Below are 72,089 nucleotides of genomic sequence, written 5' to 3'. Positions count from 1 at the left end.
GGAATCAGATTGGTCGGACCAGAGTTGAACAGACCTGAGCACGGGCGTTTCCTGTTTTAGTTTCTGTCTATAGGCTGGGAGCAACAAAATGGAGTCGTGGTCAGATTTGCTGAAAGGAGGGCGAGGGAGGGCTTTGTATGCATCGCGGAAGTTAGAGTAACAATGATCCAGAATTTTTCCAGCCCGGGTCGCACATTCGATATGCTGATAAAATTTAGGGAGCCTTGTTTTCAGATAAGCCTTGTTAAAATCCCCAGCTACAATAAATGCAGCCTCAGGATATGTGGTTTCCAGTTTACATAGAGTCCAATGAAGTTATTTCAGGGCCGTCGAGGTGTCTGCTTGGGGGGGGGGGGGGGTGTACACGACTGTGATTATAATCGAAGAGAATTCTCTTGGTAGATAATGATTGTAAGGAAATCTAGGTCAGGTGAACAAAAGGACTTGAGTTCCTGTATGTTGTTGTGATCACACCACGACTCGTTAGTCATAAGGCATACACCCCCCCGCCTTTCCTCTTACCAGAGAGATTTTTGTTTCTGTCGGCGCGATGCGTGAAATAACCAGGTGGCTGTACCGACTCTGATAACGTAGCCATGTTTCCGTGAAACAGAGAATGTTACAATCTCTGATGTCTCTCTGGAAGGCTACCCTTGCTCGGATTTTGTCTACTTTGTTGTCAAGAGACTGGACATTGGCTAGTATAGTTATATAGTGAAATGGGCACTGGTCAAAAGTTGTGCACTATAATAGGGAATAAGGTGCCAATTGAGACTTAGCCTGTACCTGTTTGATCAACAGAGCAGTCTCCAGGTCCAGTCTGGGCACAAGGCTCAAACTAAGGCCACGGAAATCAAGGAGTTTTGAGTTCCTCCCTGACTGGATCTATCAATACTTAGTCCACAGACTCCATTCACACATCTTTCATCAACAAGTGCTGCTTTAATATGCTCATTTATACACTCGGATTGAGTTGGCCCCAGATGGCAGAGTGTCGTTCTACATAAAGAGCCATCAAAAGCTTCGACCGCAGCCATAAAATATTAAGTTTAAAGGAGTCCGTAAGGATCCTGCCAAGGACGGAAATCAAGACAAAGTGCCGGGTCGATCCTAAAAATAGATGTATCATCCCCAACACGTACAGGGCTGGTTTGAAATGGATAAATCCTAGCTAACAGCGCAGTTTATTTTCATTTTTTAAAGTTTCCAATAAAACTGGGACATCATCCAAAATCCAGTTATTCTGTTTGACTTAGCTAACTCAGAAGAATGATGGGAAAAGCCCAGAGTACCTGTATTGTACGTCTGTGTATTTAGAGACAGGACGCTTGATCATACATATTGACAGAAAATCCAGATTCCTTGGCTATAGAATGCAACTGTGTCTCTCTTTCAATCTCTATCAATCCCAATAGGCCAACTGACAAAACAACCCACACACCACCAGCCCTAAAGGCCCTAATTCAGTAAACAGACTCTGCACTGAAATCAATACAGCTAACCTGTGGGTTTCCTAGACTGGTTTCAGTGCAGCGTCTGTGGTGGTCTCTAATGGCGCTTTTCCGCTGCAGGTCATGTCGTGGATATCACGGTTCCTATTTCATTTCCATTTGCCCATGGCCCACTTGATTCCTGGAATCAAGAGGGATATTCAGCCTAGTTTGATATCTGGTACTGACCTCAAACCAATTAGGCAGGTGGGTGCGGTTACAAATGGCCATACTCAATGATTGGTCTCACGCAATGATCTCACAGTGTTTTATTGAATATTTAAAACATACAATATAATTGCAGTGAAGCCGCTCAACAACTACATCACATTAGTCATTTAACAGACTCCCATCCAGAGTGACAAACAGAAGCAACCAGGTTCAACGCCCTGCTCAAGGGCACGTCGACAGATCTCCCATCAGCCCTCCAAGATCCCCCCCACAGTTCCACCAGAGCTGCCCCTCAACCATCCAAGACCCCCCATGAGAAAAAATATATAATTCCATTCCACACCCCCAAGACCCCCCCTCAATGCACCAACAACTAATCAAATGAACAAAAGAGAAAAAAGAGAAAGACAAAGGAAAATAGAAAACAACAATGCATAAATAAAACAAAAGACATCAAGGACAACCAAAATCAAAACAGCAAAGCCAACTGAATATGTTTTGAGTGCATTATGTACGTGTGTGTGTCCATGTATGTGCACATGTGTGCATTTGAATGAGCGAGTGTGTATATTGCATTTGTACAAACACCTGCAGGGCATCAGCCTCAGGCAGACCGACATTAACTGTAACAGCACTGCCCCTCAGTGTCATTCAAACTTACTTTTTGCTATGCTTTATTTTGACTTTATTTTTTGACTTTCATCTTTGACTGTCATTCTATCCCCGCCCAGCAACTCCACTCCCACTTGTCTCCAATTCCACATTCCAACCCTCAGCTTCCCTCAGTCCATCCCAGTGTTGCATATGTGGTTAATACTCATTCACGAGTCACTGGCGCCAAGGTAAATCTGACTACGAACAGTACAACTACACTAACGAATAACTGTAAAGCTAAAAAACAAATAATGGACGCAGACAATTGGTCAGATGGAGACATCCAAATGCTTTTGAGCATCTACGCAGACTCCAGCATCCAGAGACAACTGGATTCTTCCACCAGGAATGAAAATATCCTAAAAATAATATTGGATACATTAGCCGAGATGGGAATCCATCGGTCAGTAAAACAGTGCAAGGAAAAAATCTAGAAACTCAAAGAAGAATATGAAAAGACAAAAAACAACAACAAAAGCATCTGAACGTCGCAGTGAGCTACTCATTTCTCCTAAGTGGATATTATCTATTTTCTCCCTCTCGCACCTGTCCATCTCCTCATTTGAATTCCATGATGTCACTGTCACTTGTCCACTCAAGCTTAACATTGTTGTCATCTCCAGCAAGTGTATCTCACTGATCATCCCTAAAGCCAACACCTCATTTGGCCGCCTTTCGTTCCAGTTCTCTGCTGCCTGTGACTAGAACGAATTGCAAAAATCGCTGAAGTTGGAGACTTTTATCTCCCTCGCCAACTTCAAATATCTGCTATCTGAGCAGCTAACCGATCGCTGCAGCTGTACATAGTCTATTGGTAAATAGCCCACCCAATTTACCTACCTCATCCCCATACTGTTTATATTTATTTACTTTTCTGCTCTTTTGCACACCAGTATCTCTACCTGTACATGACCATCTGATCATTTATCACTCCAGTGTTAATCTGCAAAATTGTAATTATTCGCCTACCTCCTCATGCCTTTTGCACACAATGTATATAGACTCTCTTTTTTTTCTTCTGTGTTATTGACTTGTTCATTGTTTACTCCATGTGTAACTCTGTGTTGTCTGTTCACACTGCTATGCTTTATCTTGGCAAGGTCGCAGTTGCAAATGAGAACTTGTTCTCAACTAGCCTACCTGGTTAAATAAAGGTGAAATAAAAATTTAAAAAAATCTCTAATCAAAGAGTATTTGTCTTGTGCGCCGAATACAACAGCGAAATGCTTATTTTACCTTGATTTACAGGCTCTAACCTATAGTGCAAAAAAGTTATTAGGTGAATAATAGGTAAGTAAAGAAATTAAACAACAGTAAAAGGACAGGCTATATACATTAGCCAGGCTATAAAAGTATCAAGGCTACGTACAGACACCGGTTAGTCAGGCTGATTGAGGTAGTAAGTACATGTAGATATGATTAAAGTGACTATGCATACTGTATATGATGAACAGAGAGTAGCAGTAGCGTAAAAGAGCGGTTTGAGGGTGGTGGGTGGCGAGACACAATGCAGATAGCCCGGTTAGCCAATGTGCGGGAGCACTGGTTGGTCGGCCCAATTGGGGTAGTATGTACATGAATGTATAGTTAAAGTGACTATGCATATATGATAAACAGAGAATAGCAGCAGCGTAAAAAGCGGGGTTGGCGGGCTTGGGGGCGGAGCACAATGCAAATAGTCCGGGTAGCCATTTGATTACCTGTTCAGGAGTCTTATGGCTTGGGGGTAAAAACTGTTGAGAAGCCTTTTTGTCCTAGACTTGGCACTCCGGTACCACTTGGCATGAGAGAACAGTCTATGGCTGGGGTCTTTGACAATTTTGGGGCCTTCCTCTGACACCACCTGGTGTAGAGTTCCTGGATGGCAGGCAACTTAGCCCCAGTGATGTACTGGGCCGTACGCACTACCCTCTGTAGTGCCTTGCAGTCAGAGGCTGAGCAAATGCTGTACCAGGCAGTGATGCAACCACTGATGGTAATGCAACCACTGATAACTGAACCAGTGATGCTCTCGATGTTGCAGCTGTAGAACCTTTTGAGGATCTCGGGACCCATGCTAAATCTTTTTATTTTCCTGAGGGGTAATAGGCTTTGTTGTGCCCCCTTCACGACTGTCTTGGTGTGTTTGGACCATTCTAGTTTGTTGTTGATGTGGACACCAAGGAACTTGAAGCTCTCAACCTGCTCCACTACAGCCCCGTCGATGAGAATGGGGACGTGCTCGGTGCTCCTTTTCCTGTAGTCCACAATCATCTCCTTGGTCTTGGTTACATTGAGGGATAGGTTGTTATTCTGGCACCACCTAGCCAGGTCTCTGACCTCCTCCCTATAGGCTGTCTCGTCGTTGTCTGTGATCAGGCCTACCACTGTTGTGTCGTCTGAAAACGTAATGCTGGTGATGGAGTCGTGCCTGGCCATGCAGATGTGGGTGAACAGGGAGTACAGGAGGGGACTGAGCATGCACCCCTGGGGAGCTCCAGTGTTGAGGATCAGCATGGCAGATGTGTTGCTACCTACCCTCAACACCTGGGGGCAGCCCATCAGGAAGTCCAGGATCCAGTTGCAGAGGGAGGTGTTTAGTCCCAGGACCCTTAGCTTAGTGATGAGCTTTGAGGGTACTATGGTGTTGAACGCTGAGCTGTAGTCAATGAATAGCATTCTCTCATAAGTGTTCCTTTTGTCCAGGTGGGAAAGGGCAGTGTGGAATACAATAGAGATTACATCATCCGTGGATCTGTTCGGGAGGTATGCAAATTAGAGTGGGTCTAGGGTTTCTGGGATAATGGTGTTGATGTGAGCCATTACCAACCTTTCAAAGCACTTCATGGCTACGGACGAGTGCTATGGGTCTGTAGTCATTTAGGCAGGTTGCCTTTGTGTTCTTGGGCACAGGGACTATGGTGGTCTGCTTGAAACATGTTGGTATTAGACGCAATCAGGGACATGTTGAAAATGTCAGTGAAGAAACCTGCCAGTTGGTCAGCACATGCCCAGAGCACACGTCCTGGTAATCCGTCTGGCCCCACAGCCTTGTGTTTGTTGACCTGTTTAAAGGTCTTACTCAGAGCGTGATCACACAGTCGTCCGGAACAGCTGATGCTCTCATGCATGCCTCAGTGTTGCTTGTCTCGAAGCGAGCATAGAAGTGATTTAGCTCATCTCGTAGGCTCGTGTCACTGGACAGCTCGCGGCTGTGCTTCCCTTTGTAGTCTGTAATAGTTTGCAAGCCCTGACGAGCGTCAGAGCCGGTGTAGAATGATTCAATCTTAGCCCTTAATTGACGCTTTGCCTATTTGATGGTTCGTCGTAGGGCATAGCAGGATTTCAATCGCCCATCACAAGCCCTTAGAGAATTCCTAGTGCTGGCTGTCTCAAGCTCTGCACACTTTTGGATTGTATACTCATTGGCAAGCCGCTCCTACCAGGTGACGTGGAGAGGATTTGTCTGCACCACGTACACTCACGACTGGTGTCCCCCAGGGTTTGGTTCTAGGCCCTCTCCTCTTCTCTCTATACACCAATTCACCCGGCTCTGTCATAACCTCACATTATCTCTCCTATCATTGCTATGCAGATGACATTCAACTACTTTTCTCCTCTCAGCCTTCTGAATAGGTTTGCAAAAATGATTTTAAAAAAACTGTTTTTGCTTTGTCATTATGGGGTATTGTGTGCAGACTGATGAAGGCAAAAAACTATTTAAACACTTTTAGAATAAGGCTGTAATGTAACAACATGTGGAAAAAGTAAATCAAATCAAATGTATTTATATAGCCCTTCGTACGTCAGCTGATATCTCAAAGTGCTGTTCAGAAACCCAGCCTAAAACCCCAAACAGCAAGCAATGCAGGTGTAGAAACACGGTGGCTAGGAAAAACTCCATAGAAAGGCCAAAACCTAGGAAGAAACGTAGAAAGGAACCAGGCTATGTGGGGTGGCCAGTCCTCTTCTGGCTGTGCCGGGTGGAGATTATAACAGAACATGGCCAAGATGTTCAAATGTTCATAAATGACCAGCATGGTCAAATAATAATAATCACAGGCAGAACAGTTGAAACTGGAGCAGCAGCACAGCCAGGTGGACTGGGGACAGCAAGGAGTCATCATGACAGGTAGTCCTGAGGCATGGTCCTAGGGCTCAGGTCCTCCGAGAGAGAGAAAGAAAGAGAGAAAAAGAGAATTAGAGAGAGCATACTTAAATTCACACAGGACACCAGATAAGACAGGAGAAGTACTCTAGATATAACAAACTTACCCTAGTCCCCCGACACATAAACTACTGCAGCATAAAAACTGGAGGCTGAGACAGGAGGGGTCAGAAGACACTGTGGCCCCATCCGATGATACCCCCGGACAGGGCCAAACAGGAAGGATATAACCCCACCCACTTTGCCAAAGCACAGCCCCCAAACCACTAGAGGGATATCTTCAACCACCAACTTACCATCCTGAGACAAGGCCGAGTATAGCCGAGTATAGCCTACAAAGATCTCCGCCACGGCACAACCCAAGGGGGGTGGGGGCGCCATGAAATCAATGGATCTGAATACTTTCCAAATGCACCGTATATAGCATTAGCTGAAACAGAGCAGTACGAATAAATGGAAAAAAAAACATTATGTGGACAGAGAGGGGCAGGGAGTTCTAAAAAAATATTTGTCATTGTTAATTTCGCTAAGGAGGATGATGAAATAAACAAGTTTTATTTCCGCTATATACATTTTTAAGAAACTGCATAAAGTACTTTTTTTTCTGTTTCCATGTTATAGATCTTGGGCTCACCCAAGTAAATGCTGACAGGAATTAATAATGGCATTAACTAAATTGTAGATATTTATTCATTACTAATTTGATAATTAAATTGAGGGGAGTTTGTTGTTCTTCTGAATATCAATCCTTGGAATGAAATGGGTATTTACTCAAATAGATTATTCTCAATGATTAAGTAATGTTAACTACATTTTTGGGAGAAAAATAAATATAAATGAAATGTTCCTTGACATCCTAATAGAGGCAACCCATTTGCTTGGTAATCTCTAGCCTCTGCAACATCAGCCTTCTCTCCCTACACCATTACCTCTCCCCCTCCTCTCTCTCTCAAACTAGTATTTTAGACGACACCCACTTTTAGACTACACCCCGCTGTGAGAGCGACACCCAGACACAAACACCCACACCTCTACACTCCCCATCTTTCTGTCTGACCTTCTCTCTTTCTCTCTCTCTCTTTGCATTTTCCTCTACTCATACACCCACCCACCCCTCCCTAATCCTCACTTCCAGACATCCATTGCCTTCCGCTGCCTGGTTGGCTTTGTCTCTTTGTGTCACACCTCTTATTGCTTGTGTAAATCTTTCCAATATTCCTCCTCTTACAGTCTTAGATGGAATGTATCTCTACAATTTGTGTGATTTTGCTAATACAGAACTTTTTTTCCACATCCATTAAGTAAAGACTAAAATAACCTTAACACATTTTTTCAGCTTTCAATATGTTTTTTACATTTTATTTTATAAAGCCTCTCATGTCTGGATTTCACTGTTTTGCACTGTTTTTGTCTTGTCTCACACCCAGACTTTTGACCATCTGGTATGCATTACACTTACCAAAGTCTTGATAATTAGAACATATTTAACACACCTGTTTAAAAAAATGTTCAAATAAATATACATATTAGATGTGCATAAGCCATTTGTAAAAATGTTTAAAACACAAAATACAGTCGTCTCCAAGTATTGTGTCATTATCACCATGACAAGCTAAATACATGATAACGTTTTTTCTAAAGTTTGGGTACTTGGTTACTATGGATATGAATAGTGACAGTGGAGAACATGGATATCATGGAGGGAGATTCAAATTTTGATGCCCGGAAATTATAGAAAAATAAAGGTAAATATGACTTGAGAAGTTCATATTTTTATTGTATGTCAATGCCAAATAGGCTATAATTTCATCAAATGATGTTCGATTTTTGAAAGTATGTTTTAATTATGTGTATTTGGGATACATTGTATGCTAGCTGTTCAACTGGAGAATTCCTGCTATTTATGACCAAATACTGTAAAAATGTCATTCCCATCACATGCCATTACCACCACATAATTAACTGTGATAGTAAGGACAGAATCTGGTGGTAATGACCAAATGTATTAGTTCATACATTTTTACTTACCTTAAGACCTGAAAAGACACAGAAATTACATATATGGTCATGGTTAAGTTGAAATCGAACACATTTTGTATTATTGTATGGATGATTGATGATTTTGATGTATATTTATGAGACTTACTATGGTTACTGACTTAAATTATTTTATTTTAAGTTTACTATAAGATGCTCTAACCACTAGGCTATGCTCTAACCACTAGGCTAACCTGCCGCCCCAACTGGCATCATCATGGGATGCCACCTTTCCAACAAGTCAGTTTGTCAAATGCTGCCCTGCTAGTAGCATACAGTGCATTAGGTGCTCTTCTATATGTATGGGAAGCGGCAAGACTATAGAGATCATAGCATTTATGAATACAGTGGCAAGAAAAAGTATGTGAACCCTTTGGATTTACCTGGATTTCTGCATAAACTGGTCATCAAATTTGATCTGATCTTCATCTAAGTCACAACAATAGACAAACATAGTGTGCTTAAACTAATAGCACACAAATTATTGTATTTTTGTTGTCTATATTGAATACATAATTTAAACATTCAGTGTAGGTTGGAAAAAGTATGTGAACCCCTAGGCTAATGACTTCTCCAAAAGCTAATTGGAGTCAGGAGTCAGCTAACCTGGGGTCCAATCAATGAAACAAGATTTGAGAGCTGCCTTGCCCTCTAAAAAACATTCACAAAATTGGAGTTTGCTATTCACAAGAAGCATTGCCTGATGTGAACCATGCCCTTGAACAAAGAGATATTATAAGACCTAAGATTGAGAATTGTTGACTTGCATAAAGCTGGAAAGAGTTACAAAAGTATCTCTAAAAGCCTTGATGTTCATCAGTCCAAGGCAAGAAAATATTTATAAATTGAGAAAGTTCAGCACTGTTGCTACTCTCCCTAGGAGTGGTCATCCTGCAAGGATGACTGCAAGAACACAGCGCAGAATGCTCAATGAGGTTAAGAAGTATCTTAGATTGTCAGCTAAAGACTTACAGAAATCTCTGGAACATGCTAACATCTCCGTTGACGAGTCTGCAATATGTAAAACACTAAACATGAATGGTGTTCATGAGAGGACACCTCGGAAGAAGCCACTGCTGTTAAAAAAACACAGCTGCACGTCTGAAGTCTGCAAAAGTGCACCTGGATGTTTCACATCACTACTGGCAAAATATTTTGTGGACAGATTCATCTACAGTTGAGTTGCTTGGAAGGAACACACAACACTATGTGTGGAGAAAAAAAAAGGTGCAGCACACAAACATCAATACCTCATCCCAACTGTAAAGTATGATGGAGGGAGCATCATGGTTTGGGGCTGCTTTGCTGCCTCAGGGCCTGGACAGCTTGCGATCATCAATGGGAAAATGAATTGCCAAGTTTATCAAGAGATTTTGCAGGAGAATGTTAGGCTATCTTTATGTCAATTGAAGCTCAACAGAAGTTGGGTGATGCAACAGGACAATGACCCAAAACACAGAAGTAAATAAACAACAGAATGGCTTCATCAGAAGAAAATACGCCTTCTGGAGTGGCCCAGTCAGAGTCCTGACCTCAACCCGATTGACATGCTGTGGCATGACCTCAAGAAAGCAGTTCACACCAGACACCTCAAGAATATTCCTGAACTGAAACAGTTTTGTAAAGAGGACTGGTCCAAAATTCCTCCTGATGTTGTGCAGGTGTGATCCTCAATTACAGAAAACGTTTGGTTGAGGTTATTGCTGCCAAAGGAGGGTCAACCAGTTATTAAATCCAACTATTTCCAAAGGGTTCACATACTTTTTTATTGCCACTGTATATAAACTATTGATACTATGAATGCTGAAGGACTTTAGATGCTGAGGGACTATAGATGCTCTAGGGCTCATAGATGCTATACCTATAAGGACTATGGATGCTATTGGGACTAAATATGCTCAGGGACTATTGATGCTCAGGGACCATTGATACTGTAGAGACTATGGAGACTATAGAGGAACCGCAGAAGATATATATGTATGCATAGGAGGTAATGATGGGTGAGACGGGAGACTACTGAGTATGTGACTGAGGATGAGAGTATTGTGTGCTTGACTAATTAACTGAATAGGGGGTTAGCCCCGGTGTGAGAGTTGTGTGAGATGATGTGTTAAGCTGGAAGTTATTTTCTAAAGAGTTGAACAAAGGTTTTGAGTATGGGAAATGGGAATAGTAAGAGTAGGATGGAGGATCCGTGCTGGGAACCAAAAGGACTGTGTAGTGTAATGGCAAAAAAAAAAAAATGGTAGGGGGGTACTGAACCAAATTGAGGACTGGACAAAATGGACAGATGGACATTTCCCCATTGATGGGACACTGAGCACAGAAAGACTGGAGTCTTTTAGAGGCCAACTTGAAAGTAAAGAAAGAAAAGACAAGAAGGTTAAAGTGAAGTGGGATGATTTCAGGGAGTGGGAGAGAGAAGCAGGAAATGCAGAGGATAAAGCTGTAAGAGGACTGATGGTAAAGCAAGTGGAACTGGAGAGGAAAGAGGAAGATAGAAGAAGCCTGGCTGGCCTTTCTCTGAAGGGAACCCTTGCATGGGGCCCACCTTGTATCCCCCACCAGCACACGGAGATGGTGGCTTTCCACCCCCTCCTAACCGGGTTGGGGTTGGGCCTGTGCCAGGTAGAGGAGCTGCGGGATTAGGAGCTTTTGGAGGGGCTGCATGTGCTGGTGCTGAAGACAGAAAGCTAACAGCAAAAACAAGGACCAAAGCAAACGAGCAGAGAGGAACAGAGGAGAGGAAGAGTGAAGAGGAGGAGCTCAGGTAAGAACTTGAGAAACGTAAGAGAAAAGTGGAAAGTAGAGAAACTAGAAGCAAATTAAGAAGTGCAAGCAGGAGGAATGAAGAAGAAAGTAGCCAAGATTAAGATAAAAGGAGCAGCAGTGAGGACAGCAATGAAGGACAAGGCAAAAAAGACCAGCAAGAGAACAGAAAGAAAACCTCCAAAAAGAAGGTTGAGGGAATGTTTCCAATAATACGCTACCCCAACCCCAATGGAGGTGGGATGTTGGAAATGGAGAAACTGTGGTATGCTGAAGAAATAAAAGCAATAGTGGGCAAAGTCATTGACCCAGCAAAGGATGCTTTGAGGTTTGAGGAAGAGGTAACAGCAATCATCTCCAAGTACAACCCCACCACCAGAGAAATTTAAGAAATACTACGTCGCTGCTTGAAATTTAAATGGAAGGACAATAAACACATATGGGACTGCGATGTACCAGTTGATGATCGTGGTGACCAGCTGGATACAATTTTTACCAATATAAAGGCTGCTTTCCACAAACACGCAGTCTGGCAGAAAATCCATTTCACCAAACAGGGAACTGATGAGAAATTGTGGGACTACATGGCAAGAATGGAGACAGTCTTTCTCCAACACTCAGGTCTGACACCTGATCAAGACTCATACAGTAGCCTATTGTGCCATGCTGTGGTGACAGGCCTGAGACAAGATCTGAAAACAGCTGTAACTACAACTTGTATTACATAAGAAACGAAACCACTTTCTGACGTAAAGCCATATATCACCAATGCAGAAAGACACTGAAGAAGGCACAGGCGATGTATTACTCTGGCGGAGGAAGAGGACATTGGGAAAATGGAGGCAACCGAGGAAACCAAGGAGGGAGAGGTAGAGGCCGAGGACCCACTTCTGGAGCTGACGGAGGGTGAGACTGGTGATGCTAAAACTGTGGGAAGTTAGGGCATATTTCAAGACATTGTCCTGGAGTAGGAGCGGGTCATGGAGCTGACGGAGGGAGAGACTGGAGCTGCTACAACTTTGGGAAGGTAAGGTATCTTTCAACACACTGCCCAGTAGGAGAATGCCAAGGAGAGTGGCCGTCCCCACCTGCAGGCGTGCAAGTGAACAACCCATTTGGAAGAGTAGGTGGACGAGGGGGCTACCAACCATAGGATGAGGCGGAAACAGAAGAAGAAACAAATGAAGATGAAGAACCAGAAGAAACCTGTCAAATGCTAGAATTGACCACCTTGTCAACCCAAAACCCTCTTATTGATATCTTAGTTAATAAACATAAAATTCCATTATTGGTGGACACTGGGGCCCCGGACTCAGTGTTGAAAATGTCTGCCCTGTCTGTCTCCCCCTCAAAGAAAACAATGCACACAGTGGGAGCGTCTGGAATTCCCTCTGAAGAATGTTTGACTTTTCCCCTAGACGTGGAGTGGAAACACCGATTCCTGGGCAAATGGAAACACCGATTCCTGTACTCCTCCACCTGCCCAGTAAACGTATTATGAAGAAATTTGATGTGTAAAATGAATGTATCTGTTGCCTGTACTGAAGAAGGATTGTCATTGGAATCAGGAGAAAATGGAATCTTCCCATGCCTGATGAACTGTTAGTATTTTATTTTTACTTTTTTTTTTAACTATGCAAGTCAGTTAAGAACAAATTCTTATTTTCAATGACAGCCTAGGAACAGTGGGTTAACTGCCTGTTCAGGGGCAGAACAACAGATTTGTACATTGTCAGCTCAGGGATTTGAACTTGCAACCTTTCAGTTACTAGTACAACACGCTAACCACTAGACTACCCTGCCGCCCCATCCATAGCACCTGAATTATCCCCATATTGAGTGTCAGCTGAGAGAGCAATTGCTCTCTTCCCCATTGCATGGTACCTGGGAAGTGTCTGAATACCTACATTGTATTGCTGCTGTTCCCTCATGCAAAGAGGACCCTCAAAACAAAAAGAGAAAGTCGATATAACCAATGACAGGAATAATGGAGATACCGAATATCTCAGATGGTTTAAGGACATGGACATACGCCTCATTGTTAATTGGAATCAACCTTTTCATACGTGTGGAAATGAGATCAGTGGAACGATTAGTTAGTATAGCAGAGGTGGGGACTGAGAGCATTGGTAAGATTGTTTCCCCGGTGAAACTACACCCGCGGCAGCTATTTGGAATGACCAGATAACCTCTACCACCGCAAATCCACATAAACCCCCAGGGTGATCCCATGCCATCGTTTAGAGCAAGATAGGTCACTCTAATAATTAAATATGAGACACCCACTAAATGCCACCCATAGGGTGTACAAAAATTTGGCCTACGCTCTTCTTCTTTAGGGAGGTAGCCTGCAAAAGATCTACAAAGGACTGTTACACCCACAGACAAAGAGCTATTGTTACAGATAGAGTGACTTGCGAAAGTATTCGGCCCCCTTGAACTTTGCGACCTTTTGCCACATTTCAGGCTTCAAACATAAAGACATAAAACTGTATTTTTTTGTGAAGAATCAACAACAAGTGGGACACAATCATGAAGTGGAACGACATTTATTGGATATTTCAAACTCTTTTAACAAATCAAAAACTGAAAAATTGGGCGTGCAAAATTATTCAGCCCCCTTAAGTTAATACTTTGTAGCGCCACCTTTTGCTGCGATTACAGCTGTAAGTCGCTTGGGGTATGTCTCTATCAGTTTTGCACATCGAGAGACTGACATTTTTTCCCATTCCTCCTTGCAAAACAGCTCGAGCTCAGTGAGGTTGGATGGAGAGCATTTGTGAACAGCAGTTTTCAGTTCTTTCCACAGATTCTCGATTGGATTCAGGTCTGGACTTTGACTTGGCCATTCTAACACCTGGATATGTTTATTTTTGAACCATTCCATTGTAGATTTTGCTTTATGTTTTGGATCATTGTCTTGTTGGAAGACAAATCTCTGTCCCAGTCTCAGGTCTTTTGCAGACTCCATCAGGTTTTCTTCCAGAATGGTCCTGTATTTGGCTCCATCCATCTTCCCATCAATTTTAACCATCTTCCCTGTCCCTGCTGAAGAAAAGCAGGCCCAAACCATGATTCTGCCACCACCATGTTTGACAGTGGGGATGGTGTGTTCACGGTGATGAGCTGTGTTGCTTTTACGCCAAACATAACGTTTTGCATTGTTGCCAAAAAGTTCAATTTTGGTTTCATCTGACCAGAGCACCTTCTTCCACATGTTTGGTGTGTCTCCCAGGTGGCTTGTGGCAAACTTTAAACGACACTTTTTATGGATATCTTTAAGAAATGGCTTTCTTCTTGCCACTCTTCCATAAAGGCCAGATTTGTGCAATATACGACTGATTGTTGTCCTATGGACAGAGTCTCCCACCTCAGCTGTAGATCTCTGCAGTTCATCCAGAGTGATCATGGGCCACTTGGCTGCATCTCTGATCAGTCTTCTCCTTGTATGAGCTGAAAGTTTAGAGGGACGGCCAGGTCTTGGTAGATTTGCAGTGGTCTGATACTCCTTCCATTTCAATATTATCGCTTGCACAGTGCTCCTTGGGATGTTTAAAGCTTGGGAAATCTTTTTGTATCCAAATCCGGCTTTAAACTTCTTCACAACAGTATCTCGGACCTGCCTGGTGTGTTCCTTGTTCTTCATGATGCTCTCTGCGCTTTTAACAGACCTCTGAGACTATCACAGTGCAGGTGCATTTATACGGAGACTTGATTACACACAGGTGGATTGTATTTATCATCATTAGTCATTTAGGTCAACATTGGATCATTCAGAGATCCTCACTGAACTTCTGGAGAGAGTTTGCTGCACTGAAAGTAAAGGGGCTGAATAATTTTGCACGCCCAATTTTTCAGTTTTTGATTTGTTAAAAAACGTTTGAAATATGCAATAAATGTCGTTCCACTTCATGATTGTGTCCCACTTGTTGTTGATTCTTCACAAAAAATACAGTTTTATATCTTTATGTTTGAAGCCTGAAATGTGGCAAAAGGTCGCAAAGTTCAAGGGGGCCGAATACTTTCGCAAGGCACTGTACATAATGGCGGAACACGTTCTTCCTTCAGATTCTCTAAAATTGGTTCAGCCAAAGTGGTTCCTAGGTTTTCACTCCAACCATACATTGTTGGGTGAGCACACATAAGCCTTTTCCTAACTATCTTCCAATTATCATCATCCCAGGGATTATGCCGTGGCCAAAAGCCACGAGTTACAGTCCCTATTTTATCCACAGCTTCTGGATTCCCATTTGTCAAACACCCTCCCCAGATCTTGTATCCCCCAGTCCCTTTCGACACGTTTATATTACCCTGATCAATTAGCTCATGTCCATTAAAGAGTCCTAGGATACAATTATGCTGGCTCTGCTTGTCTTTTGCCCTCCTCATAAAATACAACATTCCACAGGCCTGATCTGTCTCTGCCATTGGTCTATTCATTGAACCAAACAACTCTCTCATAGATTTGGGTTTAGACAAAATTAACACTGCAGTCCCGTTTGGGGACACTTTTCTACCTAAGTCTCGAACAAACTTTAACCACGTGTTGACAGGGCCGGCTTCACCCACACAAACAAGTAGTGTGGATAGAGCCAACACAGTCAACCACCAAATGCTGTCTTCTCCCTCTCATATACCCCCTAAGGGGTTGTTAATTTACAACATATCCTTGCTGATCATGTAAAACAGTTGGTTCTTCAGTGCTTTATTCTTGGCTCACATCTGCTTCTGCCTCTTACTTCAGGTTGTGTCTGGCTCCATCATCTCCTGTGGGCTGAACACCTTCTGGCAGTGGGACAGGTGGTGCCAGCCAGACCTTTCCTGAACTCTGACCGCTGTTGGTGTTGCTGTGGTTACCTTAATGGCCCCATCCATCTTGGCTGGTTCCATTTTCTCCTGTGGACCCGGATTTTGACCCAGTCTCCAATCTCCACAGGCAGGTAGTCGGAGTCCTCACCTGGTACCTCCTCCTGACCTTTCCTAGTGTGAGAGTGGAGAGATCTGACAATAGTAGTTAGCTCTTTCATGTTCTACTTCAGCTAGAGTGAGGTCTATTTGTCTGTCAGTCATGGGTCTGTGTGCGGGAACATTCATGGGTCTTCCTGTCAACATTTCATGTGGTGTAACACCCCAGGCCTTTATTGACACTACTGCGCATTTTCATTAACACCAGTGGTAAACAATCCACCCAAGATTTCTTGGTGGAATGGCATGCCTTAGCTAACCCTTGTTTAATGGATTGGTTAGCTCTCTAGGTAACCCCATTACTATGGGGGTGGTAGATGGACACAAACTTCTGGTCCACTCCCATCATTATGGCTACCTGCTTCACTACATCACCAGTGAAGTGGGTACCATTGTCTGCAGATAAAACCTCAGGAACACCAAATCGAGGTATTATCTCCCTCACTAGTAGCTTTGTTACTGTCTTAGCATCACAGTGTGTGGTGGGAAATGCCTCCACCCACCTGGTGAACCTGTCAATAAGGACTAAACAGTACCTTTTCCTTTCTTATCTTTCTGCAAGATCTATACAATCCATGGCAAGATAGACAAATGGTCCTCTTGGCGTAGAGAAAGGACCTGGTTTCAGAGGTGCTCCTTTGGCAATGTTAAATTGCATGCAAAGTAACACATTGAAACAGAAACTGTTTCACATGCTGAGTCAAATTTGGACAAAACCAATCCAAAAGAAATTGCCTCTATCTTATCCCCCTTGACAAATGGGCCAAACCATGGGCCACAAATTTTAGAAACAGGGTCAAGTTTAAAACCCCGCTGTTGCCATGCCAAATGAGAACCAACATCCAAAGCCTGTTTAGATGCAAAACCATCAGTGTCTTTCACAACAGTAGCAGAGAAGAACATGGAGTGGCTATGACACTTTGATGCAGCCAATTTAGCAGCCTCATCTGCCATGGCGTTACCCATACTCACAAAATCTTTCCCCCCAGTGTGACCAACAACCTTCACAATAGCCAAAGCAGAGGGCAGCATCATAGCCTCCAAGAGATCTAAAACAATAGTTATATTACGAATAGGACTTCCACGCGCATTGTGAAAACCCCTACTCCTCCAGACACCACACTAGGAGAAACTAACCCCTATTGCATAAGTAGAATCAGAGAAAAATGTAACCCTTTCCCTTCTCCCATTTTACAGGCAGTGGTTAGCGCCAAAAGTTCAGCCTGTTGAGCTGAGAAAGTATCTGATAATGGTTGTTGTATGTGAGTGGTTCTATCAATTGTCACAGTACCAAACCCTGCATGTCTCTTCCCTGTAGTTTGATCTATATATGCAGAACTGTCAACGAAAAGCTCCAAGTCAGCATCAGTCAGGGCAGTGTCAGAGGTCAAGCCCAGCCTTCATTGGTGTGGGACCCACTGTCTCTGCACTGCCTTTGGTTGAATCTGTCATGGTGCTCCGTGATTTTGTTTTAATCAGGTTCTGTGTAATGTGGACTGAATGACTTATATGTATGGTACTGTAGAAAAACCCAGTTCTATCCCGTATACGGGTTGTAGAACCTAACATAGGATGATATACTCAATGCAGTTTTATTTTCTCTCACCCCTCTTCTTCTTTAGTTTCACTACATTTATTCACTAACCACGCTACTGTAAATGGTTCCACATTTTTGTGGTAAATAACCACAAATGGTTTCAATTTTATTTTAACTTCAGTACGGGGGTCTCCCTGTCTCCTCTCTTGTGGATGTAATGGAAGAGTAAACTCACAACATGTCTTTCCCAATACGTAATTCACAAACGTACCCCTTCTTGTACTAATCTTAAAGACTTGTCTATACCAGTCTAGATTTATTTCAGTACATAGAAATCCTTGATATTGACTAGCATATATCCAATTAACTGTTATCAAATACACTCAACTCATACAACAATTGTCCCACACCAAATCTATAATCCCACCAATTATACATATATCAAAACAAAACCAATGCCTTCGGTCAGGTAAGAACACAATACATAAAACCAGTGTCTTCCCTCAGGTAAGAACACCATACAAAAATCCAGTGTCTTCCCTCAGGTAAGAAAACCATACATAAAACCAGTGTCTTCCCTCAGGTAAGAACACCATACACAACAATTCTTTAAAAACCTGTGCCTTCACTCAGGTAAGAACACCATACACAACAATTCTTTAAAAACCTGTGCCTTCACTCAGGTAAGAACACCATACACAACAATTCTTTAAAAACCTGTGCCTTCCCTCAGGTAAGGACACCATGCGCATATAACACTTTCAATCGATTGTCACCCAGTACCTCAGTACTGACTTGGTTCATCCCAATCTATAACTAAGTTTGTAGCGGTATTTATTAGAGAGGGGTAAAGAAAGATTTTGTTCGGGCGCCAGACAGGTATTAACCATGCCGAAAGGAAAAGAATAGAATAGAGAGTACCACTACCAGACCCACACACATCAGCAGAAGAGACTGCCTATAGGGTAGCCTGTTTACCAGATAGCCAGTGGAGAGAAAAAAGAATACACACCATATAAAACCCACATCACAGCACAGGGGTAACCCAAACAAGAATACCTCATACAATAATACTAATACTAATAATGGCAGAGCAATTCAACAGCAACTTCATACAAGAACGAACCCAGTCATCAACATAGGATTTGCAATAATCTGTATTATTTTCTAGTGGATGAGTGCAGAGGGTATGAATGTGGGGGGTGTTCATCGACACAACAAAGGCCTTAAAAATGTCCACAGTCTTCTCGGCCACATGTCATTAGTACACCTCAATACAGTTCACATAACAATACACAACTTGCAAGCAACCTCCATTTTAACTAAAATGTCCAAATACTTCTGGCAGGGCAATAATAGTCCAGCTCTAATGAACTTCAATGGGAAGTGCATTGGAAAAATAGAGAGTCTGTTGCAGGGTAAAGCACTGGAACGATAGAGGGAAGAGAAAAAGAGAAAGAGAACAAGAGAGATCTTAGCTGTGGTCTTCAGGCGTGCAGGTGTACTGTCTGACTGTCCGATGGTTTGTTGGTTTGTATGTTAAAGCTTCGCAACAATGTTGCTACTAATCCATGCGATCCATAACGGGCGTGGTCCCAAACGAAAACAACCACGACCTAGAGCGATTACACCGATGATTGAGTTAAATACTCTATAAACTACACACGCTGAAAACAAACAAAACTTCTGCAGCACAGCACACACAATCAAACTGTCGCGCCACCAAAGAGCCCCTCCCCAAAGAGCTGAATGAGCTCTCTTCATTTCCTCCTTCCTTACTGCTCATGCACTCTTAAAGTGGCAGTGCACGGTGAAGGCTCCGTGCAGATTTCGCCACACTCCTCCCCCCATGAAAAACAATGCCTGTAGAAACAGAGAGGATGCAGGCTTTGACAGGTTCATGTTCCTGCTACACAAAACCAGGGAAGTCCTCCTCATCAGAGTCCTCCACGAAGAGGTCCTGCAGGTGTTGCTTTTGCCTGCGATCCAGCTCTTCTGCCGTAGGGTAGCAGGGCTTTAGGTCAACAACATGCACTGTCCTGACATCTTCCCCAGTGTCCTCCAAACAGACCAAGTAGTTCACTGGTCCCAACTGCTGCACTACACGGTATGGACCTTTCCATCTCGAAGCTAGCTTGGCAGTGAACTTCTTAGATGCCTTTGACAGATGATGTGAACGTACCCAGACACGAGACTGGGGTGGAAAACACACGTCTCGTCTATGTTTGTCATAGTTTCTCAGCTGTCGTTGTTTGGCTTTGGTTTTGCTGGCCTCCACTCTGGCTATCAAGGTGTAGTGGTGTTGTACGGCATCAAACGCTGGGCAGTCAGGTGAAACATTCGAACTTTGCAAGACCCTGTCCATCGGACCTTTTAGGGGTCTTCCCAGGTGGAGTTCGGCGGGAGTGACCCCAGAAGTCTCCTGCACGGCAGAGTTCAGTGCAAAGCGAAATTCTGGAAGATGCTGATCCCACCTTGTGTGCTGATCCCCCACGAATGAAGCAATCATCCCCTTCAGGGTTCGGTTTACCCTCTCGGTCAGGTTGGTCTGAGGATGGTAGGCTGTGGTCAACTTGGCAATTACACCCCAGTAGGTACAGAGCTCTTTGTATATTCCTGATATGAACTGCGGACCTCGGTCAGAGAGGATTTGGTCGGGAATTCCGAATCTGGTAAAAACCTTCCTTCGCAGAATTAGAGAAATGGCTGATGCAGTGGCTTTGCGGAGGGGAAACAACTCCACCCAGTGTGTGTAGTAGTCCACTACCACCAATAAAAATTCATTCCGTGTCCCCCGGCTGGGAGGAAAAGGTCCCATGAGGTCAATTCCCAACATTTCATTTGGATGGTTCACCACGGTCTGCTGCATTTTCCCGGCAGGTCTGCCAATGTCTGGTTTGTATTTCTGGCAGACTTCACACTGCTGTACAAACTTCCGGGTATCAACCCACATGCCTGGCCAGTAAACCACCTCTTGTAGTCTTCGATAAGTTTTAAAAACTCCAAGATGGCCACTCATGGGATTGGCATGATAAACTTGGATTATCTGGTCACACAATGTAGAGGGAATGAAGACGCGATAATGGGTGCTGTGTATTCCATCTCCTCTTGGAGTTTTTCGATACACTTTATCCTGAATTATGCTATACTTGTCATTGAAGCGACTCTTGGAGTCTTCTTCAGACAGACTCTTGTGGATCGCCATGATGGCGGCATCCTTCTGCTGTGCTCTCCATACACTCTCATCATCCAGAGGAAAGGAATCATCCAGACATTTAGCGGTAGTATAAGTACTGCACAAGGGAGGACAAACATTGGCAGTCTCTGTAATCCGAGAAAGGGCATCTGGTACAACGTTCAGTTTTCCTTTGCAATACTCAATGATGAAGTCAAACTTCTGCAGTCTGATAGACCAGCGAATAAGACGGCTGTTGGTCTTGCCTGATGCCAGAACCCACTGCAGAGCAGCATGGTCTGTGACAACGGTGAAGATCTTTGCCTCCAAGTAGTAGCTCCATTTCTCCAAAGCCCAGACCACAGCGAGGCACTCCCTTTCAGTCGTTGAATAATTCCTCTCGGCTGAATTAAGGGTGCGACTTGCATAGGCAAGAACTTCTTCTGTTCCAAGTCCTGTTTGTTGAGCCAAGACTGCTCCAAGTCCTGTTTGACTTGCATCCGTGTACACAATGAAATGAGCATTCAGGTTAGGATGTCCAAGCACTGGAGGAGTAATTAGACTGTTTTTGAGTGCTTCAAATGCACCTTGGCATGCAGGGGTCCATTGGAATTTCACACCTTTCTTCTTAAGGTGGTTGAGGGGTTCGGCTACCTTTGAAAAATCAGGCACAAACCTGTGGTACCATCCAGCCATACCCAGAAACCGCTGAACAGCCTTGAGGGATGTGGGAATTGGGAATTCCTGCACGGCTGCAACTTTGGCTGGATCTGCATGGATATCTTCAGCATTAACCACATGACCAAGGAACTTGAGTTCTGGCAGACAGAAACGACACTTCTTCAAGTTCAAGGTCAAACCTGCAGCCTTTAGTCTTTCGAAGGCGGACTGAATGTCTTGCAGATGATCCGCAACAGAGGAGGAGTAGATTATGATGTCATCCAGATAAACAAGACAATTTCTACCCCTCAGATCTCCCAGGACAGTCTCCATCAACCTTTGGAAGGTTGCTGGAGCATTCTTCAAACCAAAAGGCATGACTTTGAAGGAGTACAAACCAGCAGGGGTGACAAAGGCAGTCTTGTCCTGACTAGCGTGATCCATTGACACCTGCCAATAGCCACTGTTCAGATCCAGATTACTAAAGATGGATGCTCCTGCCAGAGATTCCAGTATGTCATTTATGTTTGGTAGAGGGTAGGCATCACTTTCTGTTATGGCATTCGGCTTCCTGTAGTCCACACAGAATCGATATCCACCATCTTTCTTAGGAATCAGGACAACCGGAGAAGCCCATCCGGAAAAAGAAGGTTCCACAATTCCATTCTCCAACATGCTTTTGAGCTGTTCATTGAGAATTGCCAGTTTGGCGGGGGACAGCCTGTAGGGACGCTGCTTAATGGGGACCTCATGCCGGGTATAGATTTTGTGTTTGAAGACGGTTGTACGGCCGAGTGTAAGAGTACAGACCTCACTGTTCACGTCCAACATCTGGGATAGCTGCCACCTTTCATCATCCGACAGACATGCCTGTTGCACCGCTTGTTTGATGTAGAAATCAGCATCAGGTTTGCTTTTGCTCTCGAATAGAAGGGGGGGTACGGCGGTAATCAGGGTGATAGTTGGGTTCTCAGACTTCACTGGTGGAACATGTTTTTGTCTTTGTCTCTTTATATTTTTTCTGTCTCTGACTTGACCTTGTCCGGACTCTGCATAATGTAGCAGGCTCCAACCTGAAATCAGTGCATTACCAGATTGAAATGGATGAGGCTGAGAATAGTCAGAGTGCAGCCGATAGGAGGGTTCGGACATCGAGATGGTCAGTCCACTGAAGAACAGGAAGTCTAGGCTAAGGACTACAGCAAATGCAAGGCTTGAATCTGCAAGAATTGCCACAGGAAGGTTAATAGTCTCACCATGCAGTTGTATTATTATACTAATCCAGCCCAAGGGAGTGGTAGGTTCTCCATTGGCCAAGTACAATGGTCCCTCCTCCCATGTTCGTAGCTCCTCATGAGGTAATGCCATGTTCTGCCACAGGGCCTCTTGCATCAGGGTGTAAGATGCCCCTGTGTCGATTATGGCCTTCCCTCTCCAGTTCCTAACAGTCAGAGGAACCAATAGTTGTTGCGGAATAGGAATAAGACCGCTAGCTGTGCTGTCTAAAGGCTTCATGGTGGGCATTAAGGCTGACCCAATTGTATGCAAGCCACCACGCCTGTCTAGACTTTCAGTCTTCGGTCCTTTCTGACCTTTTCCTGAATCCTGACGCTGGACATAGAGCGGGCAAGAATCTGGAGGATGTTGGACTTTACACCTCCAACACATAACTGGACGGTTTAGCCTCAGGAGAGTTATGGGTGTACTGGGATGAGTGAACAGGGTTTTTAGTTTGGAGGTGGTGCTTCCAGTCCTTCTCCAACTGAGTCCCAAGACGCACCAGATCATCCACGTTCTGCACACGTTCTCGAAGTTGACTAGCAAGGCGGGGAACCATGTTCTTAAGAAGGAGTTTGACCATCTCCTGCTCAGTAATGTCAGCCTTCCATCTCCTACATAGAACTCGATAGGAGAAGGCAAAGTCCCGTATTGGCTCTGCTTCACCCTGGACTCTGTTACGAACACGTTCCGCCAGTTCATCCCCATAGCCTTCCTCTCAGAGGACTAAGAGGAATATTTTTTGAAACTCCTCCCAGGTTGACACATGTTCACGGGCTATCTCCCACCAGTCTCTTGCTGTACCATGGAGAACACTGCGGAGGGTGGCAAGAACCTCCAAGTCAGTAAGGGGCCGGATAGAAAGAAAATCATTACACTTAGATAAGAAAAACAGTGGATCAACATCATCTTCTGGACTGCCAAAAGTGGGGAAAAGTAGTTTAATAGGAAGGGAGCGCTCTAGAGGAGGCATGACAGTGGCAGCGGGAGTTCTGTTGTTTAACAGTATCTTCAGAGGGGTTTTTGTAGTGCTACCTGTTCCTATTCCCTTACTGGCCAAGCCAGTGGCAGAGGTAAAACCTGAGGGAAGTGCAGAAGATTTGTCCAGAAGGGAAACGCACTGCATTACCTCCTGGTGCAGCCCTTCCAGTTGAAGGTCTGTGGCCTTCTGTGCTTTTTCCATCTCATTAACAGTGTCCTTTTGAGTCTGTTCAATCAAAAATCGTAGTTCCCCTGTGAGAGAGTTCTTCATGTCCTCCATAACTTCCTTCAAATAAGAACACACTCCCTTCACCACAGAGGCTGACTCCTCTGCTCTCTGTTTTTGTTCCTCCTCAAGAAAGATTATGACTTGATGATGGTTAGTTTCAATTTGTGTTTTGAACCGGTGCAGTTTGCCTTGAATATCTTCAGGGAATCTTGTAAATATTTCTGTCTCTGAACAATTTGTTGTTGGTTTTCCTCCATTTGACAGGGAAGGTAATCCAACCTCCGCTGCACATCTGTCTGATGAGCCTCCACACATTCACTGAGTTTGCGAATGGCATTCTCCTGCATTGTCAAACTATGATTGGTGTGTGTCCATTGATGTTCTAGTTATCCAGTGATCACAGAGACACCTCTCCCAGTCTCTCTGGACAGGGTAAACGGAAGGGTTTGAGGGGAGGGTAATGGTGGAGATGTTATAGGTGAGCCAGAAACCTGGAGATTAGGTTCAGTGCTATCCAACTCCATTAGTTCATTGAGTCCTTCCACAATGAAAGAATCCCGAACATGATTACCATCAGGTGTGTCCACATTGACACAGTATGGGGTTCCAACAAAAGACATGATTCAACCTTGTGTGGATGATGTCATGGGTGTTTCTCTTCAAGTCCCTGTTCGGACGCCAATTCTGTAGCGGTATTTATTAGAGAGGGGTAAAGAAAGATTTTGTTCGGGCGCCAGGCAGGTATTAACCATGCCGAAAGGAAAAGAGTAGAATAGAGAGTACCACTACCAGACCCACACACATCAGCAGAAGACTGCCTAGAGGGTAGCCTGTTTACCAGATAGCCAGTGGAGAGAAAAAAATAATACACACCATATAAAACCCACATCACAGCACAGGGGTAACCCAAACAAGAATACCTCATACAATAATACTAATACTAATAATGGCAGAGCAATTCAACAGCAACTTCATACAAGAACGAACCCAGTCATCAACATAGGATTTGCAATAATCTGTATTATTTTCTAGTGGATGAGTGCAGAGGGTATGAATGTGGGGGGTGTTCATCGACACAACAAAGGCCTTAAAAATGTCCACAGTCTTCTCGGCCACATGTCATTAGTACACCTCAATACAGTTCACATAACAATACACAACTTGCAAGCAACCTCCCTTTTAACTAAAATGTCCAAATACTTCTGGCAGGGCAATAATAGTCCAGCTCTAATGAACTTCAATGGGAAGTGCATTGGAAAAATAGAGAGTCTGTTGCAGGGTAAAGCACTGGAACGATAGAGGGAAGAGAAAAAGAGAAAGAGAACAAGAGAGATCTTAGCTGTGGTCTTCAGGTGTACTGTCTGACTGTCCGATGGTTTGTTGGTTTGTATGTTAAAGCTTCGCAACAATGTTGCTACTAATCCATGCGATCCATAACGGGCGTGGTCCCAAACGAAAACAACCACGACCTAGAGCGATTACACCGATGATTGAGTTAAATACTCTATAAACTACACACGCTGAAAACAAACAAAACTTCTGCAGCACAGCACACACAATCAAACTGTCGCGCCACCAAAGAGCCCCTCCCCAAAGAGCTGAATGAGCTCTCTTCATTTCCTCCTTCCTTACTGCTCATGCGCTCTTAAAGTGGCAGTGCACGGTGAAGGCTCCGTGCAGATTTCGCCACAAGTTCCTCACACAAGGTTCCATTAGACCCTCAGGAATTTCTAACTATTACACCTGGGATTTTATGTCATTTATTACATATACATCATATATATTACGGGCTTGTACACAAATGTAGGTATTGACTGTTCCTGTAATTATCAACCCCATGAGTGAGGTGCCACTTACATACTGGAATGAGTCATCAACCCCACGGTGCTTTTTCTCATTTTAGACTTTTGGTTTAACAGGCTTTTGCTTACCTTATAATTAGATGCGCTGCACAGTGGGACGAAGATGATCCAGACGCAGTGGTCACTCACTCCTGGCAAGCTTGCCAAATGTTGTGTGGTCTTTTGCATGGGGTGATGTAAGTTTCCTTCAATAATCAGTCTTCCAGATAGATGACACAGACAGAGGAACCTTGGTATATTCTGAGAACCAAAGCAGTACATCTCCATTACCCAGTACTTTTCCATCATTGCGCATTGCAAGCATACAAAGGTTATCACATGTATACAGTAATCATGGCATTGATTACTGGCTTACTATAGCCTGCCCCTGAACTGGGGAGGTAGTTGTACTGTTGGGTTTGTGGAAACAGCTGTTTGTGTAACAATAATTATCACAGGGTGATAAGAGTAGGGAATGTGAGGGAAATATTATGAATATGTATCAAATCAATGCTACTTTCTAATAACTAATTGGATATGTTCATGCAGATGACTGATCGTGTATGGAGGAATACTCACTACCACTGTTTCTCATCTTGGCAATATGTCCAGAATATTGCTATGGGAACAAGCAATGTATCTCAGTTTCAAGGTCTCAACTTGGAGAAAGAGAAAGCCTCGTGAGGTACTGGTCAGTCACATGTGCGAGCCACCGGTAGTGATGAATTCATTACGCTAAATCATGCAAATGCATAGCCGTGTATAACAAACAGAGTTTGTTGTAACCTCTCCAGCTTGCTGATAATAAAGAGGGATTCGTTTTACGATTGACTTCAGGTGTCCCTGGTTGTGAATTCCCAGCACAGGTGTTTTACTTTACTTGGTGTTTTTTTGTTTTTGTTTTTTACTAGGCAAGTCAGTTAATAACTCATTCTATTTACAATGACAGCATAGGGACAGCGGGTTAACTGCCTTGTTCAGGGGTAGAACGACAGATTTTTACCTTGTTAGCGCAGGGATTCGATCCAGCAACCTTTTGGTTACAGGCCCAACACTCTAACCTGCTGCACCAGGTGTATTAAATTACAATTGATAATGATGAATTTTTTTTGTGAACCTTATATAATTGTTCTTAAGATTATTTTAGGAGTCATGTAAAATGTTCAGATTTTGATGTGGTAAATACATGTTTCTGAGTATCATCAAGGCATATGGACATTTAGACATGACAATGATGAATACATATAATTAAGAAAACTTCTAAATAGTGAAAAGAAACAGGATTTTTTTTTATCACATGAAATGTTATATAAAATACCTTAGGCACAATTTCTGTGCATTATGACATGGTGGTGTCATGACGTTGGCCTGGGGGGTAGGTTTATAAATACCTCTTCCCCCCTTTTTCCTCTCTCTACCCTACTGAGGTTACATTTGCAAAACCCTTGGTTAATTTGCAAAACCCTTGGGAACATCAGTAAGTGGGGGGAAATGAACTATATTCTGGTAATCCGAACAATTGAACATATGCGGTGGTACTTAATGAATATGATGTCAGTTCGGTTGTCATCTGAGACATTCTCATCAATGATAAGATGACAAACTCTACAGTGGAAAGTCTACACATCAGAGTTATCGGATTCACATGGAATTGTTGTTCAATTTAAATGTTTGAATATGAAATTATTCGTGATGGGATGAAATGTGATTTTAGCTTCTAAAATGTGAGATTTGGGTCTTCATAAGATATGGCTCTGCTCAATCAGTGGCCCGCCCCTGTGAAGGGACATGGGCTATAAAACCTTTCAAACACGCCTTCCTCTCCCTTCCTATATAAGCCCTTGACGACAATATAACTTGCCGTTCCGAAGATGTGAGGACGACGGTCCTATGTCAGAATAGTTCAGATAATAACTACAGAACGAAGCCAACATCAGCTTGAGCTTTGGTTACGAATGGTATGAACTTTGAACTCTTATTCACTACAGAAGTGATACCTCCTAGCCATTGAGTTAGCAACAACAGATGTTGCATCTGGGTTAGGAGGGTTAGGAAGGAACAGACAGAGTGTCCCGTCTATCACCAAACAACGTTACTACAACGTTACCAATTGACAACCAGAGACATTCTTCAAAGGACTCGGTTTGGCAACACGGCCTTCCATCTACCACCTACCTACCGAAGCGCAGCCAGAGTAAATATTTATTGCATTTCCCTTTTCCAAATGGGCGGTATTAGAATGCATAAGATACTGTATTTACGATAGTACAGCTTCTCCCTGTGTCCCTCAGTCTTCCCGCTCTTTCACTCAAACCCAGCCCTTTTCCTTTGTGTAACAAGCGGTCATATCTGTTCCGCCCACTAGGGACGTTTTCCTTTATGACGTAATTTGTAATCAAGTTATGATTTAATTATGTGTATGTGTAATTCTGTGTGATTAGGTATTTAGTAAATAAATAATTAAACCCAATTTTGTATTGCTGATTCAAATTGTTAGCCAGGGTTCGTGCAGATAACCAAGAATTTACAACTTTCACATGAGACTGAATTAAGACGACGATTGATATTGACTGCTATTGATGTAAAATATTACTAGGTCTTTAAGAGTTTATTCGGAAGATAACAGCTCTATAAATATTATTTTGTGATGCCCAACTCTCTAGTTAATTACATTTACATGATTAGCTCAATCAGGTGATATAAATTACGGAGAAATAATTTTATAGAATAGCATGTCATATCACTTAATCCGGCATAGCCAAAGACACGACAGTGGTAAGCACATTTCCACTCAGGTATTTGTGTAAACTGATAAAAATCTTTATATTGTAAGTGCTATGGATTTATTGTTACAGGGAAACTGTGTTGTTTTGTTCATTGGTTGGCGGAGAGTTCAAAGAGGAGTGGCATAGGGGTGCGCTCCTATCATTTAAATTGAGTTGATTAGGTTTCTGGGTGTCTTGAATTTGGTTAAAAAGGACAGTGAATTTGTTCATACTTTGAGAACTTGCTACCGAGCTCTTGTGTGTATCACGCACATAGTTTTTTTCTCTTAGAGATTATTCTGAAATGAAGACTGTCATGACTTCCGCTGAAGTTGTTGCCTCTCCTTGTTCACGCGGCATTCGGCGGTCGTCGTCAACAGCTTTCTAGCTGCCACCAATCTACGTTTCTTTTTCCATTTGTTTTGTCTTGATTGTACACACCTGGTTCCCATTACGTTATAATTATTTTCCCTATTTAACCCTCTGGTTCCCATGATGTTTTGTGCCTGATTGTTTCTTGTTTAGTGTTAGTCTTCTGTGTTATGGTGTGTTTTTTCCCTGCGTGGAATTTATGGTTGTTTATTTTTCGAGTAAAGTACATTATTTTACTCAGTTCTGGGTACTGCGCCTGACTCCATCCTCACCTCTGCACACTGACACCTGACAAAGACATGTAACCACGTTAAGTCTTAACCTATTGATGATAGTAATTTACTCTGAGTTGTCTGTAATGTATCATGTACGTCATGTACACTAATTGTTTGAGTGTTAATTATTTAGTTCATGACAAATAAAGTATATTAGTTGAATTGAGTGAATGCATTCCTTGTTTTATAGAGTCATTATTTGACTGACTATAAGCTTAGAATTTAGTGTATCTACTGGTAGATGTTAATTATACACATGCTTGGGTACCAACTTGAGATCTCTGTTCGGTTTGCCCAAATAAATGAATGCTAGAACATTGGTCGCCAGGATTAGCTATTTGTATCTAGTCCCTTAATAATGGTGCAAGTTAAACACATGTTCGTTATAGTCATAGTAAGTGGTGATGCAAGGCTCGCTACCTTGACTAGATAGATCCTCCAGAGTCACACAGTGCCTGCTGCATTTACTTACAAAATATTGGAGTCAGATTGAGGAATGTGGTATATTATTATTTCAACATAATTTCTTCATAATAATGGTGGGATAATTTCCACCGAACTATAAATGGTCACTCATCCTCAGTTGATGGGGATTTCCACCGACACATATAGAGTTACAGATTTGGATATTAGTGATAATCTTATTTTACTGCACCTGTTAGGCTGCGTTTACACAAGGAGCCCAATTCTGATCTTTGCCCAACTACTGGTAAAATATCTGATCTGACTGGTCAAAAGACCAATTACTGGCAAAAGATCAGAACTGGGCTTCCTGTGCAGCCTTAGAGATACAGATTTGTAATGATAACACAGAGGTCTAGACCAGGACGAGTCACAGATACAGTATCTCTGTGTGGCTACAGACACCTTTTCTACATTTGGAGTCAAACTGCCCAACCTTACGACTAACCACACTCAGCATCTCAGCAGTGGCTCAAAATGGCTGACTTACACCATCACCACCCAGGAGATTGTAGCCTTCCAAAACATTTTCCTGCTATTATAGAAATCTCCCTCTGTGATATCTAAAACATTTTGTTTTCCCATTATCCATATTTTCCAAAGTGGTGTATCTTAAACCTATGGTGTAACTGCTGTCCTGTCTACAGTAAACTGTTAACTAAGTCAGTGCCGAAGAGCTCCAGATGTTGAGACTTAGGTATCTTATCATACAGTGCCTTATTGTACAATTCCTTAAATAATTTCCCCCCCTCAATCTACACATAATACCCCATAATTGAAAAAGAAAAACTGTTTCGAATTTTTTGCCAATTTATACAAAATTAAAAGCATAAATATCACATTTACATAAGTATTCAGACCCTTTCACTCAGTACTTTGTTGAAGCACCTTTGGCAGCCTTGAGTCTTCTTGGGTAAGACGCTACAATCTTGGCTGAGCTGTATTTGGGGAGTTTCTTCAATTCTTCTCTGCAGATCCTCTCAAACTGTCAGGTTGATTGGGAAGTGTCGCTGCACAGCTATTTTCAGGTCTCAACAGAGATGTTTGATCCGGGCTCTTGCTGGGCCACTCAAGGACATTCAGAAACTTATCCCGCAGCCACTCCTGTTTTGTCTTGGCTGTGTGCTTAGGGGCGTTGTCCTGTTGAAAGGTGAACCTTCGCCCCAGTCTGAGGTCCTGAGCAATCTGGAGCAGGTTTTCATCAAGGATCTCTCTGTACCTTGCTCCGTTCATCTATGCCTCGATCCTGACTAGTCTCCCAATCCCTGCTGCTGAAAATCATCCCCACAGCATGATGCTGCCACCATCATGCTTCGCCGTAGGGATGGTGTCCGGTTTCGTCCAGACGTGACGCTTGGCATTCAGGCCAAAGAGTTCAATCTTGGTTTCATCAGACCAGAGAATCTTGTTTCTCATGGTCTGAGAGTCTTTAGGTTCTTTTTGGCAAACTCCAAGTGGGCTGTCATGTGCCTTTTCCTGAGTGGCTTCCGTCTGGCCACTACCATAAAGGCCTGATTGGTGGAGTACTGCAGAGATGGTTGTCCATCTGGAAGGTTCTCCCATCTCCACAGAGGAACTCTAGAGCTCTGTCATAGTGGCCATCGGGTTCTTGGTCACCTCCCTGACCAAGGCCCTTCTCCCCCGATTGCTCAATTTGGCCGGGCCGCCAGCTCTAGGGAGAATCTTGGTAACTCTAAACTTTTTTAATTTAAGAATGATGGAGGCCACTGTGTTTTTGGGGACCTTCAATGCTGCAGATATTTTTTGGTACTCTTCGCCACAACTGTGCCTTGACACGGTCACTAAGATCTACGGACAATTCCTTCAACCTCATGGCTTGGTTTTGGCTCTCTCATGTACTGTCAACAGTGGGACCTTATATAGACAGGTGTGTGCCTTTCCAAATCATGTCCAATCAACTGAATTTACCACAGGTGGACTCCAATCAAGTTGTAGAAACATTTCAAGGATGATAAATGTAAACAGTATGCACCTGAGCTCAATTTTGAGGTTTGTTTTTTACATTTTCAATACATTTTTAAAAACCTGATTTCATTTTGTCATTATGGGGTATTGATTGATGAGGAAAAAGTCAAGGGGTCTGAATACTTTCCGAAGGCACTGTACACTATCCTTAATACTTAGTTTGTGTTTACTGTGCATCTAGTTGTTTTCTGTGCAAAAGATGGGTTAGTTGTTAAGCAACAAAACCGGTGTGTGCACAACTATGGGGCAAAACAGACAGGGTTGGCTTTGACTGTTGACAACATGTAAACTATTTAGTCTCCCTATGTTTATTGAAAACAAATACGTTTGCACAATGAGCACTTGTCTCTTACATACATTGCTGCAGTTGTTGTTTAGCTAGCTAGCAAATTGTATCCACATTAGCATAGACATGACATCAGTCAAAACATGGTATCAATAACAAGATATAACGAGCTGAAACGAGCCACCTACAGTGCATTCGGACCCCTTGACTTTTTCCACATTTTTTTTTTTATAAAATGGATTAAATAGCTTTTCCCCCTCAATCTATACACAACACCCCTATAATAACAAAGTAAAAACAGGTTTTTAAAATTGTCTGCAAATGTATTAAAAAAATGTAAAACTGAAATACCTTATTTACATAACTATTCAGACCCTTTACTATGAGACCCAAAATTGAGCTCCGGTGCATCCTGTTTCCATTGATCATCCTTGAGATGTTTGAATACTGGGTCTGAATACTTATGTAGATTTAATTTTTTTTGTTATACATTTGCAAACATATCCAAAAGCCTGTTTTTGTTTTGTCATTATGGGGTATTGTGTGTAGATTGATTAGGATATTATTTTAATCAATTTTAGAGTAAGGCTGTAATGTAACAAAATGTGGTAAAAGGGAAGGGGTCTGAATACTTTCCCTAATGCACTACGATTCCCCACATGGCAGCTTCTTGTCATTGTTGCTATCAAAACACCACACGCCTTCCTTCCACATCGATGCGTGTGCATCATTTTCGTGACGTTGTCAGCCAACCCGTTTATTGTGGCAGGTGATTGAAAAATGACCAGCGAACTGCAGTGCTCAATAAAACACTGTGCTTGGAATTACCCTCATCTTTGTTCTAGATTAGGGATATCCTGCTTTTTCAAATCATGAAGATCAAACATTGTATTACCTTTAATATGGCGCTTGATGTCGGTGCAGGTTGAACCCTATTGGTGCATGTGGTCCGTTAGTATTCAGAGATAGTTGAAGACAGAAACATGACAGAGAAACACAAACGTTCACAGTGACTAATTTATTTACTGTTTAATGAAGGGTAACACATTCCTTATACATCTATAGGACGAGATTTACCCATTGTTGCCACTTGCCATTCAAAATATCACAGATACTAACACAGTATTTTCTTCCTATCATTTAAAGCCTACTGTGCATTGAACTGTCCATTGCTGCCCTCTAGAGGCTACCTGTGTAAGAACAAGCATATGATCAAATTTACTAGAGAAGATATTGCATTTATGTATCAAAGTTCTTGTCTACACTATGGCACAAAGTATGTGTTGTAACTGTCCTGTAACAATAATTTTACTGAAATGAAGGGGTATCTGAGCAAATTGTGTTTGGTAACTAGAAACGTTACCATCTTAATATCACTTTATTTTGAGTTGTTATGTAAAGTGCTGCCAATGTTTTTAATACAGCCTGATGGCCAGGTCAGCCATTCATGTAGCCTACTATGGACAACCCAGGACAGTTTACAATACATTGACTTTTAGGAATACCATAGGAATAGAAAAGAAGTCAGAATAATAGGATTGACCAATGTTAAGTTCATTACAATCTAGCAATAATTGAAATGAATTATTATGAAGTGAGTTCCATAGATGGACTCAACAGTTACCCTCATCTACCTTTATATTGAAAATGTTACCAGATCGCAGTGTATTCAGAGCCAGTCCATGCAGACATTTATACATTTGTTTCACTTAAGAAAAAAAAAACAGTATGCTTCTTTGGAATATGACAGGGGATATATAAAGCCAATATGTAAAACATATCCCAACTTTGAATAACTTTCTCAAATTACATTCCTGTGAAATATATTGACATCCTTGGACTTTTCTTAGAGATATATATATATATATATGTTGGCCTCCACACCATTTTATTGGATTTTCAGCATTGTAGAAACACTTTATTTTTGAAACTTAAGTATACAATTTAGAAAAGAAAAAGAAAATGGCATGGACCCAAAGGACAAAATTATTCCCATCAAAGAGCTAATACTTGGTTACACAGCCTTTGGTCAAAATAACTGCCCACAAATGTTTCTTGTAGTATGAGCTTGCTGCACCTTTCTACTGGAAGTTTAGCAAACTTTTCAGCTGCAGACTGCTCCAATTCTGAAATGTTTAATGGGTGCCTTCGACCAACTGCACTTTTCAGATTTCGCCATAGGTTTTTAATGGGATTCAGACATGGAATCAATGTTGGCCACTCCAATTCACTCGGGCTCCCCGAGTAGCGCAGCGGTCTAAGGCACTGCATCTCAGTGCAAGAGGCATCACTATAGTACCTGGCTCAAATTCAGGCTGTATCACATCTGGCTGTGATTGGGTGGCGCACAATTGGCCCAGCATTGCCGAAGTAGGCCGTAAATTAGAATTTGTTCTTAACCGACTTGCCTAGCTAAATAACTCAAACCCATAACCCTGGTGTTGTAAGCACCGTGATCTACCAACTGAGCCACATGGGATCAATGCTAGCCACTCCAGAACAGTTCAGTGTTTTCTTTCCTTGAACCATTCCATGCATTTTGATGTGTGTTTGCGGTTGTTGCCCTGCTGGAAGACCCACAACCTTCGAAGGAGACCCAGTTTTTGTACACTGGGTTTAACATTGGACTCCAAAATACCTTGCTACTCTTCTGATTCCATGACGCCTTGCACACGTTCAAGGCCCCCAATACCAGAGGCAGCAAAGCAACCCCTTTGAATGCTTCAATTGGTCGTCAGGAAACCTAGCACTGATTTGTATTGCCAAAGAGTTCTAATTTGGTTTCATCAGTGCAAAGAACATTTCCCCCGGGATTCAGGCTTGTTAGGGTGTTTTTTTTGCTAAGTTCAATCAGGGTTTTGTGTGTCTCTATCAGAGGTGGGGTCTTCCTATGTTTACCAAAGACCAACTTAAGAATTCAAAGAAAAGAACACCCTTCCTTCAATCAAACACAGGGGGAGGTTTGATAATTCTGTGGGGTTGCTTTGCTGCCTCTGGTACAGGGGGCCAAACAGGCATTTAATACATGTGCACTTGCTAGTGGTAACTTTAATTAATGTAATACATTAATGAAAAGTGAACAATAGTAGCAAGAAACCAAGGTTTGGCATCTAAATACATGAATGTCTGTTGTTTTACAGCCAATCCACTCTGAAAAGAGGCACAAACCATCAACAATACACATAAATAAAATGATGTGTTTCTCTTAATCATGCAATTAAACAGTTTAAATATAGTCTGGATAACTTGTTTCTATGGGTTTCATTGTAGTAGGCGTTTTGGGGGGGGAGCAATGTGTCAGGCATGGATTATCAAGGCATTTTGAACTTGTGAGTTAAGCTCATGTAAAATATGTGCATTATGAGTTAAGCTCTACTACATAGCAAAACAATAAGCACCACATATTTATCCAGTTTGCATTTCAACATTTTATAACTTGGCTTTACTCAAGTTGCTATCATTTGCCAGGTTAGTTCTAAAGAACTCCTGAATCCTCCTCCAAAGGTCGACCTCTGCTGCTGCGTGGGACCTGGGCACACCTCCCCACACAACAGGCTTTCCAATAACACCATGAATACTGGCCGGGCAGAAGGGCATGTAGGGTGTCTCTAAGTAGTGTCCTGCTCCAGGGTAAAATACTGACTCGTAATTATCCTTCCCATGATGCTTTAGTTGATGCATTGCCTGATTTGCAAAATAACAACTGTCCCAGTTTTGGTCATCCTCTGCAGCAACAAAGAGAAACCTTCCATTGGCTCTCTCAATTGGGATGAGCGTTGCCTGATTCTCCTCTGCCATGGGGTCATTAATAACATATTTCACATTTAAGGCCCCGGACTTGGTAGCAAAGACTCTTTTGGTATCAAGCATTAGGGGAGGTATGACTGTGCCTTTGTAGTGAAGAGGAATCATGGCATTGGCATTGCAACCATTGATCCATACGGTAGCAGCAATGCCTGGCAGAAAAGTGGCAATGGACAGTGCTAGATCACCACTTTTGGACAGTGACAACAAACCTAATCCAGAGCCGCAAACCTTAAAAGATAAACGGACAGCAAATAAAGCACCGACCATAAGACATTCAGGTAGTACTATTTCCATGAAAGACGAGTGATTTGAAGTAATATTGAAGTAATTACAAATCAATGAATAAGCTGTAAGCAATTATAACTCATTTTCACATTATTACCATGTTCTTACCCCTTTAATTCATGCTGTAAAGTAATATCAACAAGTTAATGAGGAAATCAAATCAAACCAGAGGATTATTTAATGCTGACCTGCGGCTGATTTTTCAAGAACTGAATCGCCTCCTCAAAATACTCCAGGTGGATCTTGGTCACGTTTTTAGGATTGTCATCAGCCCCATATAATGACATGGTAAAGACCACAAAACCTCTGTTGGCAAGAAGAGAAGCTCTAGCTTCAGATAGACCTCTTCCATATGTGTATAGGTCTAAAACAGCTGGGTGTGGACCTATTTCTGTAAAGGAGGAAATATACACTTTAAAACATTGAAAACCAGCACACATCACGTTGATGGTAAATACCAACTTCTAATAAACTCAGCAAAAAAAGAAACGTCCCTTTTTTTAGGACCCTGTGCATTCAAAGTTACTTCGATTTTTACGAATTAACTTCACAGATCTTCATTGTAACGTGTTTAAACACTGTTTCCCATGCTTGTTCAATGAACCATAAACAATTAATGAACATGCACCTGTGGAGCGGTCGTTAAGACACTAATAGCTTAGCAGAATGTAGGCAATTAAGGTCACAGTAATTTAAGGAAACTTAGGACACTAGAGGGCTTTCTACTGAAAAACACCAAAAGAAAGATGCCCAGGGTCCCTGCTCATCTGCGTGAACATGCCTCAGGGATGCTGAAAGGAGGCATGAGGACTGCAGATGTGGCCAGGGCAATAAATTGCAATGTCCGTTCTGTGAGATGCCTAAGACAGCACTACAGGGAGACAGGACGGACAGCTGATCGTCCTCAGTGGCAGACCACTTGTAACAACACCTGCACAGGATCGGTGCATCCGAACATCACACGTACGGGACAGGTACAGGATGGCAACAACAACTGCCCAAGTTACACCAGGAACGCACAATCCCTCCATCAGTGCTCAGACTGTCCGCAATAGGCTGAGAGAGGCTGGACTGAGGGCTTGCAGACCGGTTGTAAGGCAGGTCCTCACCCAGACATCACCGGCAACAACATCGGCTATGGGCACAAACCCACCGTCGCTGGACCAGATAGGACTGGCAAAAAGTGCTCTTCACTGACGAGTCGCGGTTTTATCTCACCGGGGTGATAGTCGGATATGCGTTTCTCGTCGAAGGAATGAACGTTACACCGAGGCCTGCACTCTGGAGCAGGATCGAATTGGAGGTGGAGGGTTCGTCATGGTCTGGGGTGGTATGTCACAGCATCATCGGACTGAGCTTGTTATCATTGCAGGCAATATCAACACTGTGTGTTACAGGGAAGACATCCTCCTCCCTCATGTGGTACCCTTCCTGCAAGCTCATCCTGACATGACCCTCCAGCATGACAACGCCACCAGCCATACTGCTCGTTCTGTGCGGGATTTCCTACGAGACAGGAATGTCAGTGTTCTGCCATGGCCAGAGAAGAGCCCAGATCGCAATCCATTGAGCCCCCCACCCCAGAAATATCTGGGAACTTTCAGGTGCCTTGGTGGAAGAGTGGGGTAACATCTCACAGAACTGGCAAATCTGGTGCAGTCCATGAGGAGGAGATGCACTGCAGTACTTAATGCAGCTAGTGGCCACACCAGATACTGACTGTTACTTTTTATCTTGACCCCCCCTTTGTTCAGGGACACATTATTATATTTATGTTAGTCAGTTCATGTCTCAGTTGTTGAATCTTGTTGTTCATACAAATATGTTCATATGAATATTTAAACATGTTAAGTTTGCTGAAAATAAAAATGCAGTTAACATTGAGAGGACATTTCTTTACATAGTAGACCAAAGGGTAAACATAACACCAACCAGGAGGTACAAATAGAACGCCACGAAGCTTCCCCTCTTTGACAGGAATTCTTCTTACTCCCTCTGCAAGCAGACTTCTTTCATTGATTACTTCAGCCAGTACTCCTGGACTATCCTTGGAATGTACACTGAAGTTGACAAGGCAAGGCACTGATACAACCTTCTTAACAAACTTAGTGTATAAGTTGTTTGGTTTCAGAGACCACAAAAGCCCCATAGGTTCTACTCCAGTGTAACTGCCACCTAGTGATGACGCAGTTGTTAGATCAATCGTTCCACTGCAGTTGGCCTCATAGGTAGCTGAGGACCTGAATACAATGCCTTTGTCATCTGTTACTTCTGCCCTCAGATCCACCCGCTGTCTTGGTTTCAGCCTGTCAACTTTCAACTGCACTGGCTCATCGAATAAGCACTTGGCATTGGGAAGAATCTGTAAACACACTTTAGACATTATACACTCTGGTTAGGAGTGGAGAGAGATAGAAATGCAGTTTAGGCTTCTTTATATAGACTTTTCAAGTGAGGATGATACATTCAGCGAAGATAGTTGCTTGTAGACTTAAGGTTGTGGCCAATTGCACAATTGGGTGACCAGCACAGTTCAAAGATGACCTAAACCGGTAGGCTAGATGACATGAAGTGAGGATGGCGTTGAGTATGGAATCTACAAAGAAACATGGAGACAATAATACGTTAGATTGTTCATCAAATAATAAATTGCATAGTTAAATTAAAATGTATAATCAAAGACAGTAGAGTATGAAGATAGAAGAAACCGCTTCGTCAATAGAAATTCCCGATCACACTTGTAGGCAATGTCATGGCAATGTTGGCTAGCTAAGCTCACGCACAGAAACACGTCATCGGGTCTAACGGTCGTCTCGCGCTGAACTGTGCATGTGCAGGCCATCAAATCAAAGGCACTCCTTCGATACAAAATTGTTTTTGACGAAAGATTTAAATGTTTTAGTTTGTCACTTTCATGAGGTTGGAGTAATAGCATGTTCAACTCCTTAATATAGGGCCTCCAGAGGCTCGAGGGCCTCCAGAGTGGCGCAACTGGTGACCGCTGACACGGTCACCAGTTGGAATGTGTTTCCTCCGACACATTGGTGCGGCTGTCTCCGGGTTAAGCGAGCAGTATGTCAAGAAGCAGTGTTGCTTGGCAGGGTCATGTTTCAGAGCAAGCATGGAGCACCTTCACCTTCAGAGCACCTTTACCTCTCCCGAGTCTGTACGGTAGTTGCAGCGATGGGACAAGACTAACTACCAATTGGACATAATGAAAAAGGGGTCCAAAAATATATTTTTTTTTTAAAGACCTGGCTCGAAACTAGGTTGTGCTTTTCGATTTTGAGCAAATTAACAACTAATTAAGAATGTTTCACTTTTCTCATTGACTTCTCAAACCCCAGCCTGGTCTGCTTGGTCCGTTTCGCCAACATTCCAGGAAGTCTTGCGATGTTGCACCTCTCGGTTTAGAAACTCTGTGCTATAATGATAAGCAATAGCCTTCATTAAATGTGCTATGGTAACGACATGAACTGCTGCGTCATTGACTGGACAGAAATATTTGGCTCTAACTGGCTCGTGCCTATAGATGGGGGGCTCCATATCATGGAGAGGAGGCAGTACCTTATTATTAATCAACGTTCAACCAAAGTATTTGTAGGCCTATGGCTTTGATATGAGGAGCATGGGAAGCGTTCATCTGCCATTTGCAGTAATTGCATAGGCCTATGGAAATCATTGTGTAGGCCAATGCTGAAACGTTTTTTAGGACATTAGGCCTACACGTCAGACTACTGTTGGTTTTATTAATTACATGGCTAACAAGCCATAAATAAATATATTTATTTATTTATTCATACAGATCTAGCACCATAATCAATGGAACATATTTCAAAAAGTGTAGACCTAGCTAGCTAGAATAGCTGGTTTCTGAGCTAGACTCACCTTGACAATAACATTAGCCATCTTAAATCATGACCTGATTTTCCACGCTGTTGTCTTGCACACAGTCAGTAGCTATAATGGTACTCCTCCATACTTTTTTGGGACATTTTAAAAATGCATTTCCTGCAATTCTCCACAGTTTGACATGGCTTATTATCCCCAAAGGATATTTTGAGGTGTATGTGGTATATGTACCGAAAGTTCAAATCCCAGAGCAGAAGAGGTAAAAAAAAACCTGTTGCTGTGCCCTTGAGAAAGGCACTTACCCCTAATTGCTCCAAGGTCGCTGTTGATAATGGCTGACCCTGGTTGTGACCCTACTCTGAGGGTGCCTCAGTGGGAGTTGGGATATGCAAAAAACACATTTCCAATTCACACATATAATACACATGTGAGAAATAGGACAAATATAAGCTCCTACTAAATTATTTTTATTACACTTTTACTACACGTTGAATGTTGATCCCGACTTCCAGTCAAAGGAAAATCAGAACAAATGCACCATCTTTTACTCTTCAACCTGAACCAGATTGACAGTGCTCTGGCCCAATGAGAATAGCAGGGGCACCCCAAACAAATGAGTGGGGGAGGGCAGCAAATAGATTGTGCGACTGTCTATAGACAGTGGAGCTGAGCAGAGGACACGCAGTGCGTCCGAACAGGGCCAGGCTAACGCATTTGGGGACCCAGGGTACCTACTTCCGGGGGGGGTACCCCACTAAAAAAAAACATCCTGCATCTCAACACATTTTGACAGGGGATAGGGAAGAGACAAAAAAGTCCAGTTTTATATCGCTATCCTACACATTTTGTCAGGCTGAGATAAAAAAAAATAAAAAAAGTTATGTTTTAAAGCTAATTTCCTGCAATTCTACACATTTTGCCATCTGGGGGGCCAAAATTGTTTATTTATATAAAATAAATTGTGGGGAACGAATCAACCCATTCTGAATATTAGGGGTCAGAGAGGGTGTAACGCTCGTTGTTGGGAGAAAGAGAGGAGGACCAAGGTGCAGCGTGGCAAGTATTCATATTCTCTTTTAATGAAAACGAATACTCGAACAAAAACAACAAAACACGAGAACGAAACGAAAACAGTCCTGAACGGTGAAATACAAACACAGAACAGAAAACACCCACGAAACACAAGTGGGAAAAGGCTACCTAAGTATGATTCTCAATCAGAGGCAACTAACGACAGCTGCCTCTGAGAACCATACCAGGACAAACGCAAACACAACATAGAAAACGGAACATAGACCATCCACCCAACTCACACCCTGACCATACTAAAACAAAGACATTACAAAATAACTAAGGCCAGAACGTGACAGTACTCCCTCCAAAGGTGCTGACTCCGGCCGCAAAACCTGAACCTATAGGGGAGGGTCTGGATGGGTGTCTGTCCGCGGTGGCGGCACTGGGCATGAGGAAGACTCCGGCAGCACTGGGCATGAGGAAGACTCCGGCAGCACTGGGCATGAGGAAGACTCCGGCAGCACTGGGCATGAGGAAGACTCCGGCAGCACTGGGCAGGCAGGAGCATCTGTAGGGAGGACACGGAGAGACAGCCTGGTGCGGGGGCCTGCCACCGGAGGGCTGCTGCATGGAGGCGGCACCGGATAGACCGGACCGTGGAGGCGCACTGCAGGTCTCGAGCCCCGAGCCTGCCCAACCCTACCTGGCTGAATTGCTCCCCGTAGCCAGGCCAGTGTGGCGAGGTGGAATAGCCCGCACTGGGTTGTGCTGGCGAACCGGGGACACCCTGCGTAGGACTGGTGCCATGTACCCCGGCCCGAGCCGGCTTCATGGCACCTGGCTCGATGCCCACTCTAGCCCGGCCGATACGAGGCGCTGCTATGTACCGCACCGGGCCATGCCTGCGCACCGGGGACATTGTGCGCCTCACGGCATAACACAGTGCCTGCCCGGTCCTTCTCTTTCCATTGTAAGCACGTGGAGTTGGCTCAGGTCTCCTGCCTGACTTAGCCACACTCCCCGTGTGCCACCCCCCAATACATTTTTGGGGCTGCCTCTCGTCCCAGCTGCGCTGCCGTGCTGCCTCATACCACCGCCGCTCAGCTCTCGCTGCCTCCAGCTCTGCTTTGGGGTGGCGATATTCTCCAGCCTGAGTCCAGGGTCCTTCTCTGTTCAAAATCTCCTCCCATGTCCAGGAGTCCTGAGATTTCGGCCGCTGCCCGTTACCTCGCTGCTTGGTCCTTTGGTGGTGGGTGTTTCTGTAACGCTCGTCGTTGGTAGATAGAGAGGAGGACCAAGGTGCAGCGTGGCAAGTATTCATATTCTCTTTTAATGAAAACGAATACTCGAACAAAAACAACACCCTGACCATACTAAAACAAAGACATAAAAGGACTACGGTCAGAACTTGACAGAGGGACATGTCCCCCCACCCCCCTTTGGCAATTTAGCCTTTGCATAAATCTATTGAATGAAATCAGTAATCTAGTTGACACCGGTAAAGTGGTAAATTTTAATTCAGGTTCTCTCACGGAGCGAGTACGTTCAGGGAACTGGGAGAAAAAAAGACTTCAAAACAGTAGAAAGTGCAAAATGTCATCAGTTTAATTGGTTTAAAGGTAACAAAAAGAAAATGAGAAAATTATGTAACACGTTTCTGATAAGACAATAGTTTGTCTTGGATGCATATTTTATGTGGTTGAAATCAGGGGCGTAGTCAGTTTTTGAACATTGGGGGGGAACAATTTTGGCAGGTATTTTAAAAAAAAAATCCTGCGACTTCTCTATTTCAAATAACTTCTACGTAAGGACTAAATACCGTATTGTAATAGTTTTATATTAAAGTGCTCTACTAGAAACATTTGTTTGTGCAAAAATATATTTTTCAACAAGAATGTTGCTAGGACTGTCTGAGTGGGGAGGGGAAGGGCACCAAATTGGTGCGTTAACCACAGTGTGGATCAATCCACCAGAACAGAAGGGCCTAATTGGAAGGAAACTAGCTGTTATTGGGAGAGAGGTTTGGAACTGGTGTATTACCATATACAGCAAATCCACCAATGCAAAACATGCTGATTAAAAATGTCCTGTGTTTATTGTATATATGGAAATAATAGCTGAAATGATCCATTGGTATACAATACAATACGAAATTTGATATGGGCTCTCGAGTCGCGCATCGGTCTAAGGCACTGCATCTCAGTATTAGAGATGTCACTACAGACACCCTGGCTGCATCACAACCGGCCAAGTTTGGGAGTCCCATAGGGTGGCTCACAATTGGCTTAGAGTTGGCCTACAACGACCAAACCCGGACGTCATTGCAAATAAGAAATTGTTCTTAACTGACTTGCCTAGTTACAAAATGGTTTAAATATATATAATATCAACTAAAAAAATTTAATATGAATATTGACTGCACAACATAGGAAATACAATGTGTGTGAAAATGTTTACCAATTAAAATTCAGCCTCCAAAAAAAAAATTCTAAGGTTAGTTGGCTTGCCACTTAAATACAGTACCAATCAAAGGTTTGGACACATTCATTCCAGGGTTTTTCTTTATTTTACTATTTTCTACATTGGAGAATAATAGAAGACATCAAAACATATGGAATCGGGCAGTAAGCAAAAAAAAGTGTTAAACAAATCAAAATATATTTTGTATTTGAGATTCTTCAAAGTAGCCACCATTTTCCTTGATGACAGCTTTGCACACTCTTGGCATTCTCTCAACCAGCTTCATGAGGTAGTTGCCTGGAATGCACTTAAATTAACAGGTGTACCTTGTTAAAAGTTCATTCAAGGAATTTCTTTCCTTCTTAACGTGTTTGAGCCAATCAGTTGTGTTGTGACAAGGTAGGGGAGATATACAGAAGATAGCCCTATTTGGTAAAATACGAAGTCCATTTTATGGCCAGAACAGCTAAAATACGCAAAGAGAAACAGGCCATCATTACCTTAAGACATGAAAGTCAGTCAATCTGGAAAATGTCAAGAACTTATTTTTGCAAAAACCATGAAGCGCTATGATGAAACAGACCCCCATGAGGATCGCCACAGGAAAGGAAGACCCAGAGTTACCGCTGCTACAGAGGATAAGGTCATTAGAGTTACCAGCCTCAGAAATTGCAGCCCAAATAAATGTTTCAGAGTTCAAGTAATAGAGACATCAACATCAACTTTTCAGAAGAGACTGCGTGAATCAGGCCTTCATGGTTGAATTGTTGCAAAGAAACCACTAAAGGACACCAATAAGATGAGACTTGATTGGGCCAAGAAACACAAGCAAAAGACTGGTGGAAATCTGTCCTTTGGTTCGATGAGTCCAAATTTGAGACTTTTGGCTCCAACCGCTGTGTGAGACGCAGAGTCGGTGAGCGGATGATCTCCGCAGGTGTGGTTCCCACCGTGAAGCATGGAGGAGGAGGTGTGGAGGTGCTTTTCTGGTGACACTGTCAGTGATTTATTTAGAATTCAAGGCACACTTAACCAGCATGGCTACCACAGCATTCTGTAGGGTATCCATCCAGCCATCCCATCTGGTTTGCGCTTAGTGGGACTATCATTTGTTTTTCAACAAGGACAATGACCAAACACACTTCCAGGCTGTGTAAAGGCCATATGACCAAGAAGGAGAGTGATGGTGCTTCATCAGATGACCTGGCCTCCATAATCACCTGACCTCAACCCAATTGAGATGGATTGGGATGAGTTGGACCACAGAGTGAAGGAAAAGCAGCAAACAAGTGCTCAGCATATGTGGGAACTCCTTCAAGACTGTTGGAAAAGCATTCCAGGTGAAGGTTGTTGAGAGAATGCCAAGACTGTGCAAAGCTATTATCAAGGAAACGGGTGGCTATTTGAAGAAATTCAAATATAAAACATATTTTGATTTGTTTAACACTTTTGTGGTTACTACATGATTCCATATATGTTATTTAATAGTTTTGATGTCTTTACTATTGTTCTACAATGTAGAAAATAAGAAACAAAAGAAAAACCCTTGAATGACTAAGTTTGTCCAAACTTTTGACTGGTACTGTATATACAGTGGTAACAGTTTCGAACTAGCTTCAGGATTCTAGGTTAGGAAAGTAGCTACAGTACGTTTTCCCCGGGTTACAGGGTTTGATCCTTATTTAACACATGGTTGTGCAATTGCAGTACAGTTTTTTTTTATTTTTTTTTTACATGTTTCATTTGAATCCTTTTCTCATTTTGAGGCTTAAATATTATTCCTGTTGTCATGACAGACCTGTGAGGATCCAAATAGGTCAGATCAGGTTTGCAATGAATGACTTCAAACAGACCCCCTCTGACCCGCAGAGGTGTGGAGGAGGGAACTGGTGTGGGTTAACAACTCACGCCCTGTTGTAAAATGAAAGACAGAACACTCAGCTCTCCCTCGCCAATGCTAACCAGATGGAATGCCTTATGTTTCAACAAACCTTTTCCCGCTGAAGCTAAAACATTCTAAAGCGAATACTGGAACAATATTTCTAACATAGTGTGTGCACTCTGGAGCAGGATCGATTTGGAGGTGGGGGGGTCTGTCATGGTCTGGGGTGTGTCACAGCATCATGGGACTGAGCTTGTTGTTATTGCAGGCAATCTCAATGCTGTGTGTTACAGGGAAGACATCCTCGTCCCGCATGTGGTACCCTTTCTGCATGCTCATCCTGACATAACCCTCCAGCATGACAATGCCACCAGCCATACTGCTAATTCTGTGCGGGATTTCCAGCAAGACAGGAATGTCAGGGTTCACGGCCAGCGAAGAGCCCGGATCTCAATCATTGAGCACATCTGGGACCTGTTGGATCGGATGGTGAGGGCTAGGGCCATTCCCGCGAGAAATATCTGGGAACTTTCAGGTGCCTTGGTGGAAGAGTGGGTAACATCTCACAGCAAGAACTGGCAAATCTGGTGCAGTCCGTGAGGAGGAGATGCACTGCAGTACTTAATGCAGCTGGTGGCCACACCAGATACTGACTTTTGATTTTCACCCCCCTTTGTTCAGGGGCACATTACTCAATTTCTGTTAGTCACATGTCTGTGGTACTTGTTCAGTTTTGTCTCAGTTGTTGAATCTTATGTTCATACAAATATTTACACATGTTAAGTTGGTTGAAAATAAACGCAGTTGACAGTGAGAGGAAGTGTCTTTTATTGCGGAGTTTACATTCATGATTGCTTACTTCAAGCGGACGGCAGTCTGTGTGCAAAGGAGTACTTTAAGTGAGAGTAGTTTCTAAATGTACCAACGTTAAGTGTCTCTGTCCCTCTCTCACCCTCTCCATGTCTTTTGTAACACGCAGCCATATTGTTGTCAGTCCTCTACAGACCTGTTTTTAACATATTAAGTGTGTATGTTTATCCTGTGTTACCATTTAATTACCTATGAAATAAATTATTAAACCAATTTGTGTAGTACTGAATCATAAGTAAGGCTCGGGCCTTTTGCAGATGCAAGGAGGTTACAACTATTCAGAATGATGATATGATATGAGGTTCAAATTAATAAGTTGACGGTTTATAGATGTGATAGGTAAAGATCTTTAGAGTTTAATTTGGGAAATGGTAACTCTAACCACTCTTGTGGTGCCCCAGATCCAAATTAGTTAATTGTTACATGATTAATTTAAATTGTGTAAAAAAAGTTACATATTTAGGTAATTAGATAAATAACAGTCTTCATATTCACGTTAAAGTCAAGTCACAACACTGTTTACAAGTCATCTCAGGGTTTTGTCAGGTCCAGCATTATTATGTGCTCCTCTGGTGGTTCATTGCGATAATCGTTGACAGTGCATGTCAGAGCAAAAAACAAGTCATGAGGTCAAGGGAATTGTCCGTAGAGCTCCAAGAAAGGATTGTATAGAGGCACAAATCTGGGGAAGGGTACCAAAAAATTACACAGCATTGAAGGTCCCCAAGAAAACAGTGGCCTCCATCATTCTTAAATGGAAGAAGTTTGGAACTACCAAAACTCTTCCTAGAGCTGGCCACCCAGCCAAACTGAGCAATCTGGGGGAGGAAGGCATTGGTCAGGGAGGTGACCAAGAACCCGACGGTCACTCTAACAGAGCTCCAGAGCTCCTCTGTGGAGATGGGAGAACCTTCCAGAAGGACAACCATCTCTGCAGCACTCCACCAATCAGGCCTTTATGCCAGACCAAGGCCACTCCTCAGTAAAAAGCACGACAGCCCACTTGGAGTTCAGACCATGAGAAACAAGATTCTCTGGTCAGATGAAACCATGATTGAACTCTTTGGCCTGAATCCCAAGCATCACGTCTGGAGGAAACCTGGCACCATCCCTACGGTGAAGCATGGTGGTGGCAGCATCATGCTGTGGGGATGTTTCTCAGCAGCAGGGACAGCGAGACTAGTCAGGATAGAAGGAAAGATGAACGGAGCAAGGTACAGAGAGATCCTTGATGAAAATCTGCTCCAGAGCGATCAGGACCTCAAACTGTGGCGAAGGTTCACCTTCCAACAGGGCAAAGACCCTAAGCACACAGCCAAGACAACACAGGAGTGGCTTTGAGACAAGTCTCTGAATGTCCTTGAGTGGCCCAGCCAGAGCCCGGACTTGAATCCAATCTAACATCTCTGGAGAGACCTGAAAATATCTTTGCAGCGACACTCGCCATCCAACCTGACAGACCTTGAGAGGATCTGCAGAGAATAATAGGAGAAACTCCCCAAATACAGGTGTGCCAAGCTGGTAGTATCATACCCAAGACGACTTGGGGCTGTAGTCCCTGCCAAAGGTGTTTCAACAAAGTAGAGGGTCTGAATACTTATGTAAATGTGATATTTCCGGGGGGGTTTCATAACAAAGCTGCCTGAAGAAAGATGGTCACAATTTGATAACATTTCATTTGTTTTGCATCCCAAAGTGTCTGGAATGCATTCAAAATGTTTTGCAAAGTTCACATAAACATCAGGGAAAATCATCAGGAAGGAATTGTGTGTGTAGAATATAAGATCTGTATTGCTATCAATTGTGGTTGTGTCACTGTCCCTTCTAACGATGGGGTCATTGATGGGGTCATAATAGCTTATAGCTACCATTCAAAAGTTAGAGCTACAATTATTGGCGGGGACCAAATAACCCTTTGGAACACAATTTCTCTAATGTAACATAAGGGTATAACACTGGTGTTACAGTCGAAAAGCAGCATTGGTGTATAATTTTACTGCACGGGAAGGTGGAGGGGGGCTGCGTGCCTGCGAAGCGCACATTGCACCTGTCATCCCTATAGCTGATTGTTTCTTCTAGTGAAATCAGCTGGCGCTGCTATGTAGCCTACTGTTTTAAACACCTTGAAAAATATCATAAATAACATTGTGTAGGATAATAGATAGACTAAAAAATAAATTGATAGGGAGAGTTTTGAAGGAGAAAGAGCATGCCTATAGGCCTACTGCAAAATTGACAACCTAAAATAGAAAAGACACGCATCACCTAGATGTTTAACTATTAATACATTTGAGTGAAGCAGTTCAATGCTGACACCATTTTAGTTGAGTGCATAAACTCTGGAAACCAGCAGAGGTTTGTTCTGTCTTGCAAAGCGCAAGTGGTAGGCCTAAATTCACTGCAGTATTAGGCCTTATATTTAGCCTACAAAATTATGGCTATGAATGAGCTTCTATTGGTAGCCTACATCTTTAGCCTAACTTCACTGTTGTCCTGTGCAATACCGCACACACGCTTGCTTCTTTGCTGGCCTTTCAGCTATTCCTCTATAAAGCTCCATGACTCTGAAAAAAAACTTTGCTACAAATTGTTGGTCACTTATTTAGATTTTTTTTTAAATTACCGTTAGCCTATTCTAGGCAGAAGGAACCGTGCTCTTGCTTGTGGAATTTAAAATACAGCATACGGTAAATTAACTGGTGGGGGAAAGTTTGAAAGGGGATTGGGGACAATGGTGTGTGATCACATTTGCTGTGATGATAATTTCTCTTTTTTTCCTTTATTTAACTAGGCAAGTCAGTTAAGAACAAATTCTTATTTTCAATGATGGCCTAGGAACAGTGGGCCTTGTTCAGGGGCAGAACGACAGATTTGTACCTTGACAGCTCAGGGATTTGATCTTGCAACGTTTCAGTTACTAGTCCAACGCTCTAACCACTAGACTAGGCTAATGACTTGATACATTGTTGCAATGACAGGATCAACACAATGGACAGGCAGAGATCAGTGAAAAATAATGTCCAAAAGAGTTATTTATCCATTAGAAAAATTACAGGCCATAAGAAATCAACACTCCAAAAGGTTGTCACTAGTTATCACATCCACAAACTCCGCATATTTCTACAATTTATCTTCTTAAAATGTGATTTTAAACACAACCTTAATCCTAACACTGCTATCCTTAAACTATGACCAAAAAGTCATAGGCAATTTTGACTTTGTGTCTGTGCTAAATTGTTTGTCCAAGTTAATTAATAATAATATTAGCAAAAACAACATGGCGATTAACCGTTTAGAACGTACTTCTGTTCCCCTATGATAGCTAACATAAATAAATGCACAAACATTCCGGTGTGAATAATAATCAACAGGTGACCTTGAATATAAGCATCTTAATGTAAAGAGGATATCAATGAAATTGTTGCACCTCAATCACGGGAGTTAAAATAAATTGTTAACCAACAGTTGGCTTGTAGCCTAATTGACCTTGATTGCCTAAATGCGATCAGAAACAGCGTTAAGGAAGCATATACAATCGCCTATTATAACAAGATTGCTGTACTCACGTTGTCATGGATGCATACTTTTTCCTTGTAGCTTTGGTTGAGATAGGACTGTGATGGTCTGAACTTTTAAAGATAAGCCTTTTATCAATTAGATTTGTATTCACCTGCGTCCTCTCGCCTACTTTTGAAAAAGGTCGAAATGAGTGACGTGCAGTTCGCGATCGATTCGTTTTTATTCGTTTTTCTGAGTGACTCGTTATTTTCAGTTGTTCTTTGACCTGCTGGATGATAATGGAAAGTCAAAAGGTTCAAATCGTCTTACACGGAATACGTCTTAACACTTATAATTATCATTTTTCATTGGAATTAACCAAAAGGTAAAATAAAAATGTATCAAGAACAACCCAGTCAGTGTAAGTCAGCATCTCCGACTCGTTCAGTCAGTGGAAGAAGTCCGATAGAGATCAAAGTTCAACCAGTCCATCCAGTCGAGTCAGTTACAGTGTCCCTTCTCCTTTCTGAAGATAAATAGCCATTTATTTTAATCAGGGGCTTAGCGAGCAGGTCAGACATCCCTTATATCTCCACAACTTTCCAGATGGTATCATCTGGTGGCTTATGTTATTGGTATTTTACATCTAGATCTAGAGATTATAGATCAGTATTTATGATGTGCTAAAAGCTCGGTTTGAATGCAGTTTCAGTTTATATTTTCCCACCAATTCCCTCTCCTCATCACATGGTTTGCAGTTTCAGTTTGTGCTCAAGTATCAAGCTAACCCAACCCCTTTCCTCATCTTCCAAGCATATTCAGAGATATTAAGAAAAAAACACCTCAGCAAGATTGATATAAAAATAGAAAATTGTTGATTTGTGAAAATAGTGAACAAGTAAGTTTCCACTGCACATAGACAGACTGTCCTGCCTATGAATCCATATGGGAGTATTACTAAGAGTCATGGACAACTAAGTCCCAAATGGCACCCTATTCCTTACATAGTGAAATACTTTTGACCAGGGCATAGGTAGTGCACTATATAGGGAATTGGGTATCAAAAGTATTAATTTGTCTCAATAAATATCAATGGTCATCCACTACTCCATGATGCCGTAGATAAAGCTGATGTTGATGATGGTTTTGCATCTCTATGATCGCCCATTGCCATCATTATTACAGAGATGACACTTTGTACAGTAGTATCAGCAAGTAAATGTCTACGTCCCAAAAGGCACGTTTCCCTTCAAAGTGCAATATTTTGGACCAGGGCCCAAAGTTGTACACTTTAAAAGAAATAGGGTGCCATTTGGATGCAACCAATTGTCCTTGCCATGTATTTCACTAACCTTCCCAGAAGGCAAAGCAATGTGATGCTGTATAATTACCAACCAGGTCACCCTGTGATACAAGTAAACATTCAACATCCATCAATATCTGATATGACATGGAAACAATACATATCTACGTCCCTCACATCTACTCTATGAAAGATTATCACAAACACTATTATAGGTCATATAGGGCTATATTGTGAGTTACTTTGTGCAGTAGGAGGGACAAGGAATTCTCATACTCAAAAATAATTAATTAATAATTAATTATAGCAAAAAATATGCTAGAAAACAGTAACCTGTTTGACCTGTCTGTGGATCCTCCATACAGCAGTGTCCTGGGGCTCTGTTGGTTTGGTAGGGAGGACTGAGGGTGCGTCCTCAAATAGCACCTTATTCCCTATGTACTATGGTGCTCTATTTTAGATTTTAGTTTACTCTACCAGAGCTAGAGCACTCTAGTGCACTATATAAGGAAGAGTGCCATTTTGGAATAGGGTGCCATTTCATACAGTACAGTACATGGACGAGTATTGCTCAAGCTTATGCACTAAAACCAGCGTCATCTGGCTCTGACTGCACAGTCCAGTACACAACTTTGGTTTAGGTTGAATTAGGGAAGAAGAGTCCCGACAGGTAGTTAGGGCTTGAAGCCAAAGTTTTATGTTGCTTGAAAGTGTTGAAAGAAAAGAAGCATCAGGAGGTCTATTTTGGACCTGTCTTCTGTCTATAGTCAATCAGGGTTTGAATAATTAGAGTCAGTTGATTGGATTGGATACAACATGAGAGGTTCTGGAACATGCCCACAAACGCCAACAGCAAGCGTCACCTTGAGAATAATGCTTATCTGATTGGACCTTGATAGACAGGGCAAATTCTGGATAGCAGGACTGTACAAAACAGTTTTAAAATAACATAAACCACTGTAGTACCAGTTCCTACGATCATACACTTCTTGATTCCCTTTTCAAAACCGGAGCGGCATAAACCGTTGTAAGTAAAACAGTAGTAACACAACCTAACCTAAGAGAGGGTCTGATCTACTACCATATTACTGATATATGTTAAATTCTGTCAGGTGTACACTTACTGTTGTGTTGAACCTAAATGAAAAGTCTCAACAGCACTTTGCCAATCTGGGCTTTATGCGAGAGTGTGTAAGGAAGTCTGTGTGTAGCTGGTGTATAGGAGTCAGGCGCAGGACAGCAGATATGAGTAAATAAACATATTTTACTCAACATAATATAAATGCAATACAAAAACAGAGCCCACAATAACGGACATAGAAACAATCACTCACAAACAAACATGGGCGAACAGAGGGTTAAATAATGAACAGGATTGAAACCAGGTGACAAAACAAATGGAAAATGAATTGTGGATCTGCGATGGCTAGAAGGCCGGTGACGTCGAACGCCGAACGCCACCCGAACAAGGAGAGGGACCAACTTCCGCGGAAGTCGTGACAGAGTGACCAGACAGAAGACACTCTTGAGAAAAAGGCACATGACAGCATGCGTGGAGTTTGCAAAAAGGCACATAAAATACTCTGAGATATTAAGGTAAAAGATTCTGTGGTCTGATGAGACAAAAATGGAACGCTTTGGTGTGGTATGTCTGGAGAAAACTTGGCACAGCTCATCATCCGTCTAACACCATCCCTACCGTGAAGCACTGCAGTGGCAGCATCATGTTATGGGTTTGCTATTCAGCAGCAGAGACTGGGAGACTGTTAGGGATAGAGGGAACAATAAATGGAGCCAAATACACGCAAAACCTTAATAAGTGCAAACAACCTTAGACTCGGGCAAAAATGTATGTTCCAACAGGACAATGACCCCAGCAATGCTGGAATGGCTTCAGAACAAGAATGTGAAAGTCATTGAGTGGCCCAGCCAAAGCCTAGACGTGAATCCCATTGGAAATCTGTGGAAAGACTTGAAGATTGCTGTTAACCGCCGCTCCCCATCTAATTTAACAGAGCTTGAGAAAATCTGCAAGGAAGAATGTGAGAAAATCCCCAAATTCAGATGTGCAAAGCTGGTGCAGACATGTCCAAAGACGACCTGTAATCTCTGCAAATGTGCTTCTACAAAGTATTGACTCAGGGGTGTCATGACACTCCTGACAATGGGTCAAAGTAACCTCTCTCTTTCCACAGGAGAGGGAGGGGAGGGGAAGAAGTTGGTTAGTTTTTATGACTTAACGACAGGTCGTAAATTCCTTGCATAAACTTTCCCTTCACTGTCATGGAGAATTGAGGGAGAGAACCTCTGGGGAACAAAGACATTCATCCTGCCAAAACTCCATCATCCAAAAGTGGAGAATGAAACAATATTTCTAATATAAAGAATGTTGAAATTGTGGGGGGACTTAAATAACAATCATGTAAAATGCATTACTAATTTGTGATGTAACTAAGTACAGTAGAACAACATAACTGTATCTCTGAATGTGTATATTTCCCAGTTCTCAGATTTACATCTAAATGTTGTGGAACTTATATATGATTAAATTTGAAACTATTTTGTGAGAAAATGAATTGTCATCTTAGCCTTCTAAATGAGAAAAAATATATATAAAGTTTATTCAGTCAGTAACCACGCCCACATGAGCACAGATATTATGCCAAACGTAATGGAACTGCCCTTTTGCCAGAGTGTTTAAAAGGACTCCTAATGAAATTTACATTAGACCAGAGAACGTGAGGACCATCCACACGTTGAAATGGTTGAACTCTCTACAGACCAGTATACAGTGCCTTGCGAAAGTATTCGGCCCCCTTGAACTTTGCGACCTTTTGCCACATTTCAGGCTTCAAACATAAAGATATAAAACTGTATTTTTTTGTGAAGAATCAACAACAAGTGGGACACAATCATGAAGTGGAACGACATTTATTGGATATTTCAAACTTTTTTAACAAATCAAAAACTGAAAAATTGGGCGTGCAAAATTATTCAGCCCCTTTACTTTCAGTGCAGCAAACTCTCTCCAGAAGTTCAGTGAGGATCTCTGAATGATCCAATGTTGACCTAAATGACTAATGATGATAAATACAATCCACCTGTGTGTAATCAAGTCTCCGTATAAATGCACCTGCACTGTGATAGTCTCAGAGGTCCGTTAAAAGCGCAGAGAGCATCATGAAGAACAAGGAACACACCAGGCAGGTCCGAGATACTGTTGTGAAGAAGTTAATATTGAAGAAGACAATAAGATATTGAAGAAGATAATATTGAAATGGAAGGAGTATCAGACCACTGCAAATCTACCAAGACCTGGCCGTCCCTCTAAACTTTCAGCTCATACAAGGAGAAGACTGATCAGAGATGCAGCCAAGAGGCCCATGATCACTCTGGATGAACTGCAGAGATCTACAGCTGAGGTGGGAGACTCTGTCCATAGGACAACAATCAGTCGTATATTGCACAAATCTGGCCTTTATGGAAGAGTGGCAAGAAGAAAGCCATTTCTTAAAGATATCCATAAAAAGTGTTGTTTAAAGTTTGCCACAAGCCACCTGGGAGACACACCAAACATGTGGAAGAAGGTGCTCTGGTCAGATGAAACCAAAATTGAATTTTTTGGCAACAATGCAAAACGTTATGTTTGGCGTAAAAGCAACACAGCTCATCACCCTGAACACACCATCCCCACTGTCAAACATGGTGGTGGCAGCATCATGGTTTGGGCCTGCTTTTCTTCAGCAGGGACAGGGAAGATGGTTCAAATTGATGGGAAGATGGATGAAGCCAAATACAGGACCATTCTGGAAGAAAACCTGATGGAGTCTGCAAAAGACCTGAGACTGGGACGGAGATTTGTCTTCCAACAAGACAATGATCCAAAACATAAAGCAAAATCTACAATGGAATGGTTCAAAAATAAACATATCCAGGTGTTAGAATGGCCAAGTCAAAGTCCAGACCTGAATCCAATCGAGAATTTGTGGAAAGAACTGAAAACTGCTGTTCACAAATGCTCTCCATCCAACCTCACTGAGCTCGAGCTGTTTTGCAAGGAGGAATGGGAAAAAAATTCAGTCTCTCGATGTGCAAAACTGATAGAGACATACCCCAAGCGACTTACAGCTGTAATCGCAGCAAAAGGTGGCGCTACAAAGTATTAACTTAAGGGGGCTGAATAATTTTGCACGCCCAATTTTTCAGTTTTTGATTTGTTAAAAAAGTTTGAAATATCCAATAAATGTCGTTCCACTTCATGATTGTGTCCCACTTGTTGTTGATTCTTCACAAACAAATACAGTTTTATATCTTTATGTTTGAAGCCTGAAATGTGGCAAAAGGTTGCAAAGTTCAAGGGGGCCGAATACTTTCGCAAGGCACTGTACCTTTGTCTCATGCCCTTCAGCACACTTCTTACACTTAGGAACCTCCATCCTTCACACTGCTGCCACATTCCCATAAGCTTGACACCTGTAACATCATAATGTATTAGGTTAAAAAAATAGTTACAAAATAAACTAAAGTAAAACATTTAAAAAGTTACACGGTCAATGTACAGGTTAGTTGAGGTAGTTTGTACATGTAAATTGGGGAATAATGACTATGCATAGATAATATACAGCAAGTAGCAGCAGTGTAAAAACGTAAACAGTACCGCTTGCCGTGCGGTAGCAGAGAGAACAGCCTAGACTTTGATTTGACATGCACTGTCAACTGTGGGACCTTATATAGACGGGTGTGTGCCTCTCCAAATCATGTCCAATACATTTTATTTACCACAGGTGAACTCCAATCAATCTAAAGGATGATCAATGGAAACAGGATGCCACTGACCTCAATTTTGAGTCTCATAGCAGGGGTCCTGATTACTTATGTAAATAATGTATATTTATTATATACATTTGCAAAAATGTCTAAAAACTTATTTTGGCTTTGTCAACATGTGTTATTGTGTGTAGATTGATGAGGATTTGTTTTTATTTAATCAATTTTAGAATAAGGCTTTAACGTAACAAAATTTGGAAAAAGGGAAGGGGTCTGAATACTTTCAGAATGCACTGTATATCTCCTTATGATAATACTGCACTTCTCCTGACATACATCTCGTTCTTGCCCTCTCAAGGGACACCATTCCCCACTAGCTCCAGCCCTCCACCTCCAGATGCAACACAAGTGCAGGCGGGAAACACTTCAAGTTTGATCACCAAAAACAATATCCCCCACCAAAGACTCCTTTTCGGTCTTCGATGCCGTTAACCGTCTCGGTGAAAGGTGACTATCGAGAAGGGTAGGGCTCTGGGTGTGTCCAAATATCCATACGTGTGTCCTAAATAGTAGGCCATTTGAGTATGCAAAATTGCAAACTGTATTTTTGAGTATGCGACATTTTGAATATCAAATATACTTAAAATTCTCGGATGTCATACTTATTTCGGCTTTAAAAAAAGCTGATCAACAATTAGACATGGGAATGCGCTACCGAAATCAATAGGTAGTGGGCCGAAGCCGAAAATAGTTAAGTTGATCAATCCCAGTCGAGGGAGGAGCTGATATTTTTTATATGATAGTGGAACATTCTTATGATGACTATAAAAGTTGTTGCCACCTTCGATTCTTGCACATTTTCTCATAAGAAGTATATTGCAACACAATGTCTGCTCAGGCAAATACACACCCCTTGTGATGAAGGCAGCCAATGTCTTCTTCTATCTACGATGTAAACACAGCCTCTTGTGAAAACGCATGCTGCTGTCAGATGAAGAGGAACAGTTATAGCTATTTCCCAAAGACTGAAATATGATCAATATCTGTTTTCAAGTACACTTGAAATATGCAGCATGCGATACGAATTGTCATTAGTCACATGAACTCAGTACCTCAGTTGACCGTTTAGACAATTTATTGAAAGTTAGCCAATGTTACAGACTGAGTAGCCTCGCCAGCTACTGTAAATGTCAATTTGTGTTTCATTAGCTAGCCATCTCTGTCAGTGAATTACATTTTTGATCATGTTTTGGCATGATATATGTTTAAATTCAAGTAACTAGCTACAGGCTTAAATAAACATTCAATCATATACGTTGCATAGAAATCCATATTAATGCATGTAGATAAAAATGTGTGTGATTATGTACGCTAGAATGGAGGTTTAAAAACGCATATGCATACTAGCCAGTACATACAATACAATCTTCTCTAAAAAACAGTTGTAGAATGTGCTCTGCAAGATAACCAGTTTGATTTCTAAACCAGATGAGTTCTCAAATAGTAGCTGCGCAATACCATAATGGGCAAAGATAATGATGCGTTGGAATATAAGGTATGGAGAATGATAAAAGCCTGTGGGATTATAGAAAAAGTCATTGGGAAATTAATGTTTGAGTTTCAGATACTAAATGTTCAGTGAATGTGAGTATATTTAGATGGTTTACATGATTAACTTTCCTACTAACCTTCTAAAAGCTGACGGTACCAACATTTTGCCAATCCATTCATTATTCTATTACCTAGGAGTGTGAGACATTTTCTCCATAATGTGCGTTTCATGCATGTACATTCCAACAAAGAACACCAATACAAGTAGTGTTTCATTATTTATTGAGTACAAAGACAAATAGCAAAGGTGTCTCAGGCAGTATTTCAAGTATCTAAATATAGTGTAACCTACTAATCAACGTATATCTAATGCCTTGGAGGACAAACTCTTACAATGTTGCTGTCCAGAAATGAGAGCTTTACCATCTATGCCAAAAGCCTGGGCCTCTGATGGAGACTGTAGAACTGTCATCAACACATGCTTCAATGTTCCCCCTTCTCTCTAGGAGCATTTGTGTGCCCACCCATAGGAAAAAATATGTTGCTCACTCGGATATCCTCCAGATCTTTTGAGACTACCTAGAGCTTCTCAATTTTGAATCATTCTGTGACCGTTTGTGTCTGGGTCATTGCTCCTAAAGGCTCCTTAGGATAAATATTGAGATGAAGTTAGAGACTTCTATGAGACATATATAGGACACATGAAGTTGAATTGAGATTATCGTTTTAGCAGTATTCGATAAGTGTGATCAGTAGAGGTCTCATCATTGTATACCACTGAGTTCATTCTTGCCTCTGTTATTTTAAAGGAGCAATAATGATAAGTTCCTGAGACAAGTTTGAGACTTTTATTAGACCAATGATATTTGTTTGAGGTGATCATATCAGAAAAATCTAAGAAGTATGAGCCATAAATATCTTTACATTTGATGTGCAACGTCTCCTCCATGTCTCCTCCAAATTACTACAGAAGCTATACATGAGCTTGATTAATGAGATATTCATTGAGATACATTTAATTTGTTGGCATTAATATGCTGTATTAATTATGATTAGCTGTTAAAGACAAGAATGAAAACTGATACAGTTCAACACATTTTTTCAACAGTGCATATTATACTAACAAAGCATCTCACTTTTCATTCCCAGCACAGATTGGGTTCCAGTAACTGTAAGAATGAAAATAAAATTAATATACAGCATATGCTCTTGTACCTGATTTTAAACATTAGGTAAACACAAAAATAATATTGTAGAGATGAAAATACGCAGTTGTCACCCACCAGATGTAGTCAACAAAAAGTAAAACCTACATGTGACACCAAGCACATAACAGTATGTTCTTAAATTAACCTTTTTGCAAATATGAACATTGCACATTGTACAAAAAAATATTTTAGTCACTACTCTGTCCTGCTTTGGTCCTACACTTGTTGATGAATGCCTTCTTCAGTTTGGCTTCATCGATTCCGGTCCAACCATCGCAAGACGTAGGCTGGAATAAAGTATATAAAACATTTCATGAATATTTTGACAAAAACACATGACAATTCTACTCAAGGACTCCGAGTATGAAAAACACAAACGTCTTAAAAGGGCATTGGGGATTTTGGTTTGTTTTAGAGGTTTTTGCAGTGATTGCAGTGATGAATTAGCAAATAACATAGGTAAATCCTTTTCATCAAGAATCAATCCTAATTTGCTGTAGGCAATTTTTAAGTAACAAAGTAGCCTAGCTTTGAGAAAATACTTACTTAGAACTCCGCTGACCTTCTACCGGTCGAGGACTTGCTTCCCCTCGGGGATCATGCCATCTTGCCAAAGGCAACTGAATTGACACATTCTTCCACTAAGAAAAACATGGTCAGAAAGCAAATGAAACAGACTCAAGCAATCTTGCCTCGATGGCAAGATTGCCGACAGAGATGGTGGGTGTGTGCTGTCTCACCAGGGTGGGTGTGTGATGTTTCATGGGGGCTGGGGGATGCTGTCCAACTGGGGATGGTGCGTGCTGTTCAATTTGGGCTGGTTGATGCTGTCTCACGAGGGTGGGTTGCCACCATAGAGAGATGGACTGGCTGTGTTTTGTCTGCAGAGAGGGGGTAATGATCTGACATCTTCGCTGTGTTCAATTATTACAGTGTCACTTGAACACTGTGAGCTTAAATGTTCAGTTGTGGGTAACTAGCGTACTGTTGGTTGAGGTGGGTGGCCCTTCTCTTGCTTGTCCATATCTAAGCATCTGAAAAAAAAAATCAATCTGGTCTGGCTGCCCAATGTATTCAACAGTAGCCCTATAAAATCTGTCGTCTGATCACTTGGCTAGAATGGTTACTCCTGACCTAAGATCTTGCAGCTGTCTGATAGGAACATCCTCTTCACCTAGAATATCAGATGTTTGGAAGATTTTTGCAGTGTATCCATCGTCAAACCTCACAAAATAAAAATGTCCTGAAGAGAAATTGAAGAGGGAAAGAAAATGTTAAAGCCTTAAGTTTCTCAAACGATCACTGGTTGAGACACGTAAAAAGAGACATATTTGCACATCATCATATTCTCCTGGTGCTTATCCTACGGGTAGCAAACATTGATATGACTTCAGATTAGCGCAGTACTTACCAGAATGCTCATTTGGGTCAAATTATGGAGACATATCATGCACCTCTGTAGGAAACTTTTGTCTCTTTGGAGGACAATTCTTCTTAGGCAGTGGCATGTCCATTCTGTGAATAGTAATTTCAATATGTTTGTTTTCATGAGAATTTGTGGTTTTCAATTGTCTTCTTTGACCAATTTCTAGAAATAAAAATTCTAACCCCAATCACTCATGATATGATAACTACAATCCTTGCTTTATCTAAATTCAGTTTATTTAGCAAGCAGATTATTTTCTCATCAGCCCTTCAGCATGTCAAAAGAATATTGGGCTCTTTTAATCTGTTCGGACCTGCTGTTTTCCATGGTCTTCTTGGAACACTTTACAACAATCACTTCCTCCTTCTAAGTGAAGCTACAACAGATCGAACATGCAGAGAAACTGCTATGGAACTTTTGCTCTCAAATTAGTAATCTCTATGGTGAGCGTTACCAAACTGCAAATATTGTGCACATGGCAGATACCGTAAGAGCCCTTGGCCCATTATGGACTCATTCATGTTTCCATTTTGAAGACAAAAATAGCTGTTTGTTAAGGCTCATACATTGGTACTCAAAATATACCCATGCAAATGGTCCATGCAGTCAAACTAGTGCAGTCTAGCCCTGCTATTTCGCAAATCATAAAGCCAGCTAATGCCATAGCTGACTTTTACGCACGGATGACCAATGACCATAGTTTTTGTGACGAAAACAGTGATAAGTCGAGAACAAACATAATTGGAGCATCAAGTGAACTTTAACTGGAGGCAAAGGCAACTCTCTGCAATAGAAAAACATGCTGGTCGCCACATTAATTCACTGCATTCAGTGAAGGCATTTCACAGGGCACAAGTTAAGAGAACTCGTCTCACATCAAGGCATTATGGGAAAGGAAAAACAAGGAACAATTTTACAGATTTTTTTCTAATGTAGCACAAATGAAGTATGGACAGATTTAATTCTTCTTTACTTCTGAGTAATCAGCTGACAAATGGGCACTTATTAGCGAATTTGAAAATTGTGGTTTTTCTTTGCTGCAAGATACGGTAACACATGGTACATGCTTTCATGTTGTGACCCTATTGGAAACCCCTGTCAACACAGTTGTAATTGCCAAGGAGTATGGTTTGGGCAAAGTTGTTTTCCTTGACATCTATGGCCGGTATTGTGTTTGCAGCTCATTTCCCAAACACACTTGAGAAGGACTAGGTATACTCAACAAATTACTTGTGTTGGAACAGTATGAATGTATATTGAATGATGAATTAATGGAAATAAATACTATCTGCTCCACTTTTTGATTATTTTACACTTCAGCACCGCTTTGAGATCATGTAGAGATATCTCTGAGATGACATTTGCATGAATTGATCAGACCTGTAATAATTAGTCTCATATATATTTCGTAGTGAGATAGGTCCAAGATTACAATGTGTAAATACCACTGAGATCTGTATGGGATAAATGTAAGACATGTTTGAGAAAGTTCATATTATTGTTCGTATCACATTGCGACCCATTTAAGAACTTGTACTACTCTCATTTATCCAGTAGCTGAGAGTGAGAAAAGAGACGTGTGAGAGAGTTCAGAGAACTCATACAGTGATCACTGGTAGACATATCCATGTCTATTTCTCAGGAGTGACAATTGAAATGTATGAGAAAATGCACAACATCTCACTTTAGTATTGACTAGAGCTCTTTTTTTGTCTGGGAGATGGACAGAGGAGATCTCATCTTGGATTTAGCTTTCCTATGGGCAGGTCCCATAGACATATGTCGTGGAAATTTCAGTACTGAGAGAGACTTGGACAATTATTCAAACAATCATCTTTACTTAACATCAATTAATTATTGCAATAATGAAGCCGTCGACCGCACACTCTGAAGTGTGTTGCCGAGCGCTTATGTCACGTTCTGACCTTTATTTCCGTTGTTTTTTATTTATTTAGTATGGTCAGGGCGTGAGTTGGGTGGGCAGTCTGTTTGTTTTTCTATGTTTTGGGGCATTTCTATGTTTTCGGCCTAGTATGGTTCTCAATCAGAGGCAGGTGTCATTAGTTGTGTCTGATTGAGAATCATACTTAGGTAGCATGGGTTGCACTGTTTGTTGGTGGGTGATTGTCTATGTCAGTGGCTTTTGTCAGCACAGGTCTATTTTGTTAGCTTCACGGTCGTCATTTGTTTATTGTTTTGTATGCAGTGTCAGTGTTTTCTTTATTAAAGATTTACCATGGACACTTACCACGCCGCATTTTGGTCTTCCGATCCATCTCGCCTCTCCTGTTCAGATGAAGAGGAGGACGACCGTGACAGCTTAACCTTTACAGTTCTTTATATAGTAGACCTAAAAATGCTTAGTCATGGTTGGTTCCACCCCTCCCATGCAGACCAAGGGGCATCATAAGCCACTCTGGGTTAATCTCCTGGTTATCTGCCTCTGGTGTTATTTTTAACCCCACCTTGTGTTTGTTTCCCAGATGCCAGGATAATTAGGAATACTGAGGCCTTTGTTCTATTCCTCCAGGCTATCTCTATCTTGGTTAAACATACACCACATCTTGTCTATGGAATGTAGGCTCAGTCCGACCGGAGACATCTCCCTCACATGCACCACTAATCATAGAATGGAATGAGGCTGTTGGTTTTTATCACTAAGATATCAATCAATTGTCAGCTCCCCACTGCATGTTACAATAGTAAAATAATATGTTTGTCACCTGTTAAACTGATTCTACATTGAATTTAGTCTTTGAGATGCTCAAACAAGCATGTGTATATGTAGTTCTTCAACTCTAAAATACCCTACACTGTGTAAGACAAAACCCACAAAGAAAAAAGTGACGGCTGTAGCAGGGTTCTCCTCACAGGTGAGTGAATCAGCCCATGCTTGGTGAATAGCACTTGGTTGTTCTCTGGGAGCAGGACACAGGAGAGATGAACAGATCATGAATAAAAGTGAGAGACAAGAATGAGTAAAAGAAAACATCACAGCAAAGGAATGTAGTCTGTGAGCTAGAAAATTAACATACTGACAGTCTGAGGCAGGCTGCTCTACAATCATCCTACTATTGACAGGGATAATGAGGCGTTGCTTATTTATCAGCAGTGGTGTGTATTCATGGATGCCAAGGGAATCCAGGCTTCCCCCAAAAAATGACCAAGAACAAAATTCAAAAAGAAACAAAATTATATTTAGTCTCTCTGTGTTTCATAAATGTCTTTCAATTCACAAGAGGCTGAATGTATCTCACCCAAGATAGCATCCATGCGAACAAAACAGCACCTCTCTGTCTCTGTATGTGGAGCACATCTATGCTGTCTGGTCAAAAATAGTATGACATTGCTGCTGCCCATAGTATTGAATGCAAGGGAAGCCAGTGAGCATTTGGCCTCCCTTGATAAAAAAAGTATAAAATAATAGCCAATCAGCGTTGAGCTAAACTAAGTGAGCTCAGCTGTGAATGGTCCTGGTGACACCCCAAAAAAGTGTCAGGGGAAACCCGTATGGATTTAGCTTCACACCAATAATCTCCTTAGAAGCCAGACGTCATTGACAGAAACATTGAACAGTTTCATCTCGTTGTGTGCTAGCTAGCTAAAATTGTCCCTTTCCTAAATTAACCATGGATGGAGGTAGGGATTTCGTCTTGTGGCTTTACTTAATTCTCCGTACTGGTAAATTATTAAAACGAAGATTCTGATCCAACCACAAATTCATACACTGTGCCCCTAACCTGAGAGGATGGAAGTTCAACATGTAGCTAGATGTTGCCTATGAAAGGAAGTTAGGCTTGCGAGCAAGCAGTTTTGCCAGTTAGACTAGGACAACAAAAACTAAAAGTGTGTATGACAGTCATAGACTATTTAGGCAACATTTAAGAGGCAATGGAGTTTCTCTACAAGTAAGGTGAGTCAATGTGTTTTTTCTACTTACGCACACGCACACACGGAAATCAGTCCCATGGACAGCCACATCATATTTAGCATCAGTTTTTATTTATTTAATTTTGTTGTCAGGGGATCAGACTAAGCATAGCTGGTTAGATGAAATGGTGCTGGAATACTTGCTTGACCATGCTGTAGGTCATGTAACTGTTTGTTGCATGCAATATGTTTTGTGGACTTCACCGGACGGATGTTGCTCTCCGGTTTTGTGATGAAACAAAGGTGTTGTGACCTGACTTTAACATTAATCTGAAGACTGTTATTTATCTAATTACCTAATAATGTTTAATTGTTACCTAATTAAATTAATAATGTAACAATTAACTCATTAAGATCTGGGGCACCACGAGAGCGGTTCTTTAAAGAGATACCATCTCCCGAATTTAACTCTAAAGGTTAATTAATCAGAACCTCGTATCATATCATCATTCTGAACAGTCGTAACCTTGCATCTGCAAAAACCTGAGCATTACTTATGATTCAGTACGACACAAACTGGTTTAATTATTTATTTACTCACTAACTAAATGGTAAAACAGGATAAACATGCACCCTTAGTATGTTAAAACAGGTCCCTAGCAGATTGACAACTTTATGGCTGCTTAAGAGATACTTAACATTGGTACATTTAGAAACTACTCTCACTTACAGTACTCCTATACTTTGACACGAACCGCATGAATGTATTTACATAAAAATGCCTTGGTTCACTGTGTATCTCTCTCAGAACTGGGCCGCCTTGGAAAGGGGGTTGTAGGCTCTGATTGTCCAAAAATGGTTCCAACAAGTATTTTACTGTTATTCTTCTCTGTTATTTTTCCTTCCATTCTATCCTGAAGCTGCCTCTTTGAAGATAAGCTAGCCAGCCGTGTCGAAGGTTCCCAGTGGTGTGAAGAGTGTAGCGTAATACCATGGTTTGAGCAGAGTAATAGAATGTTCCCACTTAACTTCACTTATCTAGATACTTTACTTAGGACAGCTAATCAGCCGTACCAGTGATTGATCGGGAGGTGAGTTTATCATCTCTACCTCGTGTTGAGATTCAGAGTTCAAATCACTTTAAACATGAGCTGCAGCTCCACGTCTCTCCGGTCTGATATGTTAATTCTTAACCCATCATTTTATACAGTTTGTTATAAGTGGGCGGTTCCGTCAGGCTGACACGCTCTCTGACCTCACTTGACAGTTATAGAAAGATGTTCTCTTATAGTTTCTCAAATCACATCCCTCTCTTACCAAAAACACCTTCATCATAGTTCATATTCACAACACATATCAAATCAAATTTGTCACATGTGCTGAATACAACTGTAGACCTTACAGTTAAATGGTTACTTACAAGGCCTTAACCAAAAGTGTAATTTCAAGGAAAATAAGTGTTAAGTAAAAAATAGATAAGTAGGAAAAAATAAAAAATAAATTAAAGAGCAGCAGTAAAATAACAGTAGCGAGGCTATATACAGGGGGTACCGGTACAGAGTCAGTGTGCAGGGGCACAGGTTAGTTGAGTTAAATGAAGTAATATGTACATGTAGGTAGAGTTAAAGTGACTATGCATAGATAATAACAGAGAGTATCAGCAGTGTAAAAAGAGACGGGGGAGGCAATGCAAATAGTCTGGGTAAACATTTGATTAGCTATTCAGGAGTCTTATGGCTTGGGGGTAGACGTTGTTCCGCTAGCAGAACCCCTCGACAACATTCCGCTGAAAAGGCAGCGTGCGAAATTCAAAAATATTTTTTTGAAATATGTAACTTTCACACATTAAGTCCAATACAGCAAATGAAAGATAAACATCTTGTTAATCTACCCATCGGGTCCGATTTCAAAAATGCTTTACAGCTAAAGCACAACATATGATTATGTTAGGTCAGAGCCAAGTCACAAAAACACAGCCATTTTTCCAGCCAAAGAAAGGAGTCACAAAAAGCAGAAATATAGATAAAATGAATCACTAACCTTTGATGATCTTCATCAGATGACACTCATATGATATCATGTTACACAATACATGTATGTTTTGTTCGATAATGTGCATATTTATATCCAAAAATCTAAGTTTACATTGGCGCGTTACGTGCAGTAATGTTTTGATTCCAAAACATCCAGTGATTTCGCAGAAATACTCATAATAAACATTGATAAAATATGTTATTCACAGAATTAAAGATAGACTTCTGCTTAATGCAACCGCTGTGTCAGATTTAAAAAAAACTTTACGGAAAAAGCATAATCTGAGAACGAGCCCAAAACAGCCAGAGGAATATCCGCCATTTTGGAATCAACAAAGTTAGAAACAACACCATAAATATTCACTTACATTTTTTTTAAAAATATATATATATACATATATATATATATTTTAACACTTTTTTGCTTTCGGAGGCTGAGCAGTTGCCATACCAGGCAGTGATGCAACCATGCTCTCGATGGTGCAGCTGTAGAACTTTTTGAGGATCTGAGGACCCATGCCAAATCTTTTAAATATCCTGAGGGGGAATAGGCTTTGTTGTGCCCTCTTCACGACTGTCTTGGTGTGTTTGGAACATGATCATTTGATGTGAACACACAGGAATTTGAATCTCTCAACCTACTCCATCCCCGTCAATGAGAATGAGGGCGTGCTCGGTCCTACTTTTTCTGTAGTCCACAATCCTCTCCTTTGTCTTGATCACATTGAGGGAGAGGTCGTTATCCTGGCACCACACGGCCAAGTCTCTGACCTCCTCCCTATAGGCTGTCTCATCATGTTTGGTGATCACACTGTCGTGTTGTCGGCAAACGTAATGATGGTGTTGGAGTCATGCCTGGCCATGCAGTCATGAGTGAACAGGGAGTACAGGAGGTGACTGAGACCGTACCCCTGAGGTGCCCCCGTGTTGAGGATCAGCGTGGCAGATCTGTTGTTCCCTGCCCTTACCACCTGGGGGTAAGGGTCAGGAAGTCCAGGATCCAGTTGCAGAGGGAGGTGTTTAGTCCCAGGGTCCTTAGCTTAGTGATGAGCTTAGCTTAGTGATGAGCTATGGTGTGGAACGCTGAGCTGTAGTCAATATAGAATAACTATCTTCAAATTAATGACCCGGGACGTCGGTTTTGAAATGAAAGCTTATTTTAGTAATACTACTTGTTCACGTTACATTTAACAACTTTAGATTCTACAAAACAATAAAAGAAAGTTGCTAGCGAAAGTCAGGATAATCACTTGTCACTTAACTGGCGCGTTTTCTCTCTTTATACCTCCTGTAGCAAGGCATTCTGAAACGTGCAGTCAATAGCGTAATCCAATACTAACCAATACAACAGAAATATGTATGAAGTTCTCTCAATCTCCAACACACAAATTCTAATACAATTACATATGTAAATAACTCTAAAGAAAATATCTTTAGATACAGCTCAATTAATTAAATGTAAACATTAACTCTGTAACCCATTAAAGTTACAACATCCTCCCCCCGATGAACAAGTGTTCATCTACATCTATAAGCAGTATATCAACTGAATAGGTCTCCTCAACAAGTCCCTGAAGCAGTACGAACTGAACCTGACCTAACTAGGCAATCTCGGCCTGGAAACAGTTCCTCAAACCTTCCTAGTTTCCAGGTTTGTCTGGGTCTATTGTCTTCACCGATGAGTCCAACGTCCCCCGCTTTCAGTGGGGTGGGCTGTGGTGTGTCACACCGATGTGCTGACTTTAGATCCAGCAAGTAGCCTCTTCGCCAGCTGTTCCAGAAGCTGGTTACAAGTCTCTGCCTGTACTTCCATCTGCATGTCATTTCCTCTTTGTTTATCGTTGGGTGCTGTGTGTCAGCTGGAAAAGGCTTTGGCGGCAAAGAGGTTATTCTTTTACCCACCAGGAAGTGTGCTGGGATCAGGGGTCGAGGTTCATCCACTTCATTGTTCACGAAAGTCAGAGGCCTGGAATTTAGGATAGCTTCAACCTCTGTCAGGACAGTGCACATCTCTTCAAAGATGAGTGAAGCTCTCCCAAGAACCTTTCTCAGGCATGTTTTCACTGAGCTGATAAGTCTTTCCCAGAATCCGCCCCACCAGGCTGCTCGGTGATGCCCCTTTCTGAGAAGAACGTCAAGAGATGGGGCTCTTCGATTGCCTTCCACAGCTCTTTCACAGTCCTGATCAGCTCTCTTGAACGTTTTTGCATTGTCTGAGTAGATTACCTTGCATAATCCTCTCCTTGAGATTAATATTTTTAGAGCCAACAGGAATGTCTCTGTTGACTGTTCTGAGACCAGTTCCAAATGCACTGCTCTGGTTACAGCACAAGTGAACAGTGCAATGTATGACTTCTTCACAGAACCATTTTCTTTCACGTAGAGCGGTCCTGAAAAATCCACACCGGTGACTTCGAATGGTGGGGATTCAGTTATTCTGTCTTTTGGTAAAGGCGCAGTGACCTGCTGTCTGGCCCTTGCCTTGAATCTCTTGCACACTATACATCTTGCCACTGTGCTGCCTAGCACGCAAGATCCAGTATCGCTCTCTGATTTGTACTAGAGTGTCTCTTGCTCCAGAATGCATCACCTTTTCATGGCGGTACTGTGTCAGCATTTCTGAGTATCTGTACTTGTTGGGCAGAACCCACGGGTGCTGCTCTCTGAATGTGAAGTTGGACTGTTGCAGTCTCCTTCCTACACTGAGTAGTTCATGTTCGTCCAAGAACGGTTTCAGTTCTCTGATTTCACAGTCATTGTTTAGGCCTTTTCCTGCCTTCAGTAGTTTGATCTCCTGTCCGAAACTCTGTTGTTGTGTTACCTTAATCCAGTACTTTTCTGCATCGAACAGTTCATCGGCAGTCAGTTCACCTTGCATCTTTATGTTTGACTCTCTTTATCCAGGCAGTGACTATAAACACTCTTTTCAGTTTTCTGTACCTTTCAAGCTACAACACAGATTCAGTAATGTCTGTGCTGTTTGCTGCGAGTTGTACAGTAACCTGGCGATTGGACTTGAGTTCTGTATTTACCTCTTCTGGAACCTTGTTATCATCAGTCTCCTCAGACTGATTGGGTGATGTCAGAATTCTGGGTCCATTCCACCATAGCTGGCTCTGTCAAGTTTTATACAGTTTGTCCTCTTGTAGGATGGCTGAATTAGTTTTTCCTTCAATATGTGACCATGTCTGGATTGGTCAATGGCTGGATCTCGGTCACTCTGTTCGCGACAAACTGTTTCCAGCTCCTCTTCATTTTCTCCCCTTGGTGGGCCTGTGAGCCATAGGAATCTCACGGCATCTCTATCTCTGTCTGCTAGGGATATCTGCAGGAAAGCCTTCTTGATGTCTGCGATGAATGTGATCTCATGTAGTCTGAACCTTATCAGAACGCTGAGCAGATCCGGATTCAGGTTCGGTCCTGTGAGTAGATAGTCATTGAGGGATGGACAGCCATCTTCATCAAACACCACTCTCAGTTTTGTCGGCACCGTATCTTCTCGGAGTACTGCATGGTGAGGTAAGTAGTATTTTACGTTGTCTGCGCTTGATGCGTTGTCCTTGGGCATGTCCTCTGCCATATCCTGTTGTAAGTAGTCCTCTACTACTTCATTGTATCTGCTGTACAACGTCACATCCTTCTTCAGTCTTTTCTTCAGACCTTCAATCCGTTTCTTGGCGTTTCTAGTTGTCTTGGAGTTCTGGCATTTCTTGTTTCCATGGCAACTCCACGTGGTATTGTCCATCTTTGAAGGTGGTTGTTTTCTCGAACCTCTGTAGAGCCTCGTTTTCCTCTGGGTTCTGTGTTTTCTCGCTTATAATACCCAGAGACTCAAGCTCCCAGAATGCATGCAGTTGTTTGGAGACTACTGTAGTGTGTCTTCATCATGTGGGATGAACATGCATGTTGCCTCGGCGACACTTGACATGGACACTGATCCCTGCACCGACCATCCAAAGGTGATCTCTAAAGCAACCAGCGTTTCCGTCAGTCGCTCCACTCTGCCTGATACTATCTGCCAGTAGTAGTCTGCTCCTATCAGGACAGAGAGTTCAGGATCATTGCCATCTTCTGGAAAGTCTGTGAGCTGCAGTCCCTTTCTATTGAGCTCATGTTGAATCTGTTCACCAGGAACCTTCATCACAGCTGTGCACACTTGTGGGGTTTCAATTGCCTCTATCTCTATTCTCTGCTGTTTGTCCCAGACATTCTCCAAGATTACTTTTGCGTTGGGACGTTGCTGGAGCAGAGGATCCAAACGTGTGAAGAGTGAGTGCCTCTTGTCTGATTACTGGTAGCTTCAAGCCCTTCACAAGGTTTTCATGTACGAAGCTTCTCTGACTGCCTCCATCTAGTAAGCAATGAGCTATCTTCCTGCCCGATGGGCCTTCTACCCATGACCTTGCTGTTTGTAGCAACACAGTGCTCTGTCCATCTGGTTTCATCTTCACTGAATAGGGAATATCTGAGGAAACAACAGCATCTGCAGAAACAGTAGGGGGTTGCACCTCACTCCTCTTACCGGTACACACAGCAATGTGATGTCTGCTTCCACATGTTGCACATGACACATCTTTGACTTTACAGAATTGTGCTGTGTTTCTGTCCTAAACATACAAAGCATCTTCCCATTTTCTTTAGTTTCTCTTTGCATGTAGCAATATTGTGGTCAGGGCAGTTTTCTGATTTGTAGCCTGCACTGTCACAGAATAGACTGTTTTGTTCCTTCTGGCTGGCTGTGTTCAGTGCCACAGCAGACCCCATGTTGGGTCTTTTTGTTTTCATTTCATTGGAGGAGCATGACCTGTTCCATGGTTTGTTCTCTTTTCTGTTGGTTGCATGATCTTGTCATTTGTAGGGCTCTCTCCCTGTTCTGAACCTCCTTCTGTAGGAAACTGACGATCTCAGACACTTTCCATTCATCATCTACTCCCCTCTGACGACAATAGTCAAGAGCTATGTAATCTGGAATCATCTGCAGTAAGATTTGGCATAGTAGGCTTCCATAGGTTTCTGACACTACACCCAGTGATTCCAAGCTCCTAATCGGAATTTCAAATTCATCATATAGAGATGGATGGAAACTTCGTACATGTAGTGGGTATACTTTCCAAATTACAGTATTTCCTTTATAATTTTTTTTATGATATCACAAAATAACAACATTAGTATTTTTTTAGATCGTCTCTGACCATTCCCCTCGTTCTATGTTAGAAATATTGTTCCAGTATTCGCTTTGAACGTGTTCGTTTCGGCATGAAACAAAGGCATATTCCTTGGGTGAATTTGGAGAGGGAGACCTGAATCTTCTTTGTTTGATTTACAACAGGAGGTGACTTGTTAACCCCCACCAGTTATCTCCTCCCCCCTCTGCGGGTGAGAGGGGGGGTCTGGTTGAAGTCATTCATTGCAAACATGATCTGACATATTTGGATCCTCACAGGACAGTCATGACAAAGGTGTGATTGAATTTATTTTGCCATTGTGTCTTCTTATTGTCTCGGCCTTAGGCCTATACATCACGGTGTCAAAGCATATGAACTAACAGATTATATAGCAAACAATTATCACAGGTTGTAAAATGTCATTTTTTCCCCTGGCTTGGCAACCCTGGTGATTATACACACGCACTGCTACTGTTTGTCAGTATGAATGAAATGAGTGGGTCCTGCTTTGATGAGTGTATTATATTTACACTAATTGTCCTATAGATTTTTGCAGTCATAAATCATACTTGGAATAAACAGATAGCAAAAAACATCTCTTCATCCAGTAGAATGAAGAGCCTGCAGAGTTCTGTCATGCTATCCAGGTCTGTGCCCAAACAGTTCGAGCTTCGACTTTTAAAAATACACCTTTCCAGAAATAAGTCTCTCACTGTTGCCGCTTGTTACAGACCCTCCTCAGCCCCCAGCTGTGCCACGGACACCATATGTGAATTAATTGCCCTTCATTTATCTTCAGAGCTTGTACTGTTAGGTAACCTAAACTGGGATATGCTTAACATCCCGGCCGCCCTACAATCTGAGCTAGATGCCCTCAATCTCACCCAAATTATCATGGAACCTACCAGGTACAACCCCTAATCCATAAACACGGGCACCCTCATAGATATCATCTTGACCAACCTGCCCTCTAAATACTCCTGTGCTGTCTTCAAACAGGATCTCAGCGATCACTGCC

The 72,089-nt window shown here is 42.1% G+C and overlaps 1 protein-coding gene across 1 annotated transcript; it reads right to left on the bottom strand.

Annotated features, from left to right (window-relative positions):
• Window positions 1-34,911: 34,911 nt before the first annotated feature.
• On the bottom strand, window positions 34,912-49,840 carry LOC139372560 (acyl-coenzyme A thioesterase 1-like). The gene is made up of 4 exons (XM_071112301.1): window positions 49,817-49,840; window positions 38,105-38,768; window positions 36,361-36,563; window positions 34,912-36,115 (listed from the first exon to the last, which is right to left on the bottom strand). The coding sequence occupies exons 2-4, from the start codon at window positions 38,553-38,555 to the stop codon at window positions 35,510-35,512; spliced, it is 1,260 nt and encodes a 419-aa protein (XP_070968402.1). The 5' UTR covers window positions 38,556-38,768; window positions 49,817-49,840; the 3' UTR covers window positions 34,912-35,509.
• Between the last annotated feature and the right edge of the window lie 22,249 nt (window positions 49,841-72,089).

This window comes from Oncorhynchus clarkii, chromosome 18 (genome assembly GCF_045791955.1).
Source record: "Oncorhynchus clarkii lewisi isolate Uvic-CL-2024 chromosome 18, UVic_Ocla_1.0, whole genome shotgun sequence".
Lineage (NCBI taxonomy): Eukaryota > Metazoa > Chordata > Actinopteri > Salmoniformes > Salmonidae > Oncorhynchus > Oncorhynchus clarkii.
This window is presented reverse-complemented; position numbering and strand designations above follow the sequence as displayed.

Bases quoted from the DNA above. Each gene is read 5' to 3' on its own strand.
- LOC139372560 (XM_071112301.1), bottom strand. From the start codon at position 38,555: ATGTCTAAAGTGTGTTTACAGATTCTTCCCAATGCCAAGTGCTTATTC. The intron at 36,564-38,104 runs GTTGGTGTTATG...CCTCCTTTACAG, and splicing joins CGTTCTATTTGTACCTCCTG to AAATAGGTCCACACCCAGCT. The intron at 36,116-36,360 runs GTCAGCATTAAA...TTATCTTTTAAG, and splicing joins TCTTGAAAAATCAGCCGCAG to GTTTGCGGCTCTGGATTAGG.